The sequence below is a fragment of the Myxocyprinus asiaticus genome, chromosome 14 (genome assembly GCF_019703515.2).
Source record: "Myxocyprinus asiaticus isolate MX2 ecotype Aquarium Trade chromosome 14, UBuf_Myxa_2, whole genome shotgun sequence".
Lineage (NCBI taxonomy): Eukaryota > Metazoa > Chordata > Actinopteri > Cypriniformes > Catostomidae > Myxocyprinus > Myxocyprinus asiaticus.
The window spans coordinates 18,393,273-18,465,143 of NC_059357.1; the positions used below are offsets into that span (position 1 = coordinate 18,393,273).

At 39.7% G+C, this 71,871-nt stretch overlaps 5 protein-coding genes across 7 annotated transcripts in view; 3 read left to right on the forward strand and 2 right to left on the reverse strand.

The window, feature by feature from the left end:
• flr (fleer) overlaps positions 1-6,809 on the forward strand; it is a 13,342-nt gene extending 6,533 nt beyond the window's left edge. For 2 of the 3 annotated variants that reach the window (XM_051716584.1, XM_051716586.1), the window contains 10 exons: positions 526-591; positions 1,233-1,286; positions 1,391-1,456; positions 1,730-1,806; positions 2,137-2,347; positions 4,558-4,629; positions 4,763-4,866; positions 5,137-5,215; positions 5,710-5,839; positions 6,147-6,809. In XM_051716584.1, the coding sequence (XP_051572544.1) occupies positions 526-591; positions 1,233-1,286; positions 1,391-1,456; positions 1,730-1,806; positions 2,137-2,347; positions 4,558-4,629; positions 4,763-4,866; positions 5,137-5,215; positions 5,710-5,839; positions 6,147-6,283 (996 nt within the window). In that variant the 3' untranslated portion in view covers positions 6,284-6,809. The remainder of the gene's footprint in view (positions 1-525; positions 592-1,232; positions 1,287-1,390; positions 1,457-1,729; positions 1,807-2,136; positions 2,348-4,557; positions 4,630-4,762; positions 4,867-5,136; positions 5,216-5,709; positions 5,840-6,146) is intronic. The other variant, XM_051716585.1, reaches the window with a different exon arrangement.
• Positions 6,810-6,953: 144 nt separating this feature from the next.
• LOC127451701 (UPF0764 protein C16orf89 homolog) lies at positions 6,954-9,890 on the reverse strand. The gene is made up of 8 exons (XM_051716587.1): positions 9,062-9,890; positions 8,488-8,640; positions 8,257-8,407; positions 8,062-8,179; positions 7,728-7,890; positions 7,521-7,625; positions 7,296-7,373; positions 6,954-7,169 (listed from the first exon to the last, which is right to left on the reverse strand). Exons 1-8 carry the CDS (start codon positions 9,228-9,230, stop codon positions 7,066-7,068), a joined length of 1,041 nt encoding a protein of 346 aa, XP_051572547.1. The 5' UTR covers positions 9,231-9,890; the 3' UTR covers positions 6,954-7,065.
• A 6,912-nt stretch (positions 9,891-16,802) lies between these two features.
• LOC127451554 (chitobiosyldiphosphodolichol beta-mannosyltransferase-like) lies at positions 16,803-26,872 on the forward strand. Its single transcript, XM_051716300.1, has 14 exons — positions 16,803-19,107; positions 19,293-19,370; positions 19,973-20,076; positions 20,197-20,345; positions 20,455-20,544; positions 22,492-22,602; positions 22,770-22,891; positions 22,990-23,028; positions 23,179-23,238; positions 23,341-23,451; positions 23,586-23,700; positions 23,785-23,860; positions 24,022-24,179; positions 25,045-26,872. The coding sequence occupies exons 1-13, from the start codon at positions 18,834-18,836 to the stop codon at positions 24,157-24,159; spliced, it is 1,467 nt and encodes a 488-aa protein (XP_051572260.1). The 5' UTR covers positions 16,803-18,833; the 3' UTR covers positions 24,160-24,179; positions 25,045-26,872.
• Positions 25,042-29,552, reverse strand: LOC127451522 (protein-lysine N-methyltransferase EEF2KMT-like; the record flags this gene model as incomplete). The annotated part of the gene is made up of 2 exons (XM_051716268.1): positions 28,869-29,552; positions 25,042-25,156 (listed from the first exon to the last, which is right to left on the reverse strand). Coding segments are annotated over exons 1-2 (219 nt in total), but the record flags the coding sequence as incomplete, so codon positions are not given.
• A 155-nt stretch (positions 29,553-29,707) lies between these two features.
• On the forward strand, positions 29,708-33,366 carry LOC127451555 (beta-galactoside-binding lectin-like). Its single transcript, XM_051716301.1, has 5 exons — positions 29,708-29,844; positions 32,305-32,384; positions 32,482-32,653; positions 32,797-32,913; positions 33,062-33,366. The coding sequence occupies exons 1-5, from the start codon at positions 29,839-29,841 to the stop codon at positions 33,245-33,247; spliced, it is 561 nt and encodes a 186-aa protein (XP_051572261.1). The 5' UTR covers positions 29,708-29,838; the 3' UTR covers positions 33,248-33,366.
• Positions 33,367-71,871: the final 38,505 nt, after the last annotated feature.

The following is a 71,871-nucleotide window of genomic DNA, read 5'->3' on the forward strand; positions in this document are numbered from 1 at the left end:
CAATATTGCAATTTCAATCTTAATTCAGTCAATCATGCAACATTAATGGATATACTGATATCTCAGAAATCAAAGTCTGCTTGTTTCAAAGCATTTTGGATGGTTTCTCTCATCATGTAGCCTATTGGGAATTGCCACCTTCACAACTGTCACATCCATTTATGGCATTTTTTCTGCATTAAAATAAGAATGATACAGAATAAAAATTAAATATAAAATTTTCTTAGGAATGCCAACCCTTCTAGATATTGTGGCTGTTAGTATTTCTGAGTTTTTACAATGTAACTAATTAATTATAGATCAACCATCACTTTTTCATGTTGCCGTTTTCATGCTTATTACCGATATGCAGACGGTTTTAATTTGGTCATAAATTGGCCGATAAATATTGGCAACTGATACTTCTGTGCACCCCCTACTATGATGCCAATGACTTGCTAATCTTTAGAGACACTTTCATTTATTGCTTTAATTAGAGCTGTTTTTATTTATTTATTTTGTTGTTGTTGTTGTTGTTGTCTGTAGTACTTTGACCTTGCTGCAGATGTTCTGGCTGAAAATGCCCATCTCACATACAAGTTTCTCACACCGGTAAGGCCAAATTTGGTATCATGTTTGTTAAACGTATTTTATTTGCCATCAACATTTTACAGTCTGTACGTATGTACATGCACTTTAAAGGTTTGATTTCAGTTGGACTAAAACAATAATTCATCTTTTCAAAATGTCATGTAAACACATTAGTCCGACTGAAATTACAATCCAATTTTTATGAAGTCGGACTAAAAGACCTAGATTAAGCGATTATAGCTCAGCTTATCCTCCATGTATTCACATTAATCAGACCACAACTGATGTGGGGGGTACTTACATGTTCTGATTATTACACCCATCCAGACAGAGGAAGACTGTAGCTTGACTACGCAAAAAAACAGAGGTAGCTCGATTACAACTGCGCATGTAAACATACTGACTGTCAGTTTTATAAAAATGCCATCATGTAGATACAAGTCTTAAACTTTACTATTTAGTGTCCCAGATAGTTGTTCCAATAATAACATCTTCACTGATGGATTCCTCCGCCATAGTGCAGTTCAAGTAATAACACATCAGCTGATAATAGAGCTGTCCTATTCATATTGACATATTTATAAGTCAAATCTGGCTACATGTATCAGATTCAGACATTTATTTGCATCTTTAGGGCTCATGTTTTGTTCTCATTTTTATAGTACCTCTATGAGTTCCTGGATGCCATGATCACATGTCAGACTGCACCTGAGGAGGTAAGCTGTCTTAACACTAAAGCATGAATGAGTTGACAAGTATTTAGTGATGTATCTAGAGCATTTGTTTTTGAATGACAATGCCTTTTTTTTATCTGACACAGGCCTTTCGAAAATTTGAGGAAACTGCTGGGAAACTGACTGAGCAGTTACGCAAGGTTACGAAACAGGTTACATCCTGGCATTTTGCCTTTTCACTGCCTGCATGCATACTTGTATCAAGTATTTGTCTCTGACTATGTAAAAGATTGTTATTATTCTTTGCATATATGCAGTATATTATTATTATTACTATTATTGCATTTTTTGTGATATCAAAAGTCCTTATTTTTTAAATTAACACCATAACATAACAGATATATTTTATGTAATAAGTGTATCACAATGCAAATATAAACCTGAATTGTCAAATTAAAATGCCACATTTATTTGTTTCCTGTAAGGTGCAAGAAGCAAGACACAACCGGGATGAAGAATCCTTAAAAAAATATGTCCAAGACTATGATGAGGTTCTTGAGAGGTAAACACATTAGTTATATTGTGGCAACATTTATGTTAATTATTCCATTAATGTAAATGCATGTGAAATGGTCACCAGTGTAAATTATTTTTAGTTCTTAATACTATTATTTCTGAAGAGATACATAGCTACATTACATTTAGAAAGTTTTTTCATAATATTGTGTTTGTGACAGTTACCCAAGCAAGCCGCTAAAATGCAGTAGAAATGCTAGTTAATACAGTACAAGCAGAATTTGGAAACTTGAGGTTTAGTTTTTTGACAGTTTAATCAAGATGAATTCCAAAAAGGTGTGTTTTTAGCTAATGCGCTATGTATTTTCTTTTGAAGATACATTCCTGTATTAATGGCACAAGCCAAAATCTACTGGAACCGTGAGAACTACAGCATGGTAGAAAAGATTTTCCACAAATCACTGGAGTTCTGCAATGAGCATGACACTTGGAAACTTAATGTTGCTCATGTGCTCTTCATGCAAGATAACAAATATAAAGAAGCCATTGGGTTTTATGAGCCCATAGTTAAGAAACATTATGAGAACGTAAGTTTGATAATATTGAATGTTCATTTGTTTCATGTTCTCTGTCATATTAGGTTTTCTGATACTTTTAACTGTAAATGTATTTTGTAAATGCAATATACTTTCCTTTAGGGCTGTGTCGATGCAAACAAATATTGATATATCGCGATACTTTTTCCCATGATATTGTATCGATATTTATATTAAACTATTTTTGTATTCATATTATGTAAACACCCAACAAAGTTGGTACACTGTTACTTCCAAATCAATTTAATGAGCTCACCAAGAGACAAAAACTTGATGTTTCCAGCTACCTACTCTTTATCTGACATCAGTATATAATTGAAATATATATGAAATGATTTACAATTGGAATTGATTTGTAATCAAATCATGATATTGTAGGGGTGGGTAAAAATATTGATTTTCCAGTGCATCGTAATCTTCATTTGAACGATCTCAATATCGATTCTTAAATCCCAAGATCAATCTTTTACCCTATGCGCAACCCTCTACTACAATTAGACGAAATCACTTGCATTTGCAACCAAATTTCGCACTATGCGACTGAAACATATACAGTATATTTGGCCTGGCTGGTAAATGTTTACATTTTACTCACCACCAATTGTGTAGTATATTGGTGTAGTATTCAGCAGCGAGATCTTTTCACTGCATATTAAGAGTAAAAGTTGTTCCGTGTAATGCGTGTCCAAAGATGAGATCCACGTGATCCATTTGTCATTGAATAATGTCTCTTTTAATACACTTTCTGTTCTTTACAGTCAGTTGTTGATCAAAAACAACAAAATTAATATTTAATTCTAATCATGCATGGCGCAGATGAGATAAAGCCATTTGAGTCCTCACTCGTTAACATGCACTTATTTACTGATGCTCTTTACAGAAATGCTGGTTTTCTTAAAGAGACAGTACTGGTTTTAGCGCATGTTCAACAAATCAATGTATATATTTGTAAATAGTATAAATTATGCAATTAAACAATAAACATATGAAATATCATATCTTATTTATTGATTGAATACATGAATTTGTTCATTTTTAAAAAGACAAAATGTGACCAGGATGATGAAAAACGAATAAAATATAATTAGTAATATTTTATATTTTCATAATGTACCTAGTTAGAAGGTCCCCTGTATAATTAACAGCATTACCTGAGAGAGAATTTCTTTCATATGTAAGCAAAAGGGACATTATAACTGAAATATACCCATATTAATCTATATCGAATCGAATTGAGAGCTTGTGAATCGGAATCGAATTGAGAAATCTGTTTCAATACCCAGCCCTATGATATTGTAATGTATCGTAATATATCGAATTGTGATGTGTATTGCAATATGTATTGCATTGTGAGGTGCCAGGTGATTCCCAGACTTACTTTTAATATTATTGTGTCCAAGTATAACTCTTACAAATGACAGAAAAAGTGATTTGAGTGGTGAGAGATAGGGGACAGGGATGGGAACACGACCCAAGCCAGACTCGAACCCGGGTCTCCAATGAGCATAACAGCTCAAAATGTCGGAATACTTACTCTGACCACTAGTATTTACCATAAACAGTGGGTTCCAGATGTTGTTTTGATACACAATAAGATAAGATAATAACATGGAGCTCAAGAGGAATCTAAAATTTGCATTTAATATTTGATGTCTCATGGGTAGATTGTGTATAAGACATTTCATGCATTTAAAATAGCCCGAACTAAATGCAGAATACAGTTTTAAAATTTATGGCTGGTTTCCTTAAGGAGATGAAGCCTACCTAGAAGGGATTTCGTGGCCCATTCCCCAGTGAACAACCTATTTCCAGTAAACGATTGTAATGAATTACAGCTACACCAATGCCCCCCCCCCCCCAACGTTTAAAAAGGTTTGCTGGAAATGGTTTGCATACATTTATTGGTTGTGATAAGAGGGGTGGTATTGGTTGAAGTATTTGGCAGACAGTTATATCACAAATCTAAACATTTTACATAGTGTTCTTTGCTCCTTTGCTTGCTAGCTGGAACAGTGTAACATTCAAGAGTGTCCCTGCAAAACAAAACCCTCGGTAAAATGATCTGTGACTCTTCGAGTCTTGCTGCGTGTATGCATGAGGTTTTACTGCATGGTGTTTTGTTTGTTTATTACTTCATTTTGCAATTGCCGGCTTTTATTAGAATCCTTGCAAACAATTAACGGTCACATTTTGTTGTGTAGATCCTCAACGTCAGTGCAATTGTTCTTGCTAATCTGTGCGTGTCATACATCATGACCAGCCAAAATGAAGAGGTAAAAAAATGATTTTAATACAAACATATAACTGTAATCAATTAATGTAGTACTAGTAACCCTTATTTCATTGTGTTTCTTGCTGTCTCTATTTTTCTTTTTCTTGTTATGGCCTGCTTGTGTGTGTATAAAGGCAGAGGAACTGATGAGGAAGATAGAGAAAGAAGAGGAGCAGATCTCTTATGATGATCCAGACAAAAAGATTTTTCATCTGTGTATTGTCAACCTTGTAATAGGGTATGTACAACATAAAAACAATAAATTGTGTTAATACTTCCATTGGCACAATACTTATAAGGATTTGATTGTTGATCTTGAATCTATAGACATTGTTTCATTTTCTTTGTTTAAAATATAACACAAAATATAATAAAGATGACATATTGAGAGCCTGCACAAATTTTGTCCAAAGATAAAAGAAAATGAGGTTCTCTGTGTCTTTCATTTTAGAGACATCATGCGCACAGTGTAAATGACATGTATTACATACACATTATTTTTTTACAGGACTTTGTATTGTGCTAAAGGGAACTATGACTTTGGCATTTCTCGTGTCATAAAGAGTCTGGAGCCATACAACAAGAAGGTAATCAATATTTCATATTTAGTAAATTGTTTAGTGGGTTAGAACATCCCACATTTTTCAGATCAGTTACCAAGATATTCAACATGTTATTTATTTATTTTTTGTCTGTCCAAAAATATCTATTAAAGAGGTCTACATTGTAACCAGCTGTGTAAACAGTGTTACTTAAAGACCTCAGCATTCTTGCTCTCATGTCTTTTACTGCACTTCCTTCTGGCTTTGGACCCCTTTGACTCTTCTAGATGCTTCTGAACTACATCTAATAGTATAAAACTTTTAGAGATCTACAGTCACAAGACCTGGTAATGCCAAATCCAAGGTCACTGTTTAAAAACATAAGCATGCCTTGTAAACACATTGAGATTCCATTGGTGGCAAGGTCGCTTTTGTATCAACTGATATTTACAAGTCTTTCATAGCTGTCATATGCTATTTCCCTGTGATATTACAGAGTCCTTTGTGCTTGGAATGACACTGACATCTTGTGTTTTCAGCTTGGAACAGACACGTGGTTCTATGCTAAAAGATGTTTCCTCTCACTGCTGGAAAACATGGCCAAACACATGATCATGCTCAGAGATTCAGTGGTGCAAGAGTGCATTCAGTTCCTGGAGCACTGTGAATGTAAGTATATATTCACTAAAGAGACGGCTTGCTATGGAGATGGTCTGATATCACAAATAGTCCCTTTAAAACAGGTGCCGTATCTTGTTTCAGATGTGGCACAATTGTGTCAATACAAGGCTTTAATTTTCCAGTAATATGCAACGTTGCAAACTCCAATCTAGTGATTATCATTTCGCTGCTGTTTTAATTGTTTAATTCAGTAGGGATTAAACGCTGTTTTTTTTTTAAAGCTGTCGCGAATTAAATTTAAATCCTGATGTTTTCCATGGGACTAATGACTTTTTTTTTTTACCCCCCTCTCAAGTGTATGGGAAAGATGTTCTTGCCATCATAGAGCAGCCCCTGGAGGAGAACCGCATGCACATCGGCAAGAACACTGTCACGTATGAATCACGCCTGATTAAAGCTCTCTTCTATGAAGTCACAGGATGGAATGAGTAATCCTTAATGGATATGTTTGCAAAACTTAATTTATCTATATTAGAACAGAGTATTGGGCAAATGTTAAGCACAGACCAGAATCTTCTCAGTAGCATTTTAATGAATGTGTCATTATACTAAAATTTGAAGAGTCAAGATTTCATGGATTGGTGGTTGTTTGACTAATAAGATACATGGCGTTTAGTCTGTACTTTCTGAGCAGCTTTTGAGAGATCATGCTGCTTTTTTGGACTGAAATCAAACATGCATTTAAAGAATGCATTCTCTATAATAAGGAACCTATAGGGGTCTGCTCCTTTCAAAAGCTTTGTTAAACTGAGAGAAAATATTCATCAAAGAAGGGCATTTAAATTTTGTAACTTAGCTTTGTTTTTGCTAAAATAATAAAACATGCCCCAATTCAACAACAGCATAATGCTTACATAAGTTGTTGCCTCAAACAACACCGAAATTATAAAAGGCATTAAATTGTACAGTTTGGTTATTCTTCCTCAGAATAATAATGTAATAAAAAAACAGAACTTCATGTAATAGGTTTTCTTTATTTCTTGAATATATTCAAAAGTATTTTCCTGTAATTTGTCTTCCTGACTACTTGCCCTTCTCACAGTCTACTTGCCCTTACTTGCCCTTTAATGGTTAATGCACCAAAACGGCATGAGTGAACCTACCACTCCTTTACAGAGAATACATAATATATGAAAGAATTATATACAAGATTCAACTAAAAAGCCTGGTAAGAAGGCAGGTTTTGAGACCTATTGTACCACTGAGCATGGGCTTTAGATTAAGGGCCTCTTCGTTATGTCCTGCTCTGAAAGGTAGTAGTTGAGAAAACCTCCTAATGCACTCACTGCAACTCCTGTCATATGACTTGAGCAGCCATCTATGAAAGGAAACACACAAGAGTCAGTTTCACACACTTCTATCTATCGATCATACAATAATGCAACATTAAATAATCGAATGTCTAATAGTAGCCTGATTGCAAAGTCTAAGAGCTAGTATACACCTTTAAGTGTTTTTTCCCTTCTTTTCACCCGTTTGTGGGGTACATCCAAAAATTCCTCAAAGACCTGGGAGATGTCCTCTGGGAGAAAAAAAAAAAATATTATTAATTATGCAATTGACAACTTGAACGGTAACACCTCTTTACATGTGCTGCTTAATATCCAGCTGGATTCCTTTTATTTTCAATAGGATAAGATTATTTTTAACTAATTTCTGTGTAACTCACCTTCTTTGCCAAAACAACCTACTTCTTGATCTTGCCATGTTACAATAGACTGTAACCAGTCCAATTTATAGAAGTCTGAGAATCCCACTAAACCACATAAAAGAACTGTAAAAAAATAAATAAATAAAATACAGTAAGTGGAGGCTAACTTTTGAATCCTGGCCAAATCTTTGGACATTGTTTTATAACTCTATAGCGTATACTAACTGTTTTCTATAAAGATGTCTTGCATTTGACCAGGAAGACCATTCCTGAAAATATCCTGGTTGCTCTTCATCATGTTGGAGCAGAAGATTCTCTGGTAGTGTTCCACAGTAATGTTGACACGAGACAATCTCATGTCCCCCTTGAGCATTCTGGAGCACCCTTTCTGAGAGGATACAAGGGTCAAACTAAAGACAAACAGATGGTTGTTCAAATATGTTCTTTAGAATTTACTTCAGGGTGCCTCAGAAATTTACAACAGTCTTCTCTCTTTTTCTTAACAAAGGGCACACAATCATTTGCTAGAGATAAAAGAAAGATTAATATGGTACTTTACCATTTTTCCTATCATGAAGTAGAGTAGCTGGTGGGACAGGGAATAGTGTGGACATCCAAACTGCGTCATTGTGTCTCTACAGGACTGAGTGACGATACATGGGGTTCCATTGTCTTTCCTTTTCATAAAATAACAGGTGTAGTTGCAATATTTTTTTAATGTAAGAGAATTTGATTTTATGCTACAATTTCTTACCATGTTCCAAGAAGGAGAGTCATGCACTTGTCACTCAGATACTCATCATAGCACTCCATAGTCCTCACTGAGGTATAAGCCAATGAGGGGTCTGTGGAGCTCCATTCTGCAGGCAGTGACCAAAATGAGCTGTCCAATATGGGCTCAAACTCTGTAGGAGACACAATGCATTAGTTATCTGCATCATGACTGGATCTTGTAGAATAGATTTGATTTTCTACCGAGTTTTACCTTTGAAGTATTTGGGATCTGTATCCTGAAGAGCATAGAGAGCAGTGGACATGCTTCTGTTTAGTCGCTTCAACATAGAAACTGCAGCTGAGCGCTGAGAAAGACTCAAAAAATCTGAGTGCGGCCAAGTTCGTGTCGCCTCCTGCAGCTGCGCTGTATTATGTAAGCAGACAGAAGCTTAATTTTGAACATTTGACGGACTATTAACCTCACCAGATGTTCAACTGATTTTACAACCTGTGTTGGGATTCATCTTTGTGTGTGTGTGCGCGCGCGTGCGTGTGCGTGTGAGTGTGTGTGTGTGCGTGTGTATCTGTGTGTGTTAGGTCTGATCAAGGTAAGAAGTTCTTGGAAAGAATTAACTCTCTTGAAAAGTTACAGGAGTGGAGGACAAAAATCAAGATATCGCACCAAAAGCTCTCTGTACTGGTCGCTGTCTCATGATCAGTAAAAAAGTAAACAAACAACTTGTATTCATGCAGAATCTGACCGTAGCATGTCACTCAAACAAACGAGACTGTTAAGAATGTAGTATTATAAAAAAATTAAAAAAACCTTAACAATAGTGTCTTACCTTGAAGTATTGTGTATCCAACAACACCATCCAGGTTGATGTGTCTGCCCTGCTCATCAAAGTATGTAATTCCCTTAGATAAACTCATAAGTATATTATCAATCACATCCTGCTTTGACAAATCAAGAGTAGACGAGAGAATAAGAAGCACAACGAAAGTATACAACATAATGTTTAAGAGATCTGAGCATAAAAGAAAAATTGAAGGGGAGAATTAGTAAACGGGCGACACAATGCGTCTGTCCAGTAGTAGGATCCCCTTTATTTTCAAAGACGAAGCTGTTTGACATAGCAAACCCATCACGTGGCTCAGGTCTCCTGAGATTTAGGGCTGTTGTATCCATGGGGTACATAGTTTGAATATTATTGCTATTTCTTTCTTTTTTTCTCCCTAGTTCCTATACTCCTTTCACTTTTTTCTTTCTTTCTTTCTTTCTTTCTTTGCCTATTTGTCCTCACTAACCTACTCTCTGTGACTGCAAGAAAGATAGTTTGCAGTTTGAAATTCAGACTTCGATTGGCTATAAATCTGCTGTGCGCTGTCGTACATGTAAATAATGTTGAATTCAAGTGACATCATTCCTCCGCTCCGCAGTCAGTGGTTTTAACATTGTGACTCCTTATTTTATAATGCAAATATCTCTATAAGTTGTCTAGAAGAGTGAAACCACTCTCATCTTGATTTGTGAAAACTTTCACAGATTGATTTTACTTAGTTTGATGGCTTCATTGGCACTGTGTAAAATTAAGGATATAAGACATTAAAGTAATAAAATGCCTATAATTTATAAATTTATAAATAACTCTAAAAACTGAGTGTCCACAGGTGTCATACTAGGCTCAAATAGACCTTCATGATCTGTGAAATGTTTCACAGAACAGTTTTTGTCATTTAACCCTACTTTAAGTTCTAGAATGAACAGTTTACCTGAAAAATAAGTGTTATAGGCTTTGAGAGGTAATATTTTCAGGTAAACTGTTGACTCAAGCACTCAAACAAGGGTTAAATGACAAAAACTGTACTGTGAAAGAATTCACAGTTCCTTTTCGATTACAGTTCACTCGACATTGTGACAAACGCTATAGGGGAATTCCTTCACCGACAACTAGATGAAGCCCTTATACAATAACGCCAATCTTGTGATTGGCAATGGTGATTAAGCTCCGCCTCTTTAGGCTCGCAGATGGCATATATGGTGCAAAATATCAATTTCTTCAGAATTTTTTTAATTCAAGTAGCTTCTCAGTGAATGGGTTTTTCACTTCAGACGCTTGCCATTGAAACAACGCAGCACTTCAGCGAGACACCACCCGCTTCCCGCAGCATTTTGGCAGGAGATATTGTATATTTTTTCATATACAGTAGCAAGAAAAGTATGTGAATCCTTTGGAATTAGCTGGATTTCTGCATTAATTGCTCATAAAATGTGATCTCATCTTCATGAAAGTCACAAGTATAGACAAACCACAGTGTGCTTAAGCTAACAACTCACAAACAATTATAATCCATGTCTTTATTGAACACATCCCATTAAACATTTGCATTGCTGTGGAAAAAATAAGTGAACCCTTGGATATAATAACTAGTTGATCCTTTTGGCAGCAGTAACCTCAACCACGTTTTTCCAGTAGCTGGGGATTAGACCTGCAAAACGTTCAGAAGGAATTTTGGACCATTCTTCCTTACAGAACTGCTTCAGCTCAGTCATATTCTTAGGATGTCTGGTGTGAATGGCTTTCTTGAGGTAATTCCACAGCATCTCTATTGGGTTAAGGTCTGGGCTCTGACTGGGCCACTAAAAAAGGTGGATTTTCTTTTTTTGAAGCCATTCTGTAGTGTATTTACTTAGATGCTTTGGGTCATTGCCCTGCTGCATCACCCAACTTCTACTGAGCTTCAGCTGGCACAGAGCAACCCTGATATTATCCTGTAGGATATCATGATAAACTTGGAAATTAATTTTCCCTCTGATGCCAAGTAGTCTAGGCCCTGAAGCAGCAAAGCTGCCCCAAATCATTATACTTTCTCCACTGTACTTCACCATTGGGATGATGTTTTCATTTTGGTATGTGGTGCCCTTTTTACGCCATACGTAGTGCTGCATGTTCTTCCCAAACAATTCAACCTTAGTTTTGTCAGTCCACAAAACATTTCCCCAGAAGTGTTGTGGAGTGTCAAGTTGGTCTTTGGCAAATTTCAGGCTTACAGCAATGTTTTGTTGGAAAGCATCAGCTTCCTTCGTGGTGTCTTGCCATGGACACCATGGCTGTTTAATGTTTTCCGTATAGTAGACTCGTGAACAGAGATGTTAACCAGTTCCAATGATTCCTTCAAGTCATTAGTTGTCACTCTAGGGTTCTTTTTTACTTCATTGAGCATTCTGTGGTGTGCACTTTGAGTCATCTTGGCTGGATGGCAACTTCTAGGGAGAGTAGCCACAGTACTAAATCGTCTCTATTAATAGAAAATGTGTCTAACTGTGGACAGATGAATATCTAAGCTTTTCAGTATAACTTTGTAACCCTTTCCAGCTTTATTTAAAGCAATAATTCTTGATTGTAGGTCTTCTGAAATCTCTTTTTTTTGCAAGGCATGGTCCACGTCAGCAGATGCTTCTTGTGAATAGGAAACTCAAAAAGTCAAAGTAGCTCTAAACCACACCTCCAATCTCATTTCATTAATTGGATGCCAGGTTGGCCAACTCCTGACTCTAATTAGCTCTTTATGTCATCTTTAGCCTAGGGATTCACTTTCTTTTTTCACAGCACTGTTAATGTTTATTGGGATGTGTTCAATAAAGACCTGAAATATTATAACTGTTTGTGTGTTGTTAGCTTAAGCACATTGTGCTTTGTCTATACTTGTGTCTTTAATGTTGATGAGATCACATTTTATGAGCAATTAATGAAGAAAACCAACTAATTCCAAGGGTTCACATAATTTTTCTTTCCACTGTATATGTATTAATATATTGATATATCACAAAAAGAGCTGCTTGTGTGCAACTCGTCTTTTTCAAGCCCTACAAGTGTTCCGTATGCGAGCCACACATCCCGCCGTCAGATTAACATGTGAGCTGTGTTCGCTGACCACGCCAAAGTGGCTCTCATGGAGACAGACTGCCCTCACTGCAAGGGCATGAGTCTCTGGATGCTCTGCTCAAGGATCACTATCGTTCCGAGTGACGATCCCACCTCCCGCGCCCTCCCACCCGCTGCCTCTTTGTTAGATCCCGAGGGACCATATGAGGAGGCACGGCGGGGCCGTGAGATTAAGATGGATGAAGTCGAGGAGGATCCGGCAGTGCAAGCCCTGCGAGTCCCTAGGTCTTGCAAAGTAGCGTCCTCGCCAGTACAGTATACGCGTGATGAGATCCGGCCCTCTATGAGCGCACGGCCTTATCATGTTTGGCGGTTCTGACAATGGGGATGACGTTGTGTCCATTGCAGCATCAAATAGGGCAAGTGGTCCACAGAGGATGCTGCCATCCCTTCCCTCAGTGAGGGTGAGGAGCGTGCACATGCCACTGATAAAGAGCTGATTTGTATCCTCTCGCAGGCAGTTGAGAAGCTTTGTTTACTGTGGTCCCCTTCAGTCGAGCTGGAAAGATCTTGCCTGGATGAGTGGTTCCTGCAGTCCAGCTGCTGTCAAATGACTGCGTCTCAAAGGGCAGCGGAATTCTTCCTGGAGATCCGGCTTCCATGTTAAGTCATCCCAAACAGTGTTGGCCTTAGAGTCAGAGGATCGCGGCTAAAAACCAGCCTTCGACTCAAGCTGCCATGACACCAAATGTTGTGGTTTCCTCAGGATGGCGCTGCAGGTCACAAAAAGTCTGACTCGCCACTCCCGGTCAGCGCCCGGTGAAGATCCACACCCCCCGCTGCTCTGGGTACGCCAAAGACAGCCAAGCCATCGGTGAAGCCATGCAAACCATGGCCCTAATGGTTTCTGTGTGTTGTGTTCAAAGAATGTTCTCACAAGAAACAGAAATGTGTTCGCTGCTCGAGACGCACACATTCACATGCTGATCATCCCTGCCTGGTACGCTGGGATGGTAGACAAATGTGTTTCTGTGTGTTGTGATCACACAAACAATGTTCTCACTCAATTGAGAAAGCACTTGTTGTGTCTGCTCGCACTGCACCTGCTCGAGATGCATGCACATTTACACGCTCTCCTCCCTGCCGGTGTTTGCCGGGAGGCCTCACATATGTTGTTTCTGTGTGATTGTGTTCACATAAACAATGTTCTCATAAAAATCTGAAATGTGCTTGTTGCCTGTTCAAGACTCACAAATTCTCATGCTTATCATTCCCCGCCGTAGGTCGCAGGGATGGTGCACAAATGTGTTTCAGTGTGTTGTTCTCATAAACAATGTTTTCACACAAAAGAGAAGGTGCCCGTTGTACGAGATGCACACACATTCACACATTGCTCTTTTCCCACCAGAGTTAACTGGGATGATACACAAATGTGTTTATGTGTGTTGTGTTCACATAAAGAATGTGATTTCGCACCCACTTATATAGGCCAACTGCACAACTAAAGGGGTGGGGCTTAATCACTATTGCCAATCACAAGATTGCTGTTATTGTATAAGGGCATCAACTAGTCCTCGGAGAAGGAAATCCCCTATAGCGTTTGTCACAATGTCCCTGCAGTTCAATACGTTCTTGACCTGAGAGCAAAACTCCACACTTTGGGGCGACTGTCGCAGGAGAATTTGCTACAGGCTCAAGAATGTCAGTCCCGGCTGTATAACAGGGGAGCTTGGCTATGGGAATTTATACCAGGAGATAAAGTCATTGTATTGCCACCCACATCGAGCTCTAAATTACTCGCTAAGTGGCAAGGGCCCTTTGAGGTCACATGGTGAGTCAGGGAAGTCGACAATGAGGTTAGGTGAGCAGATAGGGTCAGGGCATGTCAGATTTACCACCTTAATCTCCTAAAGCCACGGAGAGAGGCGGTTCCTCTGATGCTGGTGATGGTGGTTCCAGAGAGGGAGGAGCTCGGACCAGAGGTGAATTTAAAACCACTGATCGAGTCACCCTGGTCAATTGTGGAGAACACCTCTCGCCAGCCCAACTCACGGAGGTTGCCAGGTTGCTAAAGGAATTCTCCGATTTGTTCTCACCTCTTCCCAGTCACACTAATCTCACAGAACACCACATCGCAGTTGGCCCTACTGTTTATTCAAACACAAAAAGTGGTATGGGAGGAATTAAAAGCCATGCTCGATAGGGGGGTAATAGAAGAATCCTACAGTGATTTGGCCAGTCCAGTCGTTCTAGTGCTTAATGCAGATTTTACACTACATGATTTTAGCCCTGATTTTCCACTTGCTGACAGTTAATGGTTATGCTATGTTTGAATTTTCAAAGACGCGATCTGAGAGATGCGGCGATGTGTTGCAGATGCCCGAGAGATATTTAGCAGGTTAAATATCTAGACCTGTCTGCTTCTCCAAGTCCTGCAGTGTGAAATGTGTTTTGATGTGTCATCTGTAGCTGCTCCCTGAACCCAGTCTTATCATGCATCTATTTGTATGGTGAGCACAATAATATAGTTTCTATCAAAATAAATTAGCTTAAATTTGCATACACAAGCTTTTCAATTATTTGAAACAAAAACAAAGCACAAACATCCTTGTCGAGCCACAACACCAGCAGGCAGCTACCTGCATTCATTGCAAAATTATTTATGTACCTCCAACTCTCTCTGCAGAACAGACAATCCTTGCTGCCTGCAAATCAGCGCACAAATAACTTGTCCTGTCTCACGCATCATCTTACGTCATATTGGCAGATCCCCTTAACGCTAATGTCACATGAAAAAACAGCCTTTGCCAAAACGTTTGGTTTACAGCAATTTGTGACCCTTCCATTCAGTTTGTTTGGGGCCCCGGCTACGTTCCAGCGACTCATGGACAAGATCCTCAGACCGCACGCTGCTTATGCCGCTGCCTATCTGGACAGTATCATTATCTACATTGCCGGCAGCACGTGCAGCATCTGAGGGCTGTGCTGAGATCAATGAGGTGGGTGGGACTCACGGCCAACCCGAGGAAGTGCGCAATTGGACGGGTGTAAGTACGGTATCTGGGCTTCCACTTGGGTCATGGGCAGGTCCGGCCCCAAATTGATAAGACCGCGTCAATTGCGGCTAGTCCCAGGCCTAAGACCAAAAATGAGGTGAGACAGCTATTATCGTAGGTTTGTACCTAATTATTCGGACGTCACCAGCCTGTTGACTGACCTCACTAAAAATGGAGCCCCAGATCTGGTCCAATGGATGGAGCCATGCCAACAAGCATTCACGCAGGTGAAAGCTGCACTATGTGGCGGGCCGCTTCTACATTCTCCTGACTTCTCTCTCCCTTTACCTTTGCAGACGGAGGCATCGGACAGGGGACTGGGCATTGTGCTGTCCCAGGTGGTGGAGGGAGAGGAATGCCCGGTGCTGTACATTAGTCGGAAGCTCTCAATGAGAGAGACTAAGTACAGCACCATAGAGAAGGAGTGCCTAGCCATCAAATGGACAGATCTTACTCTCCACTACTATTTGTTGGGACGGCATTCACCCTCTGTTTGGACCATGCCACGCTCCAGTGGCTCCACTGCATGAAGGATGCCAATGCCCTGATCACCCGTTGGTATCTGGCACTCCAGCCGTTTAAGTTCGAGGTGGTCCACAGGCTGGGGTGCAGATGGCTGTCACGGACTTCCTCTCTAGAAAACGGGGGAGATGGACAGACAAGATGGTTCCCCGGCCTGAGTCCAGCGGTGGGGGTATGTGGAGGCGGGGGTGCGGTCGAGCAGTCATCTGAGGGAGAGAGGAAGCGGTAAGGGTTTCCACCTGGGATGAATTGGGGTTAATTACTTGTTCTGTGTTTGCAGTGAGAGAGGGGGGAGATAAAAGCGGCCAAGTCCACAGAGAGGGGAGAAGCACACACCAGAGACTGTGTGTCTGTTTTTGAGAGTGCTTTGTTGGTGCTGAAAAGCCAGACTTTGTTTTGTGTATGCTGAAAAGCGATTTCTGTGTTATTTATAATAGAATATGACTCACTTGGATGGTGGAAACCGGCTCCCTCTTCCTCCTTTATTAGTTTAACCATGAACTTGTCACACAGGCTCTGTCTAAAAACAAGTGAGTTTGCATGAAACCAGACTGTGTGCTTAATGGAAATAGTCATTAAAAAGTAAAGAGCGCTTATATTACACCTTCCTGAATCGCGGACTTAACAAGGGTTGACAAACAAAAAAAAAACTGCTGTGAAAAAATGCACAAATCAGACTGGTCAAGATAAGAGTGATTTCACTCGGCTATGTTTTCAACTTATAGACATATTTGCATTATAAAATAAAGAGTCATAATGATAAAACTACCGATTGCGGAGTGGAGGATGATGTCACTAGAATTTTCAAATCATGAAGAATAATATGCAACATTATTCACATGAACGACAGTGCACAGCGGATTTATAGCCAATCGAAGTCTGAATTTCAAACCACAAACTATTTTTACTGTGGTCTCACAGCATCTGATATTAACAAGGAGCTCTAAAACACACACACACACACACAAACATATATATATATATATATATATATAATATACATATTAATGCGCATTTGATCCGCACATTATTTCTCCACATAAATTTCTCCACAAAAAATGACAAATGTATCAATTTCCTCAATAAATAATTAGGATACTTCTAGATGTGAGATTAAATATATATGCTATTTATTTGATTAATATTGGTTTGGTTTGTTTGTTTTGATAGACAAGTGAAGCGAAACTTTACACTAAAATGTGTTCAAATGTAGTTCAGTAAGAAATTATTAGTTGAAAACCCCTCGACTGTGTTAAAGTCATGGTTATTTGGAATAATTTACTTAAATATCTGCATATTAATGTCCGGTGTTAATCCACATTTAGTTCAAAATCAAGGCTTAGTTTTCAGTGTGGTATTGACGTATAGCAGAGTTGCTAATTTTAATTATTATATAATAATTACAATTCATTATAATAAATAATCTTTCGATGGCTTGTCTGTTTATTAAGGTTACAGCATGGTTGCAGAAAGAAAGTAAACAAACAAACAAACAAACAAACAAAACAATTCCTGGGAAACCAAAAACTTACCTTAAAACTGTGTTCTGGGAATGTTCTGGGAACCAAAAATTGTTAGTTGGCATTCATTTATTTTTGGTACCTTTTTGGTACACGTAGGCGTATCTGATACAGCTCTCAGAAATATGATTCACGTAGATTCGCGAAAGTGATTAAAAGGATTAGTTTATGTTTTTGTTAAATGTACCGGTAAGCGTTGAGCATTTCTTAATCTCTTTGCCTGCTCTTAACTGTGATTCTCTGAAGAAGAAAAATTAGAGAAAACTAATTGGGGCCCGTTCAGACCGAATCCGTTCTAAAAAGGTAGACGCAGTGCAACGCATATAACAGAACGCACGTGTCTCAAGACGTTCTTTGTTACCTGCCTCGTTTAAAAAAAGCTGGACGTGGCGCAAGCCGTGCAACTGTCAAAGCCTAACGCAAGTTTACATAGAAAAACGATGGCAAAGAGCGCAGACGAACGCAACTGACCTTATTCACGGTAGCACCATCTTTGATTTTTAATGGGAATGACAACGAGGCTGTGAGGGATAGACTACCATCTCTTCAATGGTACGCAAGATATAAAGCTGTAAAAAAACTCCTAGATCACATTTTCCACAACTCATGATGCATGGAGTTTTTTGTCTACTGAATGTTCTTGGAATTATGTTTTTTTCAATGTGTTGTCCGCGGAACAATCAAAAAACATAAACTGCAGTAAAACCCATTGAAATGACTGTAGGTCTATCCCTCACAGCAGTGTTGGGTGTAATGCATTACTAAGTAATTAATTACTGTAATTAAATTACTTTTTCATTGAAAAAAGTAAGGGATTAGTCTTAATTTCTGAGTAATTTAACAACAGTTATTTCTGATGTAATTGCATTAAATACAGTATAGACTATAGAACAATTATATAAAACAATAGTGAATTTAAAATCGAAATTTTACATCTAATGTTAAAATGTATGTTTTCTAATTTAATGCAGCCCCCTTAAATTATTTGGCCAGTTCATGAATTATTTATTTGATTTTATATGATTTATTTGAAAGAATTAAAAGAACAGTTTCATGTCTATCCTTATATTTTTCATCTGGTCAATGTTGATCAGGGTTTTAGAAAGTAAATTAGTAATAAGTAATACAATTACTTTTCAGAAAGAGTTACTGGTATTGGTTAGTAATTAATAATTTTTTTTTAGAGTAACTTACCCAGCACTGCCTCACAGCCTGGTTTTCTCTCTTCCAAAAAAAATTTTTTTCTCTCCAAATTGTTTTTTGTTTTTTTTCTCTCTTAAAATTTTTTTCTCTCTCTTCAACATTTTTTGAAGAGAGAAAAAAAAAATTCTTTGAAGAGAGAAAAAACTTTTTTTGAAGAGAGAAAAAAACTTTTTTTTGAAGAGAGAAAAAAAACTTTTTTGAAGAGAAGGTAAAAATTTAAGACTTATGCTCAGGAAGGAACTGAGACACTTTTTTTTTTTTTTTTTTTTTTTTTTTCACCGTTATTTATTTATTTTTTATTCCACCGTGCAGGTTCAGAGCTTCCATAACAACGCGCTCGGTGTAAACAGCCCTTAATGCGTTATAATAAGGTGTATGTCTCTTTAAATTTTCTGCCCTACTGTCGTCCACGTCATAATCAGGAAGACAATGGCGGATGCCAATGCGGCAGTGGCAGTAGTAACAGTTTCATTGGTTCTTTTGGGACTTTTATCGGGGTTAACCTTATGTTGGGCTCTTCTTCCAGTCGCTGTAGTGATGCTTATTTTTATACTAGCCAGTGGATTAAAGGGACGAGATGAACTTGCAAATTTGAACGTTTGTGTGTTGGTGTTGGGAGATATAGGACGCAGTCCACGTATGCAGTATCATGCGCTGTCTCTCAGCCGACATGGATACAATGTCACCTTAATTGGCTTTCTTGGTATATTGTCTATACTTCATTATTGATTTGCCGTTATGCATGATATTCGAATTTTCATTGTCTACTATATTATAATAATGAAAGTCAATCTGTTACTGCTGGCTAATAGATAGCCTATGGATACCGATTTCACAAGTATGAAGAAGTATTTTAACACCTCTAACACTGGCATGTTGACCACATAGGTACTAAACCTCATCAAGACATTCTTGAGGATGAAAGGATAGACATACTTCCCATTTCAGAGCCAAGGGGGCTTAAAGGTAATGCAACATTAAAGGAATAGTTCATCCCAGATGTGTATGACTTTCTTCTGCAGAACACAAAGATTTTTAGAAGAATATCTCAGCTCTGCAGGTCCATACAGTGCAAGTGAATGGTGACCAAAACTTTGAACCTCCAAAAAGCACTTAAAGGCAGCATAACCATAATACATAAGACTCCAGTGGTTTAGTCCATGTCTTCTAAAGTCATCCAACCCGTTTTGGGTGAGAACAGACCAAAATAAAACTCCATTTTCACTGTACACCTTGCCATTACATTCTCTAGGCATGATCAGGATTTCAAGATCGATTACACTTCCTAAAACTTGATGCATGTGCAGAGCGCTAGATGGCACTAGGAATTGTAATCGAGCTTGAAATCATGATCGCCATGGAAATCTAAAAATCTTTGTTTGTGTTCTGGAAAAGAAAGTCATACACATCTGGGATGGCATGAGGGTGAGTAAATGATAAGTTACTTTTAATTTTTGGGTGTACGGTTCCTTTAAAAGATACATCAAGTGTCCAAAAAGCATGCACAATTACAATAGACCAAGCACAATAATTCTGATGTAAACTGTCATTTGCATCTTGCCTTTCAGTTGGCCCTAAAACCTTCAGATATGTCTCAAAGGTGATATTTCAGTGTTTTCAGCTGTTTTATGTGTTGATGAGGATTGAGGATCAAGGCTATATCCTTATGCAGGTATCTGTGTCTTGTATTAAGCAAGAGTTAAGTGTTAGGAAATTATTTGTATGTCTGATGATATCTTATTAAAGGCAAATTCTATATATATGTTTTTTTTTTTTTTTTTACTTTCCATAGAACCCCCCTGGGCTGCCAGCCATAGCAGTGACATGGGTTGCAAGTCGTTTCAGGGGAAACCAGTTTATCATAGACTGGCACAACTATGGGTACACCATAATGGCACTTGCTCATGGGGAAAATCATCTAATTGTCAAGGTGGCAAAATGGTAAGTAAAGCAATGCTTTTTAAAATATATATAAAGACTGTGTGTGTTTTGTGTTATGTTTGGATATATGTGAATAATCTGAAATGTTTGTCCTTTGTGTTGTTGTTAGGTATGAGAAGCACTTTGGCTGTTTCTCGGATCATAACCTATGTGTTACTAATGCAATGAGGGAAGATCTTCAGATGAATTGGAAAATTGAGTAAGTTTAGCACTTAAGTCTTTTAAATTTGTGTGTAAATAATTTTGAATCAGCATATATTTTATCTTGTATTTAAATTAAAAGAAAAGCCAGTTCATTCCATTTTGCAACAGTTATAGTTTGGGATTTTTAATTTGGTTTTATTTCTATTTTATATTCAATTTGTCATTACAATTTAGTTTAGTTTTCGTTAGTTTTCACAGTTTGTCTGTTAGTTTTAGTTTAGCTTTCGTTTTCTCTGTGTTTTTTAGTTTAGTTAGTTTTTAGTTTAGTTTTAGTATTTTTTTATGGCTGCCAAAGCTGAGCATTTACTGGTGTAATTTAAAAAGTCTAACATTATTTTGTTGCTCTGGGCAGTCTTGTGTTATATCTGTCTCATGGTATTTTCATGTTTAATGTGGATTGTATATGTTGCAAATTTTATAATATAGGGTGAATATGGGCAAAGTGACAAAAGACATTTAAGCTTGATCCACATTGTACCCATATGTATTTCATTAAATTATTATAAATCATTACTAAACTAAACTTTGGGGAGTATACAATTAAAGGGATAGATCACCCAAAAAATTAAAGTTCTCTAATCATTTACTCTCACACTCATGCCATCCCAGATGTATATGACTTACTTTCTTCTGCTGAACACAAATGAAGATTTTTAGAAGAATATCTCAGTTCTGTTTGTCATCACAATGCAAGTCAATAGGGGCCAAAACTTTGAAGCTCCAAAATGCACATAAATGCAGCATAAAAGTAATCCATATGACTCCAGTGGTTAAATCCATGTCTTTAGAAGCGATATGATAGGTGTGAGTGAGAAACAGATCAATATTTAAGTCCCTTTTTTTTACTGTAAATCTTGACATCAGCAGTCTCCTTGGCAATCATGATTTCAAGCTCGATTATATTTCCCAGCGTCATCTAGCACTCTGCGAACTGTACTAGTAAGTGTAGTCGAGCTTGAAATCATGATTGTTCCTGTAGGCTGCAATTGCAAGAGGTACAGTGAAAAAGGAGTTACATTTTGGTCTGTTCTCACCCAAAACAGATTAGATCACTTCTGAAGTCATAGATTAAACTACTGAAGTCATGTGGATTACTTTTATCCTGCCTTTGTGTGCTTTTTAGAGCTTCAAAGTTTCAGATCCCGTTCACTTGCATTGTATGGACCTACAGATCTGAAATATTCTTCTAAAAATCTTCGTTTTTGTTCAGCTGAAGAGAAGTCTTATACATCTGGGATGGCATGAGGGTGAGTAAATGATAAGAGTTTTCATTTTTGGGTCAACTTTCCCTTTATATTTTTGAGGTTTAAAATTGATGATTGGTGTGGCAACTCATTTCATGACCACTGGTGGGAAAAGCAATGGTAAAGTAAATGACAGAAATTTGAGGTAAATCTAGTTAAGCTTATAAACAAGTAAAAGTTAACTTAATGTTATGATGTGAAAATTTAGAAGAAAATATAAAAATTAATTTATATATATATTCTAGAGAATAATTTTTCCTCTGTCTCACTTCACAAAGTGGGCCCTGCTGCTTAAACACATCTGGGATTTGGTCAAAAGAGGATCTTCAAAGGTTCTACTTCCCACTTTTGAATATTTCTTAATTTTTGCTTTTGACTAAGGTAGAAGACATCCTTAGCTTTCATCAAAGGTTTAATGTTAGGTTATGTGTCGTTTGGATCAGAATTCAAAGTGTCAAAAAATGAAAAGTTTTCAAAATTGTCCCACTTTGCCCATATTCGCCATAATATGTCCAAAACTAAAATGAATTCGAGATCATTTTTATTTTAGTTAGTTTTTGAGTTATGAAAAAGTATTTTAGTTTAGTTTCAGTTTTTTCCAGTAATTTCAGTTTTTATTTTTATTTTAGTTAACAAAAATTATTTTAGTTTTTGTTTTAGTTTTTGTTAACTATAATAACACTGTTTTGCAATTGTAGGGCCACCACATTATATGACAAGCCACCCTCAATATTTAGAGAAACACCTCTGAAACTTCAGCATGAGTTGTTTGTCAGAATGGGCAGTGCTTATTCACCATTTAAGCCTAGGTAAGTATTTTTGTCTTTGCGTTTGTTCTCATTACATACAGTCAAACACCTGGTATTAAGAAAAGTTTCTTATGAGAAAAATGCCAGTTAGTCCTCTTGCTATTTATTCTTCATAAATTTGCACATATTTCTCATGATTTGAAATTAAAATGTTTGTAATTTTGCAGTTCTGAGGTCTCTAAGGAACACATGGAATTAACAGCCTTCACAGAGCGTAATACGCAAACAGGTGCCGTGACACGTTCCACTGGCCGACCCGCTCTGCTTATCAGCAGCACCAGCTGGACTGGTCAGTATTGTGGTGCCACATTGAGTTATAGAAGTAGTATTGGTTATTTCTTTAATTAAGATGTCACATCCCCTTCATTATTTATGTTTTTCCAACAGAGGATGAAGACTTCTCAGTTCTTTTACAAGCACTTGAAGGTTATTTTTGATCTCTACAGATGTCATCCATTTCTATAATTTACAGTTGCATTGTATTAATTTATCAAAACCTATTCTAACTTTTGAAAAGTATATATTATTAAAAAAAACTTTTGAAAATCTCAATTTCTTTCCTTCTGTCTCCAATAGACTATGAGAAGTTTGTTGAGGCAGGAGACAAACTTCCATCACTGATTTGTGTAATTACAGGTATGCACTGCAAAATCTAGTATGCACTTAACACCCCCTTTTTTAATGACCTGTGCGCAGGCCTGTTTCGTATGTTCTAAATGCTTTTATTTCTAAATACAGGTAAAGGTCCTAAGAAGGAGTATTACAAGAAGCTTATTGACTCCAAGGAATTTAAAAATGTCAAGATTTGTACTCCATGGCTGGAAGCAGAGGATTATCCAGTTTTACTTGGTACAAGGATCTCCTTCACCTTACAGCAATACAGGATATACTTCATAGCCCAGGGTTTCACATTTTGTTGGGTGTATTGGCCTAATACATCTATATCTACAGGAGTGTGGTTTTTTCTGATGTTTTGGGTACAGGTTCTGCTGATCTCGGGGTCTGCTTGCACAAATCCTCCAGTGGTCTAGACCTTCCAATGAAAGTAGTTGACATGTTTGGATGTTGTCTGCCAGTCTGTGCCATACACTTTAAGTGGTAAGACTATGAAATTGGTCTTTGTGCAAACATATGTCATTTAGACAACAATTGCAGCTACTGATTATCATCTGATCTCTGTAGCTTACATGAACTGGTAAAACACGAAGAAAATGGGCTTATTTTCAAAGACTCCAATGAGCTTTCTGAACAGCTAAAGGTAAAATGAGTCAAAGTGAAGAGACACTAAAATGCATTTCATACCTATGTTAATCTGATTTAAAAAAAAAAAAAAACTCATTTATATAATTATAATATATGTAAAAAAAATTAAAAAAAAAATGTGGATTGTGCTCAGCTAATTCTTGTATTTCTTTTTAGCTTCTGTTTTCAGACTTTCCCAGTGAACAGGGTAAACTGGGCCTCTTCAGGAAGAATCTTAGGGAAAGCGGGCTGCAGCGCTGGGCCGAGAACTGGGACCACAACGTCCTGCCTCTTATTAAAGAGCACTGCGACTGACCATCAGCAGAGTCTTTGTGGTGGGTTTGGGTAACAGGATCTCAAATCATTATAATGGGAAGTTACTGTCAGGTACTTGCACAGGGTAAATATTTCTATGCTAACTGTCCCCATAGTGGGACAGCATTCCAGCAATGACACTGGGAAAGACTTGAATGCGAGAATAAAAAGCACACTATCTATGTTAATAATATGTAAATACTTTATTACAATGGGATATTTACGGGTTTGTCATACATTAATTTTGATCATTTCTGCAGTGGAGACTCGGTTGTATGGGAATACTTGAGAAACAGAATCTTAATGACTACATTTTGCAGTCCAGCCTTTTCTGTAAACAAAAGAAAAAATTTGTTCAACGTGTTACATATGGATTAGCGAATGTTTCAGTGATTACTGAAATGGAATAGACTATTAAAATATTGATATGAAACCTACCTAATTCTTTCTTGAAGCAGTCATATGTCTGTAAGTTTCCTATTGTAGAAGCAATGTAAACATCAGGGTGGCTTTCTCGAAAGTTGCAGGTCAGAAGTCTAGCCAGCAATCTCACCAAGCAGCTAATTATATCAGGATCATACACCACATCTGGCTCAAACAAACAATAAAATTACTGAAATAGTTGGTGAACTGATTATCTCAAACATTTGAATAGAGATGATTCATAGACCTTTTAATCCTAAAAACAAATGATGCTCCAAATTATGATTTGTACATTATTCTGAAAATATCCCTGGGTTTTATGTCACCTGCAGCAATGATAGTGTTGGCCTGTATTCTTTGCAGCTGCTCATCAGACACATTTTCCCAATCCAGTTCCTCCATGCACACTGTTGTACTGTTGCTCTCACAGTTAGTTAAACAGTTTGCATTGTTGTCCTTCAGCCTCTGGAGCACAGTTTGATGGCAGTCGCTGAAGATGTATTTGTTTAGGCTGGATGTCCTACACACTACAATGCCAGTTAGTCCAACCCTGCTACCCAACTCTAGCACTGTCCTGCATGTACAACACAGACACGTTTAACAGAATGTGAAGGTTTTTGCCATTTAAAACCCAAACTACAGCAATAGCACAAATATTAATTTGCAATACTTTGAGTAGATGTGTGTGTGTGTGTGTGTGTATGTGTATATATATATATATATATATATATATATATATATATGCACACATTTGTGCTCAAAAGTTTGCATACCCTGGCAGAAATTGTGAAATTTTGGCATTGATTTTGAAAATATGACTGATCATGCAAAAAATATTTAAGGATAGTGATCATATGAAGGCATTTATTATCACATAGTTGTTTGGCCCCTTTTTTTTAAATCATAATGATAACGGAAATCACCCAAATGGTGCTGATCAAAAGTTTACATGCCCTTGAATGTTTGGCCTTGTTACAGACACACAAGGTGACACACAGAGGTTTAAATGGCAATTAAAGGTTGATTTCCCACACCTGTGGCTTTTTAAATTGCAATTAGTGTCTGTGTATAAATAATCAATGAGTTTGTTAGCTCTCACGTGGATGCACTGAGCAGGCTAGATACTGAGCCATGGGGATCAGAAAAGAACTGTCAAAAGACCTACGTAACAAGGTAATGGAACTTTATAAAGATGGAAAAGGATATAAAAATATATCCAAAGCCTTGAAAATGCCAGTCAGTGCTGTTCAATCACTTATTAAGAAGTGGAAAATTCGGGGATCTCTTGATACCAAGCAAAGGTCAAGTAGACCAAGAAAGATTTCAGCCACAACTGCCAGAAGAATTGTTTGGCATACAAAGAAAAACCCACAGGTAACCTCAGGAGAAATACAGGCTGCTCTGGAAAAAGATGGTGTGGTTGTTTCAAGGAGCACAATTTGACGATACTTGAACAAAAATAAGCTGCATGGTCGAGTTACCAGAAAGAAGCCTTTAATACACCAATGCCACAAAAAAGCCCGGTTACAATATGCCCGACAACACCTTGACACGCCTCACAGCTTCTGGCACACTATAATTTGGAGTGACGAGACCAAAATAGAGCTTTATGGTCACAACCATAAGAGCTATGTTTAGAGAGGGATCAACAAGGCCTATAGTGAAAAGAATACCTTCCCCACTGTGAAGCATGGTGGTGGCTCACTGATGTTTTGGGGGTGTGTGAGGTCTAAAGGCACGGGGAAAATTGATGGCAAGATGAATGCAGCATGTTATCAGAAAATACTGGCAGACAATTTGTATTCTTCTGCACAAAAGCTGCGCATGGGACGCTCTTGGACTTTCCAGCACGACAATGACCCTAAGCACAAGGCCAAGTTGACACTCCAGTGGTTACAGCAGAAAAAGGTGAAGGTTCTGGAGTGGCCATCACAGTCTCCTGACCTTAATATCATCGAGCCACTCTGGGGAGGTCTCAAACGTGCAGTTTGTGCAAGACGACCAAAACTTTGCATGACCTGGAGGCATTTTGCCAAGACGAATGGGCAGCTATACCACCTGCAAGAATTTGGGGCCTCATAGACAACTATTACAAAAGACTGCATGCTGTCATTGATGCTAAAGGGGGCAATACACAGTATTAAGAACTAAGGGTATGCAGACTTTTGAACAGGGGTCATTTCATTTTTTTTCTTTGTTGCCATGTTTTGTTTTATGATTGTGCCATTCTGTTAGAACCTACAGTTGAATATGTATCCCATAAGAAATAAAAGAAATTTGTTTTTCCTGCTCACTCATGTTTTCTTTAAAAATGGTACATATATTACCAATTCTCTAAGGGTATGCAAACTTTTGAACACAACTGTATATATATATATATATATATACATACATACACACACACACACACACACTGGGGGCCAAAAGTTTGGAATAATGTACAGATTTTGCTGTTTCGGAAGGGAATTGGTAGTTTAATTCACCAAAGTGGCATTCACCTGAAGTATAGTCAGGACATTACTGATGTTAAAAAAAAAAATCTAGACAGGCCCCATTTCCAGCAGCCATCACTCCAACACGATATCCTTGAGTAATCACGGTACTAGAAAATCACTTGCCATTATATCAAACACAGTTGAAAGCTATTTGGTTCGTTAAATGAAGCTTAACATTGTCTTTGTGTTTGTTTTTGAGTTGCCACAGTATGCAATAGGCTGGCATGTCTTAAGGTCAATATTAGGTCAAAAATGGCAAAAAAGAAACAGCTTTCTCTAGAAACTCATCAGTCAATCGTTGGTTTGAGGAATGAAGGCTATACAATGCTTGAAATTGCCAAAAAAACTGAAGATTTCATACAAAGGTGTACACTACAGTCTTCAAAGACAAAGGACAACTGGCTCTAACAAGGACAGAATGAGATGTGGAAGGCCCAGATATACAACTAAAACAAGGATAAGTTCATCAGAGTCTCTAGTTTGAGAAATAGACACCTCACATGTCGTCAGCTGACAGCTTCATTGAATTCTACCTGCTCAACACCAGTTTCATGTACAGTAGTAAAGAGAAGACTCAGGTGTGCAGGCCTAATGGGAAGAATTGCAAAGAAAAAGCCACTTTTGAAACAGAAAAGGTCAGAGTGGGCAAAGTGTTATGGATCTTAACCCCATTGAGCTTTTGTGGGATCAGCTAGACCAGGGGTTGGGAACCTATGGCTCACAAGCCACAAGTGGCTCTTTGTTAAAAATCAAGTGACTCGCCGTGTTTCTCGGCATTCACCAACACATGACCGTTTAAAACTTTCTAGATATAATTTTCCTGCAGAAAGTGTGGGTGTGATTGCAAAACTTGAAGTCATAGACAATGTTTTGATTTCCTTTCTCTGAATTTGTCATATAGCCTACTCCTGGTGAATAAGGTTTGAAATTAACACCTGCCAAATGCGGATTTTTCATGCGCAGTGGCGGTAATTTTGCTGATGTACCTGCCACTGTGGAGGGCGACCTGTAAGACTTCTCAGAGTGATATATGCCAAGAAATTAGACACAAAGATGATGAATTTGATGAAACGTGTGATTATATTTTGAAGAACAGATGAAAGAAAAGCTGCCGATGCGTGTCTGATTTGATACGTGTGCACAGTGAGCTATGCTGTTCATGAGTGCAATAAAAGCACTTCAGGACACGCACTAATGATCTTCGCAGTTAAAACCATTTTCTACAAGCGATTTTACGAACGTTCGTTATTTTTTATGTGCACCCAGGTTGTGAAATAGCACCTGTCAAATGCGACGAGGCTCAATCCAGTTCCAAGCTCCTTGTCCAAATGCAGGCATTTCATGTGCAAGTAATTTTTCTCATCTACCCCGCAACAGGCGGGTGACTTGTAAGACGTCTCGGAGTGACACATGACAAGAAATACTGTTAGTAACAAAGACACGCTTGAAGAAACTTTATTATATAAAAACAGACAAAAGAAAATCCATAATTGCTCTGGTCTCATTCGCTGTTTGTTTAGAGGCGTGCTGCAGGACCCTCTCTCGAACTGTTGTATATAAGCAATATCACACTCACAATCATGCTATATGGCCCTAAATCAGCACTGCTGTGATTACCTGCGGCCGAATCACAGCAGTGCTGATGTAGGGCCATATCGCACTCTTGCTCGTGTGATTATTGCTTAAATATAGCCTACATATATATATATATATACACACACATTTAGTATAAATAAACACTAAAATCTAAGTATTAAAATGTAAAGTATAGATGTGAAATGACAGTCCTACTTGTTTTTGAAGATGTGGGGGTTTTCCAGAGCCCATTCAGCCAGGTACAAGGCAACCTCCCACCAGGTAACCAGACCCGTGGTGCCTTCGGAGATGAGACACATTTTCAGCTAGGCTGACAGCATTTTTGCTTTTTGTTTATTTTTTCTAAACTAGCTATTTGATTGAACTTTGTTATGAAATAGAAATGCTATCCTCTAAAATAGCTCCGTTTGCAGTGACTGTCTTAGGACACAGCCTGCTTTTCAGATGAAGTCATAAAATGTAAATCATCTTGCTATTAGAACAAGACAATTTCACAAAGACTAAAAACTAGTGTGGTGTAATGCTTGGCTGTACAGTGGAGATTAATAAACTACACTGGCATGTTAAAATGCACGTCAGTTTCACAAAGCGGCGCAAATTGGCAGTGCCACACCTTAATGTCACGAGTCCCATAAATGCCGAATATTTTAGCGCAAAGACAAGAAATGCATCACCTCTGGTACCAACTTATTACTTCATTTCTTTAAAAGAGCAGTACATTTTTTTTAACGTGTGACTTTTTTTATTTATTCATAATCCATTTAATTCAGATAATCATCCGATCTGTTCAAGTCATTCAAATTGTGTTATGCGTCAATTCATCTTGGGTGAAGCCTTTGTATCTAGATTGGGCTGCATGCTTATAAGTGAATGTATTATGTGCTAGCAACTTTTCTTCATTGTGTCTTTAAAGCCGCATGTTTGAATTAGTTGGATGTATTTTTAGCTTATTATCATATGACACTAGAAATAGATTCCTAACGATACATAGCCTACATCTTTTGCAATTGGTCGAGGTAGAGTTACGGAAAGAAATCTAACTGGATGAAGTAAAGATCAGTCATCTACTGCCAACCCCGTTGCGGACATAAAAAGCTCTCCACACAACTCCACTTTCTCCTGGACGCTTCTTTTCACTTAGCTGGATTCAAAGAGTGGAGTTGAAATGAGCGTGAGTATTCTTAAACATCCCGATGATAGGCTACATTTTTATTTGCGCAGATAATGTCAAATGGGCTTTGTAAGATTTGTTTTGCACTTGTGTCTAAGGTCCACTTTTAAATCCAGATGTTCTACTAAACAATAGTGTGGTATTATGTGGAGTTTTCACACAGGTGCACGAGTCTCTTGATACTGTACAGCATGTTGTCTATTTATCTGTATATTTGGTGCCATGGACAATCATTATTGGATAGTGGAAGCGCCCATGCAGTTTTATAGGCGTGACCATGTCTTTACATCTGCAGTGCAAGGACTGTTATGCTCTTATCATTTGAAATGTTCACATAAGTGTTTAATTGTATCATAAACATGGGTATGAAGTCCTGAATCTTTTGTCATTTTCATAATAATTCAGTGTTTCACCATTCCATTTCAAACATTTTCAAAAGAAAAACTGTACATTTTTCTGTTTTTCAATATGTTCAAAAAATTTTGCTGAACAGGGCTTATGTTTTTAATCATTTTGTTGTTGCGTCAAAATCATACTGTATGTAAGCCCTATCTTGGGGCAATGCAGCCATAATCAAATCATGGTAAAGTGAATATTGTTAGGCCATTTAGACAGGGCTGAGCTTGTAGCCTATGCTATTGTGTTTATGCTGGCTCTCCATTTATGGTGATTCAGTCTTCTCAGAGACGAAAGAAGAACATTTTTAGCATAGTCACTTAACTCAGTATGTTTAATCATTTGGCAGTTCTACAGATGACGATCAGCAAATAAAGAATTATGCACAAGTTAAAGGAACATTCTGGGTTCAATACAAGTCAAGCTCAATTGACAGCATTTGTGGCATAATGTTGATTACCACAATGTTGTTTTTTTTTTTTTTTTTTTTTTTTTTTGCCTCATTCGTCCTTTTCTTTAAAAAAAAGCAAAAAGAGGTTACAGTGAGGCACTTAAAATGGAGGTGAATGGGGCCAATTTTTTGGAGGGTTTAAAGGCAGAAATGTGAAGCTTATAATTTTATAAAAGCATTAACATTAATTCTTCTGTTAAAACTCATGTATAATTTGAGCTGTAAAGTTTAAATCATCATTTTTCAGTGTTTTAGGGGTTGTTGACATTACATCGTCATGGCAACGAAGTTGAAAAATTAGCTATAACTGTACACCGAAAAGGTTAGAAAAACATTTTATCACACTAAAGTCATTTTAACACGCATGTTGTTTATGTCTTGTGGCTTTACTTTTAAAATAGTGAGTGTTTTAATGTTTACGGATTGGCCCAATTTACTTCCATTGTAGGTGCCTCACTGTAACCCAGATTATTATTATTTATTTATTTTTTTTAAGAAAAGGAGGGGCAAGTCAAAACAAATTTTTGTGATAATCAACATTAACTTGCATCCAAACTTTTGGCACCCAGTGTGTGTGTGTGTGTGTGTGTGTATATAACTTGTATTGAACCCGGAATATTCCTTTAATAGTATACACAAGTTAATAGCCAACTGCAGTCTGAGCCCAGTTGCCCAGAGGCATAACAAATTACATTTGAGCACACTTCTAAGTCTCTAAGAGAAGTCATTGTCAGAAATGCATATCTGAAAGGCAGCTGTCTTCTGAAGTCAAAGCAGAGCTTCCCTTCTGAGAAAGAGGAAGGAATTTCACACTTGTTTGAGATGGTCTAGTTGCAACAAAAAAATTTTTTCACAGACCAAAAGTTTACAGTAACTCGAAGTAGTTTGAGTGACTAATGTGGAAAGTATTCCCCTCTGTTACACATTTGGGCATTCTCCACAATCTTTTTTTTTTCTCTCTCTTTTTGACTCCACTTTTTTTTGACTGCGCTTTCTCAGCACCATTATGCCAGCTGTAGCCCGTTTCCTCTGCCATCACTAAAACAGCTGTAAGACATACTTTCCCTGGCCAGCCATGAATCACATATTGAGGCCTTGTATAATTCTGTTTGTGATTTTGCAGCTGCTGACCTGACTTAACTTTCAACTTATTTAAAACCTATTCAGAGGCATGGCCAAAAACTAGTTTTAAAGATTTAAGGATTATGGGGTGGCTCTTCTTTTAATCCATCTTGTCATACTGAGCAGCATCCCTCACCATGCAGAGGTTTTTCCAATAGAGCAATCGTGCCACATCTGCAGTTTTGCAGCCTTTGGTCCGTGCAGCCAGGGTTTTCCTTCCAGCGCTAAGGAAAATTTGACTGCAGTGCTTTCGTCAGACCTATTCTGTTCACTCCATAATCACAGCTGCAGTTTTGGCTTTCTCTATTATGTAGGTCTCAGAGGAAAACTAGGCACAATGCCCAGCTTTAAAATTGAAATTTAAGTGGATGCACATGTTCTGTTTTTCAGACCAGTAGTATGTATCCCAAGTTAATCACAGCTGGCAGATATAGAAAAGATCAAATTATATAGATTGAAGGGTGATGTTGGGCTCATTCTCTGTCTAACAGGGTGTGGTCATCCAGAACATGTCCTTCAAGGTGGGACAGACTCTGACTGTTACAGGAGTCCCCACTGCTGATTCTACAAAGTAAGTCTTGTCATAACTCTCACTGTAAGGACTTCAGGAGTAATGTTTAAAGGAGTAAAATGTCTCTTATTTTGGGGGGGATGCATCTCTTTTGCAGTTTTGCAATCAACATTGGTCACAGTCCTGATGAAATCACTCTACACATGAACCCTCGTTTTGACGCCCATGGCGACCAGCAATGTGTAGTGTGCAATTCCTACCAGGGTGGCAACTGGTTTGAGGAGCAAAGAGAGAGCAGCTTTCCATTTAATCAGAATGAGGAGTTCAAGGCAGGCCTGTTTATCGCTATTTTCATTTATCTACTTATATTTAATAAGCTGTTATTTCAGAGTTTGCATATCTATTTTTTTCTTGTACATTAAAGATTTTACCATGTTCTTGCTCACAATCTACTTTCTTTTCATCCTCATAGATAAAAATCACATTCACTAATGAGGAATTCCTGATGACGCTTTCCGACGGTTCTGAGATTCACTTCCCTAATCGTCTTGGTGCTGAGAAGTACAAGTTCATGCTGTTTGAGGGCGAGGTCAGGATCCATGGGATTGAAATAAAGTAGACTATTCAGAACTAGATTAATAAGGCTCACTGTTGTTTCCTAAGTGCTGATTTATTCTCTGCCTTTTTTGCCACTTATCCAGCTCTGTTATTCCTCAACTATCACTTTGTGTTTATAGATGCAGCTATCTCTCTGTCTCTTGGTCACGAGAATCTTGCTGTGGTATTGCTTCTCAACCACTAGAGGGAGTAAAACTACAGTAAATTGCCATGAGCTTTGCAGTTACATAAACCATTTTCAGAGGTGGTTGACATTGTCCAACCAAGATTATTTACAAGTATCTTTCTCTACGTATTTTCTATAATACAACATCAAGTTTCTATATAATTCCTGTATTTGAAACTAAAGTTAATTCACAAGCTTGTAATTGCTGGCAGATACAAATATCCTGTTTTCACAAATAAACTAAGATCTCTTTGTCCATTTTGTGTGTGTCCAGGCAGAAATGTATTCCTTATGTACTGTTTAAGTGTACTGGTGCTCCATTTGATGGAATGAATAAACACACTAAGAATTTAGAATTAAACAAACCCTTCAATGCGTTCAGGTAATCATCATCCCAACATGACAAATAAATATTCAGTCCCACTGCCAGGTCATTCATGACTTATGACATGAATTAAATATTTGGTGCATGACAATCCAAACAGCTGAATTCAAATGTTATCTGTTGTTAGAAACAGTAGAAACAAGACATACACGATTATCTTAAAACTATGTAAAAAGAATGACTTGTTGTCAAGTTCCATGCAGTCTCTAGCAGTGAACAATACATCAAGAACTGGCGTGCAGAAATGAAAGAGAAAAAAATAAGTTATATGACATAAACTCATTTATATGAAGGAAAATAAAAATAACTACCATCTCTAGATCTTTCAAGCATTTAGAGTCAGTCTCCAAGCTCACCACCTGTTGCTCTGTAACTTTGTTTATTTTGGGGAGGGGGTGTGTCTTATGTAGTTTAATAAAGCATTAAAGCAGCGTACACACATGCAGTGACTTTATTGCTTGATGTCGCTAGTCTGTACTGTGAAGTCGCTATTGGGCGTTCTTACTGCTGTCGCGCTAATGTTATTGTGGACTGCACGTCTGGCCATGTCTTCTGAAAATATGATTACAGATGAGGCATTTTGCTAGTAAAACTATGATTTCATTCTAATTTAACAAGGAATCCATTTTTTTGTCCCTAAAAATGCAAATACTGCAGCAGTGCACACTGCATCATAACATTAATAAGATGAACGAACTATCAATGCACAAATCAAACTCACTCAGACTGCCGACAATTTCTTTTCCACGCACCATTTTTATTATATCCATGTATGTGGTTAAAGACGAATCATACAGAACAGTGAAAATCGCTCACAGAAATTTAACTTACCAGTTTTGCCTCTATTGACTCCACTATCTCTAAGGAGACGGATGACGTGAGCTCCACTGACACAATCTTCGCTCCTATTGGTTGTCGCTCCCGAAAGTCGCTCCTAATTTGCATCAAGTTAAACTTTTCTCAACTTTGTCATGTCACTCGCCATGACCGTATCTAGTCGCCAGAGTTCGCTGTCGCTCGTGTTGCCGGAAGACGCCAGCTCTCATTGACACTAGCCTTGTCCTAATACCCCCAACTGCGGTTTTGGTCTTGCATACAACGGTTTGAATTTCTCACAGTTCGGTTTGTATCACAGTTTAAGAGTCACTGTTTCGGTATGGTTCAGTATTTGCTTTGTTAAAAAAATAATAATAATAATAATAATAAATATTACTGCCAAATCCAAAGAATAATCTATTTGGTAAACACTTCAACAGGTTTGCCCTTAAATAACAATCATTGTTTTACAATAGTAACCATAGTTAAATCATGGCATTTGTAGTAAAATCATAGTAATCATGATATAAACATGGTTACTGTCATGGTTACAATATATAGTAAAATCATGGTTACTATATAGAAACTACAGTATTACTGTTATAAAACCATGGTTAATTGTATCAAAACCATGATTTCTGCTCAGAAAACCATGGTGACAGCAGTCACGGTTACTACAATATCACTATAGTAAAACCATTGTTAATTTTTGTCATGGTACTAAAAAAAAAAAAAAAAAAAAACATTTTCTCTAATTACTAAATCAACATTTTAACTAAATATCTGCACTCATACGCTTCATGCATCAACATAATGTGACGAGGCAGACGAGGAATGAGGATCTAAATGCGGCATTAATGAAAAACAAAAGATGAACAAAGTAACTCAGAATAAAATGAAACAAAAACATGGGAAACCAGGCACAGAACATGACAACACATGTAAAGACTGACAAAGAAACCAGGGGAAAACAAGGGCTTAAATACATGGGGGCAAACAAGGGAAGGAACACCTGTGGAAACAATCAGGGGAAAACCAATCATAAAAAAAATGAAACTACAAAAGGACTACAAACTAACAGGAAGCAGGAACTAAACAAGAATTTCAACATAAAAGTCAATACAAAAACGGAATATGTGACATAAATTGCACTTCAAATTCATCTCAACATATTAAATATTCGGAAGCTGTACATCACTATAAAAGGAATAACCTTGCTATTAGAATGCATACGAGAAGGAATGTTGTGATAATGCTGCTTGAGTAATTTAATCAAACATGGAAATCCCACCTGAACACCCCAAATGCTTTAGTTATTGTTTCATGTCTGTCCGAATTAGCACTGAGTGCCTGCTTAGAAATGGAAGGGAGTGTGTGCAGTTTCGGCTACCTGCGGCTCTTTCCCTGGGTGATGTCGGCGTAAATGATTAATCACGTATCAATGTATTACTATAACAGCATCTTAATGCCATTAATCAAAGTGCATTATTGACGCTTGTGATATATTACAGCCGCACAAGGAAACAGGAAGAACTTGCATGCGTGTTTTAAATAAACCCTTATGTGTATTGTTGACATATATTACCAGTATACAGCACTCATGTCAAGCGATGTCTGCAAACAGTGCATGTTTTGTAAACTTCTTTTGACCATCACTGTTGTAATTGACTGCAAAAAGAAAATGTTCACAGAAAGGAGAAACGCAGGGTGCTTCTCTATCAGCGTTTCGTTTTCTCCACTCGTCATTTTCAACTACATACAACGCTTGCAGAACAGTGATGTCATCAAGTTGACCCACATGCAACACATGTGGAGCATATCCATTTACAGATCCATTCAGGTGCATTAGCGGAGGTTGTAACTGTGCCTGTCTGTTTGACGCTTTGTTTTCTTGACCAAAACTTGTGCTCCAGATGCGTTATTAAATATGAAGTGAACCGACCATGGTGCCAGTGCTTCCCGAACTGTGGGTGACGAACCGTACAGTTCAGTTTTTTACCAAGAACCGTTACACCTCTAATACTTACCCACTAGTCTTGCTTATTTCCGGTGTTTGGCTACTAGTGTGCAAGTAGACGTGAAGGCTGCGAGTGTGTGGATGACTTTTGATTGCACGTTGGGACACTTGTAGACTTAAAGATGTTGGTGCTGGTTGCGACAACTGTTTTTGTCTTTTCACTCAGCTGAAGACTGATTGTTTTTGGTAGCAGCGACTGTTATAGCCTACTTAGAATAATAAATAACTGAAAATTTTCATTTATTAATACACTATTGGTTGTTGGAAGTGTATCATGCTGTAGAAAATATGTAAGTAAAACATTTTATAATGTTTTTATGGTGTGAAATAATTGAAAAATGTAATTATTTTTACTCATTTTGATTTTCAATACTTTGCACATGAAAACATTTTTAACTGTAAAATCGTGTCGTCTATAACTGCTGTAAAATATGAAATATAAGCAATTTCTTTCTACTTTGTTTCTCAATACACTGCATAAAACTTAATTAAAAAAAAAATAAAAACTTTATTCTATAAACCTGTGTGATTCATTAATAGCCACTGACACAAACCATTTAAATTATATGCTTTGGCTTTTCATTTTCAAGACAACCAAAGACTGCTTTACACCACTTATCAGTATGTGGTTTCATACAACAAATAAAAGCATTAAAATGTATATTTCCAATACATAAAGATGAGAAAGAACCTGTGGTAGCAGTTGATAATTTATTTTTATTTTAAAACAACATTTACTAGACTGCATATTGTATGCCACACTGGCTGATAAATGATCAAAATGACCAGCAGTATTAGGCAAGAACAATTACTGGGCGAGAAGGATAACAAACAGGTATATAAATATACACATAAATAATATTTTGTAATTATGATGCTGATATTAAGTTATCCCAAACATGTTATATAATGTTGAATACTTTCATTTATACTAAAATAAATATTGTCGTGTATTTTGTTGGTTCATGTCTTTTATTTTGAAAAGTTTAGTTCCTGTTTCATGTCATGTGGTTCCCTTGTCATGTGATTTCATGTTTCCCTCCAGGTTCATGTGTCTTGTTTTCATTGCTTTATTGTTTGATTATTTTGTTATCAGTTCTGTCTGTTCATTGGTTCCCTCATCTTTGTTTTACCTTAAGCCCTCATGTTTACCATTGTCCTTTGTCAGGTATTGTGTTTGTGTAGCGTAGTCAAGTCAAGTCAAGTCAAGTCTATGTCAAGCCATGTTATATTCAAGTTCACGTTTTGCATTTTGTTCATGTTGATAGTTAGGGTTTTTGGATATCACTTATGTAAATAAACTGCACTTGGGTCCCATCTTTACTTCATCGTCTTCATCATCATCATTGCCAGCACCAACGTTACAGAACCTTACAGAATACCTGACCTACACAATATGAACCCAGCAGTCCGACTCCTATGCCTATGTCAGGGGAGTCGTCCCCTAGAGGATTATGTGGAGGACTTCTGCGCTCTGGTCTGCCGGGTGGACTTTAATGAAATAGCCCTCAAGGACATTTTCCGGGCAGGTTTGAATGAGCCAGTTTCCTCCCTGATGCCTGGCAGTCGGAGTACTTATGGCCTGGCTCAGTATATCGACCTTGCCCTGCAGATTATTGGTTCTACGTTCAATGTAGGAGAGGCAGATGCAGAGCCGGAGTCCCACGTCATGGCCGCCGAGCCAAAGTCCCACGTCATGGCCGCCGAGCCAGAGTCCCTCGTCATGGCCGCCGAGCCAGTGTCCCTCGTCATGGCCACTGAGCCAGAGTCCCTCGTCATGGCCGCCGAGCCAGAGTCCCTCGTCATGGTCACCGAGCTAGCGCCATCTTTAGCCACGCCTCAGCCTGCTCCACGGCATGTCACAGCCATGCCTGAGCCTGCTCCACGTCATGTCACAACCACGCCTGAGCCTGCTCCATGCCACGTCACAGCCACGCCTGAGCCTGCTCCACACCATGTCACAGCCACGCCTGAGCCTGCTCCATGCCACGTCACAGCCACGCCTGAGCCTGCTCCACACCATGTCACAGCCACGCCTGAGCCTGCTACATGCCACGTCACAGCCACGCCTGAACCTGCTCCACGTCACAGCCACGCCTGAGCCTGCTCCACGCCATGTCACAGCCACACCTGAGCCTGCTCCATGCCACGTCATAGCCATGCCTGAGCCTGCTCCACGCCACGTCACAGCCACGCCTGAACCTGCTCCACGTCACAGCCACTCCTGAGCCTGCTACACACCATGTCACAGCCACGCCTGAGCCTGCTACACACAACGTCACAGCCACGCCTGAGCCTGCTACATGCCATGTCACAGCCACGCCTGAGCCTGCTACACACAACGTCACAGCCACGCCTGAGCCTGCTACATGCCACGTCACAGCCAAGCCTGAGCCTGCTCCATGCCATGTCACAGCCACGCCTGAGCCTGCTACACACAACGTCACAGCCACGCCTGAGCCTGCTACATGCCACGTCACAGCCAAGCCTGAGCCTGCTCCATGCCATGTCACAGCCACGCCTGAGCCTGCTCCACGCCACGTCACAGCCACGCCTGAACCTACTCCACGTCACAGCCACGCCTGAGCCTGCTCCACGCCACATCACAGCCACGCCTGAGCCTGCTCCATGCCACGTCACAGCCATGCCTGAGCCTGCTCCACGCCACGTCACAGCCACGCCTGAACTTGCTCCACATCACAGCCACACCTGAGCCTGCTACACACCACGTCACAGCCACGCCTGAGCCTGCTCCATGCCACGTCACAGCCACGCCTGAACCTGCTCCACATCACAGCCACGCCTGAACCTGCTCCATGTCATGTCACAGCCACGCCTGAGCCTGCTACATGCCACGTCACAGCCACGCCTGAGCCTGCTACACGCAATGTCATAACCACATCTGAGCTATTGGACCTGGTGATGGTTCCTGCCCTTGTGCCCACCCTTAGTTCTCCTGATCAGGCATGGGGAACTTTCAACCCTCCGACCCCGCCTAGACCCTGTAGATCCCTCGACATCACCTCGGCTCCACTGTGGTCCTTCAGCCTGTTGGCTTTACCGTGGTCCCTCATCCCTCCAACTAAGCCTTGGTCAGTCAGTCACCTGGCTCTGCCTTGACTCTCCGATCCTCTGGCTACGCCTCGTCCCTCCGATCCATCAGCTCTACCGGGGACCTCCTTCCTTACGGCTCCACCTTGGTCCTCAGTCCCACCAGCTCCGCCTCAGTCTTTCGATCCCCCAGCTCCGCCTTGCTCCTCTGAGCCTCCGGTGCCGCCTTGGTCCTCCCTGTCTCCGGCTCCACCCTGGCCCTTCGAGTCTTCGGCTACTCTCCGGATATCCAGTTCTCCATGGCTCCGCCCCTCAAGTCTCTCACGGCTCCACCCCCCATGGGCTCCGCCCTGATCCCATGCTCCACGCCCTGCCAAGCCATGCCTCAAGACTGCCCCCCCAGCTCCCTACTGAACTTTGAAAATGATGCTATGTTTTATGTGTTTTGTTCATGTGTTGGGGCATCGGGAGCCGCCCCTTAGTGGGGGGGATGTCAAGTATATGTAAATTCATGTTATAGTCAAGTTCATGTTTTGCATTTTGTTCATGTTGATAGTTAGGGTTTTTGGATATCACTTATGTAAATAAACTGCACTTGGGTTCATCTTACTTCATTGTCTTCATCATCGTCATTGCCAGCACCAATGTTACAGAACCTTACAAATGTATGCTTCACTTACGTTTCACTATCTAATTATAATAAATAACTTATCTTGAAAAGCTTCCCTTGACGTCATCATGGCGAAAATACACCGATCGCTCGAGTAGGTGGGGTGTGGCTCCTGATCGTGATGAATTCTGGGATACACTTAGCCTGAAAGACCGCTCCGAAGTGGTATTCACACTAGTGTGGTGGATTTAGTGTGGGTTAATTACACTGAGCTTTGGCATGCGTGCACGCGTGCTCAAGTGGCCAAAACCGCAAGTGTGGGTATTGGGACAGGGCCAGTGAAGGAGATGAGATCCAGGGGTACACGGAGTGCCCTCAGGTGGTATGCAGCACGACGCAGGATATTTACATTAAAAAAATAAAAATATACATTTTATTCAAATGTTTTCCATTGTTTTATTTCTAATGTATGATTACAATTGTAATATATCTTTAAGAAAGACCACCTTTTTCTTTTTTCTTTTTTTACATCGGCAGGGCAGGATGTGAATAGGTAATGTTCTTGTTGTGCACAGCAGCGCTGATGTCTCTGTGCGCACACCACAATATTATTCCCATGCAGAAAACTGAACGCAAAAACATCTCGGTTACATATGTAACCTAGGGTCCCTGAGATGAAGGGAACGAGACTTTGTGTTCTGCTAACACATGGGGAGTGTCCTTCCACAGGACCTAGTTGAAACCTCTCTACAATAATGCTAATATTCTAATATTGGCTATGGTGTATGAGCCCCACCCATTTAGGTGCAAAGCTGTCTGCTATAAAATCAGGCTTGATTTTGCGCAAACACCATTCCTCAGAATTTTCTTACTGAGGGACAAAGAACGCATTGCTCGCACCACAAAGAACTCTGAGTCCTGTAGTGCAGCCAGCATTCGCAATATGTCTCATTCCTTTCGTCTCGGGGAACCGAGGTTATGTATGTAACCGAGACGTTCCCTTACAACTCGGTACACTTGACATTGTGTTCTGCTAGCACATATGGGGAACAGAATCCCATCATGCTGCACTACATGACATAAACTTTCAGAGAGGAAACGTGACGCCTCATTCCCACGGGATGGCGACCGACATGAGTATGCCACAAGTGAGTGACCCTTATGTTGGGCCAGGAGGGGAGCACTCAGAATGGATATATGAACTATAGTCATATAGTATGAATTAACCCCTTCACGAACCCAGAATGTGTTTTGAGAAGACCATCCTTCTGCAAAACCTATGTCTTGTAAAGACACACCGTTCGTCCATGCCCATGAGGAGGCCATGCCTCTAGTTGATGTGCTTTAACACCAATTGGGAAAATCTTACCCTGCGACTTGTAAGCCAGGGCAATCACATCAATGATCCAGTGAGAAAGTCTTTGCTTGGAGACGGACATTCCTTTTGTGTGTCCTCCATAGCACACAAAGAGCTGAACTGGCGGGTGTGCTTAACGTATGCGTTTAGCGCCCCCACAGGCCATAACAAATGCAAGGATTGTTCCTCATCCAAATTAAATGGAGGAGGGAAGAAGGCTTGAAGGTGAACCACCTGCACTCTGAAGGGCATGGTTAGAACCTTAGGCACATAGCCTTTTCTAGGTTTGACAATGGCTTTTGAAAGACCGGGACCAAATTCCAGACATGTATCGTCAATTGATAGTGCATGTGTAGAGCTGAGGAGGGCGGGGCCGGGCTGGAATGAGACACACCCGGTCCCCAATCAGCCTGATGGGGCGCGCGGGGGATAAAGGCGGCTGGGGACGACAGTTCGAGAGAGAGAGAATTACAGACAGCTGTGCTGTGTTTTTAGTTGTGTGTTTTTGTTTGGGTTTTTGTTTAATAAATTATTATTTAAGTTGTCAAGCCGGTTCTCGCCTCCTCCTTTCCTCGAAACCCCCCTTACACTGGTGCCGAAACCCGGGAAGGAGGAGGGATTCCCGTCGCAGAGTCCTCGACACTGCCGTCCACCCAGGGGAGCGCCGCTGCCGTCCGACGGGGGACGGAGTAGCCCGACTACCCGGACGCGGGGAACGGCCGCCGTCCGCGGGGGGAGGAGGGAAGTGACTCCCCGACCGCCTGGAGTGGTAGGGCCGCTGCCAGGGGCGGAGGAGAGTCTCCACGGGACGCCGGGAACGCGGAGGGGCGTTCTGTCCACTGGGGGTCGGAGGTCTGACTCCGGTCCGCCCGGGGAGGAGCGGCTGCAGTCCGCCTGAGAGGGTGGAGTAGTGATCGAGGACCACGCGACGGCGCATCAGAGAACCGGTGAGTTTCTTTTTCTCTCTCTCCTCTCTCTCTCTCTGCCGCTCCGTGTTGGCCTTTCCCTCGCCATTTTGTGTTGTTGTTTTTTCTCCTCCCAGGTCGAGGAAGGCGGGGAGGACCCGCCGGCAGTCGGGGCATAAGTCACGCCCCCCACCCGGAGAGGAAGGGTGGGGGGGATGTACGTCATGCCGGGGGCTCCCCGGCCTGAGGCAACGCCGGGAGGAGTGTAGAGCTGAGGAGGGCGGGGCCGGGCTGGAATGAGACACACCCGGTCCCCAATCAGCCTGATGGGGCGCGCGGGGGATAAAGGCGGCCGGGGACGACAGTTCGAGAGAGAGAGAATTACAGACAGCTGTGCTGTGTTTTTAGTTGTGTGTTTTTGTTTGGGTTTTTGTTTAATAAATTATTATTTAAGTTGTCAAGCCGGTTCTCGCCTCCTCCTTTCCTCGAAACCCCCTTACAGCATGTAAGTCACCAACCTGTTTTACTGAGGCCAGAGCCAGCCGTAGTGCGGTCTTAATAGAGTGCATGCACAAATCAACAGAGTCCAAAGGCTCGAAGGGGGGTCCTACGAGCGCTTTTAGGACCAAAGTTAGGTCCCAAGTCAGGACTGTAGCCGGCCGAGGTGGATTTAATCGTCTTGCTCCTCTAAGGAACTTTATGATTAAATCATGTTTGCTTATAGTGGCGCCGGCTTCAGGTGCATGATACACAGATATAGTCATCACATAAACTTTGAGCGTTGACGGAGTGAGTCCTGCATCTAATCGCTCTTGAAGAAATATGAGAATTTCATGTATGGGGCAGTTTACTGGGTCTTTGCCATGTGAAAGTCACCAATCAGTGAACACATTCCATTTTAGCGCGTAGAGGCGTTGCGTGGACAGCGCTCTGGCCTGTAAAATGGTGTTCATGACTGAATGCATCAGTTCTGGCATGTTTAGTGCGCTCCGCTCAGTTTCAGAGGGGCGAGAGCCGCATCGATGCACTTTGTAAACGTGCGAGGAGACAGAAACAGCCCGAAGAGCAGGACTTTCAATTGATATGCTGTTCCCTCGAACACGAATCTCAAAAACATCCTGTGTTGTACAATTTGGAAATGAAAGTACGCATCTTTCAGATCTATTGATGCAAACCAATTTTGTGGGTGGATGTGCGATAAGATCCGTTTCTGAGTAATCATTTTGAATGGGCGCTTTACGAGAGTGTGATTCAAATGTGTCAGATCTAGGATTGGCCATCTTTCTTTGGGACAAGAAAATAATGGCTGTAAAACCCTTTTTGGGTTTGACAATTTGGAACAACCTCTATCGTGCTTTTCACGAGGAGATTGTGTATTTTGGCTCGTAACACTGGCGCGTCTTCAGATGAATCCGTGGAAGACAGAACGCCATTGAAACAGGATGGCTGATGTGCAAATTGGATCATATACCCATGTTTGACCGTTTTTAGCACCCAGTCTGAAATGCCCGTAAGGGCTCGTTACGCATCTGCGTAACGGGACAGACAGCAATTTGGTTTGTTCATTGTATGATATAATGCAGCACTCGCAAGTGGGAAGCGGTTGTGAAAAATGTGTGGCCTTTGAAGAGGAAAAGAGTTCTTTATTGAGAAAGAGCAGTATTCCTTTCCTGACAAACAACAGTGGGGAGATGGGGAACAGTGTTGTGTGTCTCCAATCGAGCCTTCTTTGGAGCAGACCTAGAGGGAACAGCAAGCTCTGCATTCCACTTCAAAGGGCTGTGCCCATCAGGAGCACTTTTTCTGCACAGGCCTTGTGCTGATACGGCTGCCTCCATTTGGGCCACAGCTTGCGTGGCCTCACCGGTGGCGGCAGGTGGCAGCGCTGAGGCAGCGGGCATGAGGCTTTTGGCCAGGCACTGGCTCGAAACAAAGTGGGAGCGAACAGGCTGTGATATATTATTCAGTTTTGGCATAAAGTGTTTCATAGCCTGCAAGTGTTGCTGAGTCATGACGTAACACTCAGTAAATTTATCCACAGAGCCGATGAAAAAGGTTTGGTGAGAAAACAAACCTAAATCGAATGTATTATTCAATAAAAATGTTCACTGACCGTTGATCTCCTGTGCGTGTTTATGGTTGGGCACGAGAGCAACATTTCACGCAGCCCCCTCGTGACATTGGGGCATTCAGCCGAAAACTAATTTTGCTTATCTAAAAACAGGTCCGCCACAGCGATAGTGACAACAGAACACAACACAGCTGCACACAAAACAGAAAACAGAACTTACTAAACATGTCTGAAGAGTTTGTAGTTGAAGAATTGATGCATTTCTATGCCCAGCCTTATTTTTTTGAAAGTTTTCGGACCGGTGACAGTTCACACTGGATGAATAGAAAACAAGGGATCGATAGAATGTACCATCGCTCATCACGGCTGGTTAGGACAAAAACACAGATTACCATCGAAAATATACCTTTTATTGTGTGTCGTTTGTAGTCAGGTTAGGGGACAGTGTGACATGGCTGCCTGTAGCCTCCTCTTTGTTTCTGTTTGATTTCCAAGTACTCTATTCAGAAAAATAATGCTTATAATTTTATAATTTGTAAAGCAATTATAGCTTTACAAAAGTATTCATTAAGTCACATAATATCCTAATAGCAAATTCCTTGATTACCAAATATACTGACAGATTCTCCTTCATTTGATTTCTTTGTTTTTCTACTGGTTGTTAATTATTTGCCATGGAATGTCTTTTGTCATTGACTGGGTACTTTTCAGTGGTCTGATTTCCAAGGAGAGCTGACATTCTGAATGTTGAGAGTCGACGTGCATAATCGGGAAGGATGGGCAGCACTGGGCATGTGCACAGAGGAATGGAGTGGCTGTTTTAACATTCACAGAGGTCATACAGTGGCATTTACCCTAAATCATCATCTGCATTGCCAGCCACAGCAATACAGACAAGGGGCAAACAAGTGATTAGCTGCCTGACTCTGTTATCACATAAATTAATTAATACTGACTCCTATGTCAAAGACAGACTGATGTGCTACCCTTAAAGTATAAGCATCTCTGCCATGAACAAGGGCGTAGATTTGGATTGAACATTGGGGGTTGCAGTGTAAAGCATTTATATGTTTTTGGGGGGGGGCATGGCATGTTTTGGTAATGGCATGTTTAAATGGAATCTACGCCCCTGGCTATATAACTCTGTGCTTATCATTTAACTACATAAACAGTAATGAGTATGCAGTTCTAAAATAAGCTATATCATTCTGACCTGTTATTAATCAAAGCATATAAGATTATACTAACTGCTATAATTAAAGAGTGGATAATCAAGTTAATGGGGCAATCAGAAAGACGATTTCTTTACACCCTTTTAACCACCATGATGAACAAAATGGCAACCAGTGTGAGAAATGCGGTGGCCCTAGTGCTGGAGTTATTTTTTATCTTTTGTATTTTATTTATTACATTCAATTTTTTTTCTCATTCTTTAAACACCAGAAATGGAGCCTGAAATTAAGTTTACTTGGGGGGGACACATCTATTATAGATCATGAAGGACAAATTTCTTTATTTGGACACTTAAATACAGGCTGTGCAGAAAAATACAAATAATTTCATGCAATAAATACAATTAATTTTCTACCTCATGGACACTAAAATAACAAATATGAACTTGTAAAAACCACTAGATGGCACTACTAAACCAAGAACGATCTACAGTATTAGCTTCAATGTTCCTTTTATAGTTGTAATGCTTTTGGCCATTTGAATCTACACTATGTGGCATTCTATATTTATTAAACCATCTGCATCTCTCTTGAACAGCAAAAGAGTCTGTACCTTTTGTAAAGTACAATAATGTCACTGTTAGAGCACTATGACATTCTCTTTATTCCCCTCTACCCCCCTGCATCTTATAGTCACTTTACTTCCAAGAAATCATATCATAACACTCTTAATTTCGAATAGTTAATACTGATGACCTTATCCCTGTATTACGTTTTGAAAATGTAAAGTCATTTTAATCTTGCTCTTCCATCTATTTGTCTCTCTCTTTTCCTCGCTCACAGTCACTCAAAATGCCTACATATGCATTACCCATTTAAACGGTGAGTCCTGAGAGGGAGAACAAATGGAATAAGTAACGTGCATGGAGAAATGTGTTTAGTGACAGAGTAAGGCGATAATGGGGCCCATCCATTACGACTATGAAGGAGTGCAGGGCTTAGTCTGAGTGAGATGGATGACTGTGTGTTCAAAGCCCACTGGAGCTCTGAGGTTTCTGAGTCCTACACAGACCCTCTCACCCAAATACACACATCTCTCCAGGAGAGGAATTTGTGTGAGGACCCATTATTATAATTATGCGTCAGATATCAGGTCATATTATCACAGACATTCTAAAATGGGTATTTTGCATACTGTCCTAAGCAGTGCTGTATAACTATTATAAAGCCAATTTTAGGTATGTCTATTAGTGTAATCACTGGTTTAGGATCAAAGCCAAGACTCAGAGGACATCCTGATGTCTGTCTTGTATTACAGCATGTGCACAGCAAGAACTCCTTGTTGCCCTTGGCTCTGATCAAATGTCTGGATCAAATGTCTGTAATTGGCTCGTTTATTATGTTGCAATGCTGGAAGGCAGAAGGAAGCAAATGTACATGACCTACCCATGGTAGTAGCTGCTTCACACTGAGGCAAATGTGGTGGGATGGAGAAAGGAATTTTTCCTGGGTGGTGCTGCCTGAGACTCTGTGCTTTTTCTCCCAATTTGGAATGCCCAATTCCCAATGTGCTTTTAAGTCCTCGTGGTTGCGTAGTGATTCGCCTCAGTCTGGGTGGCGGAGGACGAATCCCAGTTGCCTCCGCGTCTGAGACTGTCAATCCGCACATCTTATCATGTGGCTTGTGTGGAGGCTTCACTGCAGCAACCACGGTCAACACGGTTTGTTTGTTCAAACTAACAAACTAGCGAACTCCAGGGGTGATAGCCAGCATCTTTACCACTGAGCTACCCAGGCCCCCCGAGAATCTGTGCTTGATGTTCCACTTAGCTGGCTGATATGGAGAGCTGCTTATTTCAGTGATTTTGGAGTTGTATCCAGATTGATTAAAAACTGCTGGCCATTCTGCCTCTATCCTCTCCTTGTGTTATCTTCAACCTTTTTTTATGCTTATGCTGCCGAATTGCTTTACTTTTCCATCTTTTTCGGATCATGCTTTCTGTTTCTGCATCTTTTTTGCCTGTCACTTTGTTTCTCGTCTTTCCATTCTATCCTCCTTCCTCTCTACAACTTCCTCGCGCAGTCCATCTTTCACGTCCTGTTGCACTTGCTCGGTCTCATCAGATCCTCTTACTCTCGTGTCACAAGACATCTGTGGCTGTAATTTACTGCAGTATCACCAATGTATCCCTGCTCATCATATAATCTGATGTAAGATAATGCAACCAAGTGAAAGTCCCAGGATTACAGCTAACAAATGAGAGAGTGTGCAGACAGGTGGGAAGACAAATAGGTCTAATTCGCAACTGCAAGTCTAAGCAGATACACAGATGCTTTTTTGGGTTGCCACGGTTTTATATGACATCCTGCAATTCGACTGTGATCGCTCACAGCCTGACATTGCTACTTCGGTTATAGTAGGCATGCTGCCACCAGATCAACGTCTAGTTTGAGAATCAAACAGCATTGAGAATCCATCTGGTGAGCTACAGGCCCACCTTCTGGGCTTGCTTAGCTTTTCACCTTGTATCATCAAGCATAGCTGGGAACCATGTTTTGTTTTGGATGCTGGCGATGCTGCTTTTCTAGAACCAGGCTCCATAACTAGCTTAACCAGCAAGACTTTCTTGGTCAAACAGCTTCACCAGAAGGACAATGGTGGTCCATGTGTGTTATGGCCTAGCTAAATGGTCTAGGCCTTAGGAGTATACATGGACCAGAATATAAAGGGGACTAAGCCAGAGCAGTTAAGGAAATAAAAATGTTTATTGTACAACAGTTAAGAGAACAAACTAGATTAGTATTCTCTGAAGGAAATGCCAGTGCTTGCAAGACAGCAAAAGAAAAAAAAAATGTGTTAAAGGAATAGTTCACCCAAAAATGAAAATTCTGTTATCATTTACTCACACTCATGTCATTCCAAACCCATATGACTTTTCTGCGGAACACAAAAGAGAATAATTTAAAGGAGTGTTCTGGATTCAATACAAGTTAAGCTCAATCGACAGCATTTGTTGCATAATGCTGATTACCACATAAATTAATTTTGACTCGTCCCTCCTTTTCTTTAAAAAAAGCAAATATCAAAGTTACAGTAAGACACTTACAATGGAAGTGAATGGGGTCAATTTTTGGAGTGTTTAAAGGCAGAAATGTGAAGCTCTTAATTTGTTCAAATCGTAATTTTTACAGTCGTTTTTGGGGTTTTAGAGTATGTTGACATTGCATCATCATGGCAACAAAGTTGTAAAATTTGCTATAACTTTACACAGAAAAGGTTAGTAAGGGTGGTTTCACATATAGTATGTTTTAAGTGAACCAAACCCAGTTTGGTTAAAGTGAACCAGAAAGGGAACCAGCCGCAAATGACCTCAGTGCTTTTGGTGTTCACAATGTAAGTGGAATTAAAAGAGGACCCAGTTTCTTTTTTGGTCCTCTTCACATTATTGTGGTCTCAGACTCCTTATTGTTCACACCACAGCTCCTTAAGAACTCAGACCCCACTGCAGATAGTGCTGTCATGATTATGAAATTTGGCTGACAATAATTTTTCATAAATAATTGTGATTATTATAAGCAATTGTCATACAAATTGTCATATTTCTTAAGGTATACATATGTTTATTACAGATAGAACTACACCTTAAATAGTCATTTATTGATATTTAACTTGAAATCATATAATAAAATGGGACTATATGATACATTTTTTGTTATTAACAATTTTTATTGATTCCACTCATAAGACAAACAAACACAACATAAAATTCAGTTATATACATTAAACACCTCCCCCCGACAAAAAGACGCACTACAGTGGTCACTAACAATTAGAACATAAAAATAAAAAAATAAAAAACATAAAAAAAATATACTTTCAAAAAACAACAAGAATGCACATACACATCAAACTAGAAACCCCTCTCCACTACCCCTCCCCGAGAACCCTCCAAAAAAGCCAAATATCCACTCCACTTCCTATCAAACAAATCCCATTTTCCCAGCCTTCTAAACATCACCTCCTCAAGTGCTGCCACCCCGCCCATCTCCCCACACCACTCCAAAACGAGGGTGCCCCAGCCGACTTCCACTCCCTGAGGATGATTTGACTGCCAACCAAAACTCCAGGTAGGACCCAACTTTTTAAATGACTATCCCCAATATTAATGACCGCCCCATTGCCTAAGATACAGAGTCTGGGGCAAAATGAAAATTGAGTGTCCAATACATCACACATAAAGCTCTGAACCCTCAACCAAAATTCTTGAATCTTAACATATCCCCAAAAAATATGGGCTGTGTCCCGGTCTTCTAATTGGCATCGCCAGCAGGTGGGTGTGTCTTTAAGACCAAGCCAATACAATCTAGAGGGGGTCCAAGAGAATCAATGCAAAATCTTAAATTGCATCAGATGCACCCTTGCATCTCTAGATGTAGACTTGACGTTTTTTCAAATCCTAGCCCACAATCCTTCCTCCAATACCAAGTTTAAATATATTCTCCCATATTCTCTTGAGAGAAGTTAAAGCTCCATCCCCCAGACTCTGAATTAACAGGGAGTAATACACTGATGCCTCATGACCTTTTCCAAAAGCAGAAATCACCACTTCTAGAGTATCTGCCACTTTAGGGGGGTGTATGATACTCCCAAAAATATTACAGAGGAGGTGGCGCAGCTGTAAATACCTAAAGAACTGAGATCTGAAAATCCTGAAATGTTGAACCATATTTTCAAAAGATCTCAACACTCCACTCTCATATAGGTCACCGAGCATATTAACCTCCCTCACAATCCACTCTGACCAGCAGAAAGGGGACTTATTAATATGTAATTTTGGGTTCAGCCATATGCTCGAGGCAACATTTAAATAAATGTCCGAATTAAACACTCTGGACACTTTTGTCCATACTGCCTGCAAATGCGAGATAATAGAATGTGACTCAACTTCTCTGGTTAGTTTAATAGAAAGGCTTTGCAATGGCAAAATAGGGGCAAGAACTTCCTGTTCAATACAAAACCAGGCAGGGGCTCTCTCAGGTGGAAGAGACCAATGAGCCAAATGTCTGAGACTGAATGCATAATAATAAAACAAAATCTTGGGTAGGCTAGCCCACCTTTGTCAATTGGCCAATGTAACTTATTGAAATGTATTCTGGGATGCTTACCATTCCAAATGAAGGACTTCGCTATGCTATCAAATTGCTTGAAATAAGAGAGGGGGACATCTACAGGGAGAGACTGTAGCAGGTAGTTGACTTTTGGAATACAATTCATTTTAATAAATGTAACCTTCCCAATCATAGATAAATGTAATGAAGCCCACCTGCCCACATCGCTTTTTATTAAGGGGTCAAAATTAACTCTAACTAAATCACCCAGATTTGCTGGGAATAAAATGCCCAAATATTTAATGCCCTGTTTGGGCCACTGGATGGCGCCTGGCTGAAAAGCCGTTACTGGGCAGTACGCTGTCAGAGCCAAAGCTTCGGATTTAGACCAATTGACTCTGTATCCTGAGAACTTAGAAAAGGAATTAATAATTCTGTGGAGGCAAGGCATAGATCTAGTGGGGTCGGAGACGAATAATAAAATATCATCTGCATAAAGCAAAAGCTTATGCGCCATATCCCCCGCCACCACCCCTGGAAAATCATCTTCCTTTCTTATTGCAGCAGCTAATGGTTCCAGGGCAAGACAGAACAATAATGTGGAAAGAGGGCAACCATGCCGGGTGCCCCTATCCAGAGTAAAATAATCTGAAATTAATCCATTTGTTTGTACCGCCGCTACCGGGTGTCTATAAAGTAACTTAATCCATCCAATAAAAGTATTCCCGAACCCGTATATTTCCAAAATCTTAAAATAATCCCAATCTACCATATCAAACGCCTTTTCGGCATCAAATGAAATGGCAGCGACTGGAGTCTGATCGTTTGCCACTTACAACATGATATTGATGAAACACCTAATGTTATCAGAAGAGCTGCGACCCCGAATAAACCCCACCTGATCTATATGTACAAGAGATGTCATAACTTTACTTAATCGGTTAGCCAAAATTTTTGACAATATTTTGACGTCTAGCTGGATCAGGGAAATTGGACGGTAACTCTTACACTGGCTTGGTCCTTTTTAAGAATCAGACGCTATGCGCAAGCGGTACACCCGGCCAGCTGTCCCGGAATTTACCTGCTCGTGCCTGCCAATACACGGGACGAGACCGGCTCAACCTGGTCTCAATATTAGGTTCAAGGTAAGCATGGTCTTGTATATATTTTATGATTTAATCACTTTCATCTTTGTTTCTTTAATTCAAAGATATATTTGAGCGAACCTGCAGATTTGCGTTCACAATGATTGTTAAACACGAAATGCTCCATGAAAATAAAGCAAACTAAATTTTGAGCACCTCCTGAGATGGTCTTAGTTCATTTGCAGTATTCTCAAACACAATATTTTTGCAAACTGTTTTCTGATGACTGAAACAGAGAATGAAAGAGTGATAACTCTTTCCATGCGTCTGTTCCACGAGACACTCCCACTGCACGCTTCTGAACAAACTGTGAATCAGACACGGGAATTGATGGCTTTTCTTTTGTCCTGTTCTTAAAAATAGAATAAAGTGTGTTTCTTCAAGCGTGTGTCTTTGTATTTAACATCATTTATTGTCATGTGTTACTCCGAGACGTCTTACAGGTAGCCCACCACTGTTGCGGGTAGAGGAGGAAACTTACCCACTCATGAAATACCTGCAGTTGAGCTTGCGAGGAGCTCAACGAATAAGGAGCTGGATTCAGCCTCGTTGATGGCGGGTGCAAATTTCACACCCTGGGCTACTGTTTAATATATCTGGCAACTTCCCAGATCAATGGTTTTGTCATTTACCGATACCGTCGATTATCGTCTGTCAATGAGTGTCGAAATCGACATTGGGAGATTTATAAGGCATCATTGATATCCGATAACATCGTCCTATCGCCCAGCCCTACTCTAGAGACTTTGTGCGTGAAAATACCAGGAGATCAGCAGTTACAGAAATACTCAAATACCAACAATCATGCCACGGTCGAAATCACAGAGATCACATTTTTTTCCCATTCTGATGGTTGATGTGAACATTAACTGAAGCTCCTGACCCGTATCTGAATGATTTTATGCAGTACACTGCTGCTACAAGATTGGCCTATTAGATAATCGCATTAATAAGTAGGTGTATAAAGTTCTCAGTGAGACTAGTTTGCTATACACTGTAAAAATGAAAAGGCACCATTTGGGGTTCCTCAGTTGCCGCACTGGCAGAATCCTCTAAAGATCCTCGAGACATCCTTTCAGGTACTCTGAGAAAGTTATTTTTAGTTCCTGCAAGAACTCTAAGGAACTCTAAATAATGTCAATGGTTCCTTCAGTAACCCCATCATAAGTGAAATGCAATAAATGTATTTCAATGGTTTTGCTGTTTAGATTACAGGCAACTAAACAGATGTGAGTCGGATACACCAAAAAATCCAATTTTTGCTGCCTGTCTGAACAAAGCAAAGTGTTTTGTAGCATGAAAGAAAATGAGAGCATAAAAAGGGACAGAATGAGTACAAATAAGAAGTCAAGTCAAGCTGAAACAGGCCAGGCAAGATTGTTTCAGTACCAAATTTATGGAATACAAAGGGACAGACAAGGGAGTAGAAGGGCAATGAGTGGCAGAGACAGAGGAAGAGATTCATAGTAAGAGAGGAATAGAGAGAAAGCGGTGACAAAGGCTGACATGGGAGGCAGTAACCTGGTCGTCGTGGTATCCAAATCTCTGCACACCGCTTACTCCTGTGAGCTGATTACCATTCACATACCTGAGACTCACAAACACAAACAAATGCTCACACACAAAGTAAGGCTGTGTCCTCTTCTCTCTCTCACACACACAACACACACACACACACACCATCTGCCTTTCTCCATCTAGCTGTTTCTCATGAGTATCCATACTGTACAGTACATACACTGTACATGACACAAGGTAACAGCAGTCTGCATGTGTATGTGTGTGGCTTCTCTTGAGTTATGAGAAGAGACTGCTGGGACAGAATTTCAAGCTGGAGAACCAAAATCATATTCATAGACTCAAAGCCTCTTATCTCTGAGGTCTCCCCAGCTCAAAAGACCAGCCAAGACCAGTATAAGGCTGGTTTCCACTGGTTAGTTCTGGTGCTAATGTGATGCTGGCTTAGTAGCTGATCTATTTACCCATATAAGTGCCTTTAAACTTTAAAGATGGCATTGCATTGTGTGGTGCATCTAATACATTGAAAACAACGGACAACAGCAATGCAAAACCAAAGCCTAAAACCTAACTGTACATATAATTTAGGATTAGGCCACCTAAAAATGAAAATTCTGTCATAATTTATTCACCCTCGTGTTGTTTCAAACACATATGACTTGGTTTCTTCTGTTGAACACAAAGGGAAATAATTTAATGAATGTTCTGAATTTAAAACAATGGCAATGCATGATGACTCAATTTAACGCTTAATAAAGCACCCAAAAAGTGTCATAAATGTAGTCTATGCACCTCGTTCACACTATACGAAGTCCTCTGAAGGCATTCAATCATTTTATATAATAAACAGACCATAATTTAAATCATTGTTCACTATTAAAATAAAATCATTAATAAAGTCGTATAAAGTTGTATAACATTAATAAAGTTAATAAACAGCACTGAAATCCAATAAGGCGGCTACACCGATTAATTAGTAACACACTTTGTAAAAACTCTGAATTCAAATGCACAATCCAGAAATAATAATAATAGCCACAATATGAAGAAGGATTGGCACTTCTAAGAACATGTAATATTGAATTTTTATTCTTTCTCGTTCTCACATTAATGTGGAAAAATCTGCATTACAGACGTGACCATGATGAGGGAAACCATCCAAAATGCTTGAAACCACAGATTTTGATTTCTGAGACATCGTTATGATATATTAATGCTGCATGATTGATTGAATTAAGATTTGAATCACAATATGGCCTTACTATACCGCAAAAGGCTGCGTTTGAAAATATAGTCTTTATACACTATTATACATTAAAATAACACTTAATTTCAAAATGTACTCTCCCAATCCAGCCTCATGCAAAGCATGCTGGGTAATGCAAATTTCCTGCCCGGTTTCAGCAATAATTTGATGCAACAAATATTATTCACATTGTTCCAAACAGCTGGATTAAGTAAACATAGATGTTGTCACAAACTATTCTGTCACAAACTATTCTGTGTTTCCCCCATCTTCATCCAGAGACTTTTATGTTGAAGTTTTTGCCCAGCACTACATTTCCCAGTATGCACCTTCCTGGTTTCCCTGTATCATCATACACTCCAAGTGCTGTCAGAGCTGTATAACGTATGTAAACAACTCAAGTGGTCTCAGACCCCCCTAAAAGGACCCAAAAGCAAACCGTACTCAGGAGGTGGTCTGAGTACGGTTCGTTTGTGGGTCCTTTTGTGGTTCAGTTGATTTGTGCGATGTGAAACCGAAGAGGTACTTGTCCACTTTGCATTTTATGATATAAGTACCTCGTGGCTTGCCATACATAGCTGCATTACATACTTCGTATTCTAATCACAATTTACTGTCCACATATGGGAATTTTAAGCAAATATTGATATACCATGATTACCATGATGTATCATTTTTTTAAATAATTTTTTTTTTGTCTCATTTTCCCTTCTTGTTGTATTATTTGAGCACCTTAATGAATGGACCGGCCGCATTCAAAGCATGAACCACTTTAAAGTGCTCTGATGGGCGTACCGTCTACTAAGGCTGTGCCAAACTCCCACGAAAATGCAAGCAAGGATTTTTATAGTTTCACTTTAATTTTATTTGCGCAATGGCAAATGTTATTGTCTCATACACACACAATGTAAATGACACGCAGGTGGAGATGCTTGCTTGCTCCATTACTCTCGAGATGATAGATAAAGAAACATATTTTCCAAAGCACATAGAATTTCAAGTGTTTTCCTTCATGCAAAATAAGGGCATGTAGGTTTTATCAGAGAGCCTTAACGTGAGAAAATGAAGAATTTCGGACAGAAATACAGTATACATTATTACTATTGCATAATGTAATATAATTGGCAATGTTGTCTGGGTTTTATTAATGATACATCATAAAATATTACTTTTTATGTAATTCTATCCCTGTGAAAAAATTATATATTTCTTAAAGCCATAAAAGTAATCATGAAAGTCGCGTGGCGCCATGCGAGGTTTGGACGTGTGAGCGGCAAGCTCTGCGCACTTTGCTAGTTTTAATACTTTTTATGTCATAAATCAGTGAGATTCGATACACCCTGACCCTGATCCTGTTCTAGGAAGGCAATATGTCAAAGTATTCAAAATCCTTAGGCTCTGGAGACACTTACATGCTCAAGCTGATGCCCCCCCGGAGGCTGCAGACTAGGGAGTCAGTTTGGCCGGAGAAGCGAAGGAGATTCGGCGTGAATTGCTGAACGTGAATCATGGCCATGGAGACGAAATTCAATGATATGGTTATAAGAGTGGGGGATGTCAAGAAACGGATCGATTATCTGGAGTCATCAGAGAGGGAATTAGCTGCTAATCCGCTAGCAACCAAAATGGATTTGGAGCACGTATGGGAGAAGTTGGAAGACTTGGAGAATCGTAACCGGCGAAATAACATCCGAATTGTTGGAATTCCTGAAGACGAAGAAGATCGAGATATGGTGAAATTCCTGGACGGACTCTTTCTGAGTGTGCTTGACATAACTGGTTATAAGCTGGAAATCGACAAGCTCACAGGGCTCCGGCGTGGAGATCCATGGAGGGAGATAGGCCCCGATCAATTCTGGCCAAATTTCTGAGATCATCCGATAAAGATCTCGTGTTACACGAGACGAGGAGTAAAGGAAGGCTTTCTTGGAAGAGCACAGCATTTTCTTGTTCCCAGACTTTGCAAATTCGACAAGAGAGAAACGTGATCGACTCAAGGAATGCAAGAAATTCTTACATCAACAGAAGGTCGCTTTTGCACTGATGTTCCCGGCCAAATTGAGAATGCTAAGGATGGCCGTAAAACATTCACATGCCCACAGCAAGCATTGTCCTTCATAAAGTCAGTGGGGTGAGTAAGTTATTTTGTGGTTCTCATGTTGCAGCTGAGTGGACTGACTCACTGAACATTCACAAACTGAGCACCTTTTTTGTTTCATTTTGTGCTGGTTCCGCCTAGCGGCTGGAGTTTGTTTTGTGGAGTAACACTCCTTCAGGACAGTGTTGTGGATGAATCTGCACATTCTTTGTGCTGGTTCCGCTAGTGGCTGGAGCTTTTTTGTGGAGGAACACACCTTTGGGACAGTTATGTGGATGAATCTACACATTCTTTGTGTTTATTCCGCCTACTGACTGGAGTTTGTTTTATAGATTATCTTCTGTTGTGTAATTCTGTTTTACAAAATTTGTTTAGAAACAACGCACTTGAGCAATCCAATGTCAAAGTTGTCATGGGGGCTCTCGTAGGCGTACATGGACTGTTTGAGTTTAGAGGGATGGATGCCAGTTGGTGCCATCGTGTGTGGGGCTAACGTGCATGTTTTTGTTTTTTCTTTTTGTTTGGTTCGGGGGGAAGTTCAAGGTTTGATTGTTGGACTAATGTTGGAATGTGGTCTTTCTAATTGTTTTTTTGACACACAATCTATTTTTTCTAATATGTCAAAATGTCAAATGTTAATATGAATGGATTGTCTCTCTCCACGTGGAATGTGAATGGGTTGGGGCACCTCATAAAAAGAAGGAAAGTTATTTCTTTTCATAAACGTAAGAAATATGATATAGTGTTTCTTCAAGAATCTTTCCCCGCAGGAAGCTGAAAAATTTGGGAAGATATGGGGTGGACATGTTTTCTTTAGTGCTTGCTCAAGTAAAAGCAGGGGAGTCATTACATTGATAAGTAAACATCTGCAATTCAAATGTCTCAAACAGATTAAAGATTAATTAGGAAGAGTCATTATTGTTTTAGCAGAAATTCAGAGGCAAAGTCTTATTTTGGCTAATATTTATGCATCCAACACTGATGATCATGGCTTTTTTGTAGATCTTGAAGGGATGTTGCAAGTCTCTGGCACCCCTCATGATAAAATATTGGGGGGAGACTTTAATCTATTGATGGACTCAGTCCTTTATCATAGTGAAGAAAGTGTGTAAGCCCCCTAGAACAACATTGATGCTTCATAGGATGTGTAAAAATCTTTGTCTTACAGATATTTGGAGACTTTTGAACCCAGGTAGGGACTATACATTTTTTTCATCAGTTCATAAGATTTATTCTAGAATAGATTTTTTATATATATCTAAGTCTTATATATATATAATACATTTCATCTGTTGTTGATTCCTCAGTTGGAAATATCTTAGTCTCAGATCACGCCCTTGTGTGTTTAGAGGTGTTGCCACATACAGAGAAAAAAATCATTTAATTGGCGCTTTAATGTATCCCTTTTGCAAAATCCTGAATTCCAACAAATTGTTAAAGGCTGAAATCAATGTTTATATGGAGACCAATTGGTTCTCAGTATCCTCTGTGGGCGTGGCTTGGGAGACACTTTAGGCAGTTCTTAGGTGTCAGATCATACAGTATGCCTCATTCACTGAAAAATACAAAGCACGAGAACTCGTGGAATTGGAAGGGAATATTAAAAGTGCCGAGGCAGAGTTGAAGCACCAAATGTCGTCTGATGGCCTCAGAGAATTGACCCGATTGAAATACAGATATAATCCTATTTTGTTGCGGAAGGTGGAGTTTTGGCTATTCAGGGCAAGACAGTCATACTTTGAGGTAGGTGCTCCACATGTGCTGGTTCCCCAAAGGCGACCCCATGTGATATCTTCCACAAAATCGTTTCCCTGTCGTCAAACTGCATCTTCCTTGGGCAGAGGAAGGAGGGCCCCTCTGCCTCTGGTCGACATGCTCTGTAGAAACTCCTCCCCCTTCGGGTAGGACCTACCATGGGACCTCTCCACATGACATAATTCTGACAAGACTCGGTAAGACGCATTCCACTCAAAATACCCCCCCCCCCCTTTTTGGGCGGGGTGTGGTCTCCGCGGTGTCTTCCCCTTGGGAGGGACACCCCCTGACGCAGACACTTACGGCTCTCAGTCAGTTAACAAATTCCACTCTTTTTGGGGAGAAAAGAGAGGGAAAGAGGCCTCGGCTGCGCTAGCCTGTCCCTATAGATGGGCAGTCGACTTGTTCCTGATGGACCGTTCGATGCTCATAAGAGCTTGGGGGAGGTTACATGACAGCCTGGTGCGCTGGCTACGAGGCACACAGCGGTCTGCCCGTCACACACCGCCAGTTCACGTAACACAGTTCAGATAGTTGTAGCGTTTTGTATAGGGACCACTAGTGTCACTACATCGACACAATGTCGAGTGAGTGACAGATAGGGAACATCATGGTTACTTTCGTTACCTCTGTTCCCTGATGGAGGGAATGAGACGTTGTGTCCCTCTTGCCACAATGCTGAACTACCCGCTGAAATGGCCGGGACCTGGTCTCGGCTCCTCAGCACAAAACCTGAATGAGTGGTTGCATACCAGCTCCTTTTACACCCGTATGTCTGGGGGAGTGGCATGCAAATTCCACTCGCCAATTCTCATTGGCCTTTTTTCAAAAAAGCAGAGGTGTTTGGGGCTCTCAAGAGTGAACCCTAGTGTCACTACATCGACACAACATCTCGTTCCCTCCATCAGGGAACGGAGGTTACGAAAGTCATCATGACGTTCTCAACCTTTTTTGGATGAACATCCCTCTACTTCATTACCTGACCTCATGACGCCCCCTTCCACCCCATACCAAATTAGGAGACATAATCTGAAAGCTGAGACTTTGTGTTATCAAAAACAAAAACAAAAACATAAACTCAATATTTTTGTTATTTGCTTAATTTGCTTGATGCAACTTACAGTTTAATAATTTTATAGTTTTGTTAATAAATTCAGCAGGCTTTTGCACTTTTGTTTCTTGAATTCAAGCAGATGGAGGGCTTTATCTGGGACCTATCAAATGGAAATGCAAAGACAGAAACTAATAATAAAAGTCATATTATTATTATTATATTTCACAAATAAGTGAAATGACCAATAATATTGCATATTTTGTCCCACTGAAATGTTCATTCTACAGTACGGCACTGATTTTGAGTTGGATGCAGATGTAAATTTTCTAGTTAACACCTAAGTTATGTGGCTAAATTATTCTAACAGTGTGACTGAGTTTGAACTCCTTTCATCAGTTTCTTATTGATTCAAATTCTGTCATCTCTTGGAATTTCTGAAGGCAAACAAAACCAGTTATATTTTCTTACACTCAAACAAAAATATTTTAGCCTATATATATATATATGTTATTTGTAACAACACCATAGTAAGCACATGGAATATGGATTTTCACTACCATGGTTAGATGTAATTTGATTTCTATAAAACAAACTATAGCATTTTTATTATTATTATTATTATAAACTGCAGGCCTAAACACATTTAAAAACAATAATAGCAAAATATATACATTTATAAATTGTAACATAAATGAATGATAATCCCCTATGTTGCCTATTACAAATTTAATAGAGCTGAAGTAGTGATATGATAATATTTATTATTAATCTGTTTCTGCCTAAAGAACAGGTAGTGTTACTATAGTCCCAGCTAACCAAATAACGTGGCCGTTACATAACTGCAACGTAATTTGATGACCAAGCTTTCGTTGTGGCAACATAACTGATTAAGTCGTGACAATCGAAAAAGTGAAATTCCTGGAGTCCTAGCTGCAATGTAACGGAACAATAGTTGTTTGTTGGTAACCAGTTAGTAATTTTTGCTTTTAATGTTTATTCTATGGGCGGACCTGCAGTAGTCTAACCTAATTTATGTCCTCATTTGCCCAACATTAATTTAAAGGCTATTTAAAAAGTTTTGCATATGAATAACAAACACTCAAAGTTAATGTACTTCATTTATTTTGACAGAGAACAGAGAAAAAATGCAACAATAAAATAAATTGAAACCTATTGGCACAGAATTGCAACAAAATTACAAGCCTAAATGACTTTTGTACCAGCTTAACGTCAAATGCCATTTTATGGATATATAACAATGGTAAATGACTTCATTACAATATAATTTTCAAAAGATCTAAATTTGATTGATCGATCGATCGATAGATAGATTCACATTTATATTATATTATGTATACAATTATTTTAACAAATAGCATCAAACATATTTACATACATAAAAAGCTTATCCTGGACACTTCCATTATAAACATTTGGCATAATGTTAGCGGACATTTCAGGTGATTAAAGCTGCCAAATAATCACAGATGCAAAAATATTAACAGAACTTCAACTAGAAGGTAATAATGTTACTTAACCAATCTGATGTGGTTGCTGAACTTTGACCCGGAGGTGCAGCTGCTGTCTTCTGCAGTTTGGGTTTGGTCTGGTTGCCATGGAAACTCCACTGCTAACATTACTATATAATGAGGATTAACCATCATATATATATATATATATATATATATATATATATATATATATATATATATATATATATATATATATATATATATATATATATATACCACGGCTGTTGAATGTTTGATTCTGATTGGTTCACCAACGTTCTTAGGTATGCAATTATTTTTCAAAGAAACGCACGGCTATAAAGTAGTTCCAGGTCTTGACCGCATAACGGTTCCATATCACTTCGCCAAATTAATTCAGTTACTTCCAATAGCCCTACAGACTATCACAACAAAATAACCAGTTAAAACAAAGACACTGGTTTAAGTAAATCGGTTAAGAACATCAAACAATGTCTAATCCTACATTTATTTCAGTTTCGGTTAAAAAGAGCCCTCGCGCTCCCTCGTCTCCCCCGCACTTACACACGCTCACGCTCACACACACACACACACACACACACACACACACACACACACAGACAGACAGACAGAGAGAGAGAGAGAGAGAGAGAGAGAGAGAGAGAGAGAGAGAGCGAGAGAGAGAGAGAGAGAGAGAGAGAGAGAGAAGCAGCGCATCCTCCGTTGCTAGTTCTAAAATGACATTTTCGAATTAGCAATGAAGGCTTGAGCTGTAGCAAAGTTAGATACACTTGATCAATACAACAATTTCTATATTATCCGAAATATCCCTGAGAAAAACCCTCGAGCTCCCCCTCTCTCACACACACTCCCACACTCGTGGACACACAGACATTATACGTGTGAGGCACACACTTAAAGCCCAAATATACTGCAGTGGGGATGAATGTTTTTTTTTTTTTTTAAGGTTTATAACGGGAATATGGCGACATACATCTTGGCGATTTTTAAGCAATGTTACTTCTGACGAAAACTGCAACAAAAAAGGTAATCCCAGAAGCGAGATATCTCATTTTCTGAGTTTCTCTCTTTCAATCCCTCAAATACAAACTCTCTCACACACATGCACAAACGCACTAACTTGTTACTCCAGTAAGTCCTCGAGTAAAGCAGCGCAAGCCTCCGTTACTAGTTCTAATGTGACGTTTTCGAATTAGCAACGAAGGCTCCGACTGTATTAAAGCAAGACGCTGAATATGTGGCGGAAGAAAGTAGTTCCTCTCACAAGAGCGTTTTAGAGATGAAAACCAGAAAATATCTTGAGATGAGACCCTGAACGATGTCTTAAGGTGTGGTAACCTTGGTATAAGCGGAATAATTGACTCCGTCCCATTGAATTTTTAAAAAAATAATGCACACCCAAGGTGCAACGGTCACTCCGCACATTACCAACTCGGGTGTGCATTATTTTTAAACAAATCAACGGTCCATCGTAAATTATTCCTTTCACACACACACACACACACACACACACACATATATATATTTTTTCATTTTTCCTTTATCACAAATATATATAGCCTATTATGTTATATTTATCACAAAAAGCACCGATGTAATACACTTTTTTATTTTGTTTATTTTCAGACATGGTCTGTGATAACCCAGTATTTTTGACATGTTTCATAGTAAAACCATGGTATTTTTTACAGTACCTTGGAGTACCATGACAGTATCATGAAATATGAACATGATCAATCATTCAGTACCATGGCATTACCCTGGTAACATGGTGTACGGTGTGAAGGTGCGATGAGAAAGTGTGAGCATGAAGCAATTGACTGTGTTCTGCAAATGCTACAGGGTCCTTGAATAGTGTATAACGTGTGCGTAAGGGCAGCCAGTGGAGTTTCTGGTGCCCCCCTAGGGTATGATGGTGCCCCCCTAGGGAGTTGGTGCCCTACGCAGGCTGCGTAATATGCGTATAGGGAGCGCCGGTACTGTGGTAGACTAATGGTATTTTTACGAAAGTAAGTAGTCTAATGGCTTATTAGTTTCAATAAAACCAAACTGGCTTTGGCTGAACCAGACAACTCCTTCAGTTTATAAAACACGAATTGAATGTCTATCACTGAAAGCAACATGACCATTTATAATCCCATTATAATGAATAAATCTGTCTACATTGCAGGTGCGTGATGTCAGAAATGCTGTAGCAGTCAAGTATTATTCTTTTGATGAACATACAACACAATACATGGAGTGGCCTTTTTATCTGACCTGTTATTCGTCTGAGGTAACAGCACTTCGATGCTCCGGGGTGAAGTCAAGTTAAAAATTGGCTTTATGGGTCCCCCCCCCCAAACCCCTCTGAATTTGAACAGTGGTTCTGGGTCATCTTGAGACATCAGGAGGACATGAAGATGACGTTGTGAATTAGTAATTTAATAGTAATGAAATTATGGGCCCATGACGTTGCAGTTACGATGTCAGTAAGTCACGGAATTACCTAAATAGTATGTATATAAATCGTAACTGGACTGTTCTGGGTAAGTTTGCAACATTAGGAGGACGTAAAGAAGATGTTGTGAATTGGTCATATAATGGCAATGAAATTACGGGCCTGTGACGGTGCAGATACGTTGCCTGTTAGTAAGTCATGAAATTACCAAAAAGGAATAAATTACATAACTGGTACGTCGTGTGTTAGCAGGGGTAAATTCAAGGGTGGTCATGTAGAATTCTGTGCCGAATTCAAATGGTTTCCGTGTCTCACGCTGTGCTTCACTGGTTCTCGCAATGGTGCGCGATTAAGAGCTCGAAGCAGTCTGCGAGTAAAAACTCACCTGCTCTGTCAGTTGAGCCGTTTCCAACTACAGAGACATACAGGTGCATTAGCGGAGGTTGTGACTTCGGTGTGCTTGATATCAACATAAAGTATCACAGGTGAGAAGCACACACATCTCTGAAGCTCAGTTAATACATTTACTCCGCTAAAATAACTGAGAATTCTGCTCTAAACTTGCACTTATATTAAATTCAAGTATAATTGGCAGAAACGATGCACCACTTTTTTTTCTTGCTTTCTTTTTGTTATTATACTTTTTTTGCACTTTATTATCATGCATTAACACGCTGATGTAATTATTGATGTATGCAGTCGTGAAATAAGAGACCCTCTCATCGAAATCTGAATACAATTGGTCAAAAGAGATGACGATGGTGCCTGTTAATACGCATCTCAATAACAGGAAATAAACAGGGCACACACACACGCACAGCGGGAGTGTGTGAGGGAGAGTGAAGTCAAAACTGATGCACTAGGTTAACATTATTTTCAAAAATGACGGACAGCATTTGGAATTATTCATTAATGTTTCAAAAATCGGTAAATGACGTGGCGGAGAATTTTCGGTTAATGTAACCCCTGACATGTTGGGATAAGTGATTGTTTGTGCTCCAACAGAACAGCTACTCTCTGAGACAAAATGTACATCATTACTATAGCAACCAATCTAGATATACCAGAAATTGATTACACTGTCTGAACAAACATTACTTACAAAATTACAGTTCGAACAGTGAGTCCTAAAAATGTTATTTATAAAACAAATCAGATTTATGTAAAAAGCCTTAGTGTGAAAATAATTTACACAGTATATTCTAAAGTTAAGTGAACAAACAAGATATGTATTTTCTAAAGCAATCACCAGTGCTTGCAAGGTAGCACAATAATTGACGTTTTTGGTAAGCTTATGTTTAAGGCTTGAGTTCTGCATGAATAAAATACGGCATCAGAGCTGCTTTACCATTGCTGTTGCCATGCATGAGAATTAACACACACCAATCTTTGTTTGGCACTTAGTGCCAAATTACTATCACACTAAATTATTCTGTTGAGCTCTGTGCAGGTGTGTCTAGTGTTGAGATTGTTTTTGTGTGGTTGGTGTATCTGAAAGATAGAGATGTCTGTAACCCACCTTGCTGTATGCATGGTCTGAAATTTTCAGACCAGATTACTGTCAGTTCGGGTCTCCGTCTGTCTTTGTGTGTGAGCTCCATGAAAGCGTGAAAGCATTGAGTTCAGCAAACAGATGTATTTTTAGCCCTGTCTCAAGACCTCTCCTCTCTGATTTTCTCCTATGCCTTGTCCTCAAACACTGCATGAAAAGAGCTGTATCTGGACCAGTAGACTCCTGTATAAACCACTGAATTTCAGACGTATTCAGAAATCTACTGGACCGGAGTCTCAAATTCCACAGGCCCATGTATATCCGATTATATATCATTTCGGATATATAGTTACTGATGATTCCTTCCATGTTATGGCCATTTGTTGCCATATGAGTCACATTTGCATTTATCACCTTCTAGATAAAATGGTCACCCCTATTGGTCATTTATCTAAAACTGGATTGGCTGCCCTTAAACTTAACCTACCCTTAAATCTTGACAACCATTGGGTCACTGCATACAATTTGCATACACTGGCTTTCATTTTATTGGTTATTATTTATTTAGCACATCCTTAAATCTTGACAGCTTTTGGCCACTGCATGCATTGGCTTTAATTTTATTGGTTAAACTTAAAATTTACCCCACCCAATCAGGGGTGGATTATGACTAGCAAGGGCCCCAGGTCCTATTTAATTTAGGGACCCACCGGTCCAATTATCTAGTTGAGATCCACGCAAAATACATTTTCATTGATTTCATTCCCTTTAAATACCCGTTCTTTCATTTACATTCAGATTTATTCAAACACACAGCAAGAATGTTGCAAAGAAACCACTTAACCAAAATGTTAGCTGAACTGTTCTTAAAGAGACAGTACAATTTTAACGTTTGTTTTACATAATGCAAACTCAATGCAAATACTTGTAAATAATACAGATTACAAAAAACAAGAATGTGACAGAATGTGTATTAAATGTGTACATGTGCATATATTTAAAGGGGCAATAATACATTATGAAATATTTCATCAAACACTTTAAATATTGAAGAATTTAACAAATAGTTGCCTACAGTATCTATGCATGGGTTTGGTGAAACTTGGCAAAGAGTTTAGGCAGTTCTGGCTCGCTCTACCATAACTTTTCTAACTCATCTGAATTATGGTGGGTTCCATTTAGAAGTGATCATCCCTAAACCCTATTTCCTTCAAATACTTTACCCTCCATTGTGAGAGCTTTGAAGGGCTGAAAGGTGTGGGGCTCAAAAATAGTGGTCATTTTATTGTAAATTCCTTTTGGAAAGACCTTACAGCTTGGCTACCATTATTATTCTCTTATCAAAAAAGCCCTGTGAAGTCATCATTTAAGCCCAAATCCCCTAGACTACATTACATTGACAGAATGTTCAAATTAGATAAAAGTCTGTTTTTGAATGTTTGTTATTTAAAACTTCAGCTGTCAAAACTTACACACAAGCCCTTTAATCTGCTGTAAGACTCTTCTTTCTTTCTTTCTTTCTTTTATAAAGCCTAACATATGAAATAATAGTCAGATTATTATTATTATTATTATTTTTTAAACCAATTTAAAATGATTTTTCCATCCACCTTTTTCCTGACTTCTCCATGGGCGGTGCCATTACGGCGAGAGGCTTCCTCTAGGATGCTCCACACTTCCACTTAGTTGTTGTTATCAGCTAGACTAACATTACTGGTGATTGTGAGCAGCGGAGGCTCTGGATGAATATGTGCTGTTATAGGGTGTTAAAAACTACTGTAAAATGAATGGCACAACAATAAGCCCCCACAAAAGCTGCCAATGCTAAAACATTTCAAGTCAAACCAGATGTAATAAGCAGAGGTTGCATTAAACTAATTCTCTGTCACTTGCCTATTTTTTAAAACATTGACAGATATTTCCAAATGATGTCCGTCATTTTGAAAGATAACAAAGATGAAAAACATTTAAACCAAGCTCCTTGTTGTTTTTTTATTAATCATCTTTATGAGGTTCATATCTCGTGTCGCGCTGTGAGTGTATGTGAATGAGGTAGTGACAGATTGCACTTGTTAATGCAGAAATAATGCAAGATTTTTAAATGGAACCTATGATGACAATACACCCTCTTTTCACGGACATGTCCTCTTTTTCGGACCTTAATAAAGCATCTAGTCTGATTTCTAGATTCCCTAAATGTCCGGGATTTGGCTGTTTTCATATTGAAGTGCACAATAAGAAACGCAATGAAATCTAGCGCATAATATTCGTGGATTCTCTCTCTCTCTGCGTGCTGTATGTCTGTGTCTCTCCCTCTTTCACACACACACATACAGGGCATGTGCAATGAGCACTAGAGTCCAGTAACTTTACCATGCAAATGTGTGTGTGATTGTGTTCTCATCTATTCGGGATTGCCGTCGAAGCCTAATGTCCATACACAGACATTAGTGAGAAAGTAATTTACGTTAAGTAAACACAGACTGTTCTTCTGTTTTTGACTGTTGTTAGTGATATTATAGTGCTTGGTAATGGGAAAATAAGTTGCGAAGCGGAAGTCTGTTGCATCTGCACTGAAGAACACGCTAAGCATAATGGGTAATTTCGCTGCCTGTGAAAAAGGTGGATAAAATAATGAAACTGTAAGCAAGCACATGTTGCTTTAATTAAATAAATACTCATTTTGAATATAAATGTTACTGTTAATTTTACCTTACCAAAATCAGCAAAGATTTCACATCAAAAAGACAAGTGCATCACAATATGAAGGTAGCCATTTTGGAAATTATATTACAAGGTCTTCTACTTCCAGAAAAGCATGGAAACTTTCACCAGGCGGCCATAGACATCTAGTGCATTGCATACAACCAGGTTTTCAGCAAAGTTTTGATCATGTCGATGATGTAGAGAGGATTTAGAAAGTAATGTATCAAATATGAAACACACAGCATTATAGGGTTAAAGAATGGCTCAAAAATGTAATTAGAAACAAGAAGGCAAAAGGGTCCTATAAGAGGTCTAGGGACCCTCATATTCATAGGGCCCTATTGAGGGGGCCTTTTATAAGCTGTGAGGCTCACATATTTAAGCGTATATAAACATCTGTTTTCAAAGTTGATGGGCCACAAGACCTTGTAGTCAAGGGCCCCTGGGCACTGGCCCCATTGGCCCGGTCCGTAATACACCTATGCACCCAATCCCAAACAGCATTTAGCTTATGCCTCTTATTACAGGCCTTTAATCAACGTTGACATAATAACATCTTTATTTAAAAGGAAAACGTGAAATATACAAAATATAAAAAAAATAAAATTTGCAAAATTCTGAAACACATTGTGAAGCTTCAATTAGAGTTCAGTAAATTAACTGGCATCTGACTCTGTCACTTGTCATCGCATTAAAGTGATCAGTTCCAGTATAGTGTGGGTCTGCATCAAGTCTCTTCTGTAGATCCTGGAACAGATCTTTTCAAAGCTGGTGGTTTTACAAACCACATGGGCCTCCCATAGACAACATCTTCTTCATCAGACATCATGTCCATGGAATACACAGTACTCCTGTGTCTGTGTCTGTCTCTGTTGACCTGGCCTCCAGCAACTGCAAAACACAACAGTCATTTAACCACTGAAAACACCCAGTTAAAGAACTCCTAACAACATATGCATTAAAAAAGGTAAATTAACTGTAAAAATACACTTTAAATGTCCTCTTCTCTCTCTTTGCCACAAACTTGATTGAGTCTCTCAGCTCTGCCTAGTCTCATTATAAGTTTTGCAGGATGCTTAAAAGACATAAAATATTGATAGTAACAGAAGACTGGATAGGTAAACCAATATAAAAATGGATATTAAAAGATTGCAACAACAGTTTGAATTTTGCCTTTTGTTATCTCAGAAGATGAATTGAGTAAGGTCATGTGGGAAAAAATATTCTGTGGAAAAGAGGAACCATTATGTGAGAGATTATGATGCAGTTAAAATCAGATTAAATTGTATACAGTATTGGTATTTAATACAATATAAATAATATATTTTACCTGGTTAGTGAATGATTTTAATGAAGATTCTTCTTAGAATGTTGCAGTTTGACAGTCTGTCTGTAGCATCTGTAGGTGTGTTTGGAAAGACTCAAGTCTGACCAGAGATCAGAAAAACAAAAGTCTGTGCATGAGGGGGTGGGGTGTGAGGTGGAGGTGTGAATGTGGGGATGAGGGGTGGGGAGTGGGTCAGTCATGAATAGTCAACAATGGGGTAGACCGCGGCTAGTTGTTACACTTGTTTCTCCAGTAAATATTTCTCAGAGTAGGTTTATATTTTTAAAGTCTTTTCTGTATAGACACACAGATTTTTCAGCCTTCCCAGCTGAAAAAACTATCATTGCTGATCACCAGCTTATGTTGTGTTTTGGTTGCTAGTCAGCCAGCATGGGATGTTAGTGTGCTGGTGTCTGCACCAGGCTTTTAAATCAAATCCATTTATTGTCACTCAACCATATACACAAATGCAACAGAAAATCTTGGGTGCAGTTCCAAGCAAAATAGCAGTATGACAATTACAATAAACATCTGATTTACACATAACACAATTTACACATCTTGTTACACAACACAATATTCACCAAATGATATACAACATACAGTATACACAAAATAAGAAGACTGTGTACAATAAAAATAATATACAGTATACACCAAATAAAAAGACTGTATACAATAAAATACACTGTACCCCCCCCCCCCCCCAAACAAATGTTGTGTTGACATTCAGCTGTCGGTTGATAGTCAGTTGCCAGTGTGTTATTAAAAGAAGTATAAAATGTGAGTCCAGTCAGAGGCTAATAAAGTGTGGTCCTGATATATGTATCGTGAGCAATCAAGAGATCAAAAGTCTGATTGCTTGGGGGGAAGAAGCTGTCATGAATTTGGCTGGTGCGGGTCCTGATGCTGCGATACCGCCTGCCTGATGGTAGCAGTAAGAGCAGCCCATGACTCGGGTGGCTGGAGTCTCTAATGATCCTCCAAGCTTTTTTCACACACTGCCTGGTATAGATGTCCTGGAGGGAGGGAAGCTCACCTTTGATGATGTGTCTGGCAGTTCGCACCACCCTTTGCAGGGCTTTGCGGTTGAGGGCGGTGCTGTTGCCATACCAGGCAGTGATGCAGCCAGTCAGGATGCTCTCTACAGTGCTGGATGTGGTGGTTCATTCCAAACTTCCTCAGCTGTCTCAGGAAGAAGAGGCGCTGGTGAGCCTTCTTTACAACGGCCTCAGTGTGGACGGATCATGTGAGTTCCTCGATGTGGACACTGAGGAACTTGAAGCTGCTGACTCTGTCCACCGGTGCTCCATTGATGGTGATGGGGCTGTGTTCTCTGTCTTTTCTCCTGAAGTCCACCACAAGCTCCTTGGTCTTACTGACACTGAGGGAGAGGTTGTGCTCCTGACACCAGCGTGTCAGAGTGTGTACCGCCTCATCATTGTCAGTGATCAGACCTACCACCGTCGAATCATCAGCAAACTCAATAATGGCACTGGAGCTTTGTGTTGCCACACAGTCATGTGTGTACAGGGAAAACAGGAGTGGGCTGAGAACACAGCCCCGCGGGTCTCCAGTGTTGAGGGTCAGTAATGAGGAGATGTTGTTGCCCATTCTAACCACCTGGCATCTGCTTGACTGGAAGTCCAGGATCCAGCTGCACAGCGAGCTGTTTAAGCCCAGAGCCCGGAGTTTCACATTAAGCTTGGAGGGCACTAAGGTGTTGAATGCTGAGCTGTAGTCTACAAACAGCTTTCTCACATATGTGTTCCTTTTTTCCAGGTGGAAGAGAGCAGTGTGTAGTGTAGATGCAATGGCATCATCAGTGGAGCGGTTGTTGCAGTAAGCAAACTGCAGTGAGTCCAAATGGTGGGCGGGGGAGGGATTTGTAGCCATCTAGGAAGGGAGAGTAGCAATGGTCCAAAACCAAGTCCCCTCATGTGTTGAAACTGATATGTTGGTAGTATTTCGGTGCTACTGACTTTAAGTTGGCTTTGTTAAAGTCCCCGGTCACAATGAACACAGCCTCAGGGTGCACGATTTCCTGCTTGCTTATACTCTCATACAGTTCCTTGAGTGCCCGGTCTGTGTCGGCTTGTGGGGGGATGTACACAGCTGTGATAATGACCGCTGCGAATTCCCTCGGTAGCCAGAATGGTCGACACAGAAGCATGAGAAATTCCAGATCAGGAGAGCAGAAAGACTTGATAGAATGTACATTCCTCTGATCACACCAGGATTTGTTGATCATAAAACATACACCACCACTTCTGCTTTTACCTGAGAGGTCTTTCACTCTGTCTGCTCGGTGCACTGAGAACCCCACGGGTTCGATGGCTGAGTCTGGAATCTCCGAAGACATCCAAGTTTCTTTAAGGCAGATAATACAGCAGTCCCTCGTCTCTCATTGGAAAGAGATCCGTGCTCTCAGCTCGCAGAGCTTCTTTTCCAGAGACTGAACATTTGCCAGTAGAATGCTGGGTAGCGGGGGTCGATTTGTGCGACGTCTTAGTCTGACGAGAACGCCGGCTCTCCTTCCCCTTTTCTGGCTGCGTTTCCGCGGCCGGGCAGCCCAGACAAAGGGCTCCGCTGTTGTGTTTGAAAACAGCGATGACCATGTTGGTCAGGCAGCTTTACCAGCTAGTTTTTGATGGTGAAAAGCATGTCTACGCTGGTCCACTAGCTAGACCAGCACCAAACCAGCATAACCAGCCTAGACCAGCAGGGGAATTGCATGCTGGTTAAGCTGGTCTTTTTAGCAGGGTTGGTTGCAAAAAAGATGTTGAACACCTTCACGTTATATAAATATACACATTGCAGAACACATCGACCTAACTGCATGTTGTTGGGTAAAAAAAGGTAATCCTTTTTTGGAAGCCCTGTGGGGGTATGGAGTTTGCAGGGCACACAGACTGATTCTGTAGCAATGTTTCTACCTGTGGAACATATGAGAGGCAAATGTGTACTTAGTACTTCAT

What these genes read in the sequence shown, in the direction of transcription:
- LOC127451701 (XM_051716587.1), bottom strand. Translation starts at nt 9,230, where the DNA reads ATGTTGTATACTTTCGTTGTGCTTCTTATTCTCTCGTCTACTCTTGAT. An exon ending in AGATCCCAAATACTTCAAAG is followed by an intron (nt 8,408 to 8,487) that starts GTAAAACTCGGT and finishes TGTCTCCTACAG; the next exon opens with AGTTTGAGCCCATATTGGAC. An exon ending in AGGTTGTTTTGGCAAAGAAG is followed by an intron (nt 7,374 to 7,520) that starts GTGAGTTACACA and finishes TTTTTCTCCCAG; the next exon opens with AGGACATCTCCCAGGTCTTT.
- LOC127451554 (XM_051716300.1), top strand. Translation starts at nt 18,834, where the DNA reads ATGGCGGATGCCAATGCGGCAGTGGCAGTAGTAACAGTTTCATTGGTT. An exon ending in AGAGCCAAGGGGGCTTAAAG is followed by an intron (nt 19,371 to 19,972) that starts GTAATGCAACAT and finishes CTTGCCTTTCAG; the next exon opens with TTGGCCCTAAAACCTTCAGA. An exon ending in ACTGATTTGTGTAATTACAG is followed by an intron (nt 23,239 to 23,340) that starts GTATGCACTGCA and finishes TTCTAAATACAG; the next exon opens with GTAAAGGTCCTAAGAAGGAG.
- LOC127451555 (XM_051716301.1), top strand. An exon ending in ATCAGAATGAGGAGTTCAAG is followed by an intron (nt 32,654 to 32,796) that starts GCAGGCCTGTTT and finishes TCATCCTCATAG; the next exon opens with ATAAAAATCACATTCACTAA. An exon ending in TCATGCTGTTTGAGGGCGAG is followed by an intron (nt 32,914 to 33,061) that starts GTCAGGATCCAT and finishes TTGTGTTTATAG; the next exon opens with ATGCAGCTATCTCTCTGTCT.